We start from the raw sequence: 51,747 nt of genomic DNA, 5'->3' as shown, positions 1-51,747 counted from the left end.
GATTTCACTAGATATTTTCGAAGGAGAATTTATCCATGAAAACATGAAATATTATTTTAGTCGAATATGATTTAAATACTAACATGTGAAGATGAATCTCCATATATTGATGCCTAGAGTATAGCAGCTGAAATTATTAATTCTGTGTAATACAGTAACTAGACTGTGGATGTTAACACAAATTCATATTTTCGTAAACAGAATTAAAGGAACAAAATCTAATTAAAAATTTGTTTCACCTTTTAAATACTATAAAGTGTATTTAATCTTTAACAGTTCGTACGTTTTTGCATATTACATAAATTCTGTACTCTTTTGCGTATTAATATTTCCCATGTATGTATAAATATCTGCAGAATAATAATTATAAAACGAAATGAAATTTTAAGACCAGAAAGCACTGTCTGCATACTATTGAGAAAAGGACAAGGAAAATTTTCGCGAACGGAGTAGAGCCAATTACAACGAAATATGTATGTAGTCGAATAGTCGCCGACGCGTCTTGGAAAGTACAATTCGAAACACAAAAAAGTATAAAAAGTACGTATTGTTATAGAACCGACGTGCGTATATGTCGCGTCGAATAAACAAGTGATATTATTCCTAATGAAGACACTCAGTGCACTGTAAAAAGTGAAAACCTAGGAAAAGAGAGAGAAGAATATGTGTGTGTATGTGTGTGTGTGACAAAAATAAAAGTGAAAACATCGATATATTTAATACTAGAACATTCGTACTTCTGTACACTAGTCCCTCTCTGTGATTTAATATTCGTGGAGAATCATTCCATGAAGATTTATTCACTATTTTACATATCATAAAAATTGATGGAATCCAGAGTTCAACTCTGTTAAAACTTAAAACGCTAACTGAAAAATCTTTATTTCATAGATACAATTATTTGCAAAACGATTACATATTTAATAATATACGTATAATTTGAAAGGCAATTAATAATTTCAAAACGAATCTGAAAGTACTTCTCCTTAACAATTTCACTGTCAAGAACGATAGGTTCCAGTAAAATGTATCGATGAATAAGAGTTGCGGTGTGAGAATGGAGAAAGGGAAACGGAAAAGGGCAAGAAGCCACGACGGAAGAAACAAAGAAATAAAGAGAACGTGTTATGTAGTGATATTGGACAATCACTGAAAAGACTGTATCATATCATATTGAAGCAATACTGTAGCATTAGTCGACAAATTGATGAACTTTATTTATATTCTTTGTGATCAACCGCGCACTCCCTGTTCACGCGAACGTTGCTCCTATGTTAAAGAAAACAAAGAAGATAGGAGACACAGGGATGAAAAATGTACCAAAAAAAAAAAAAGAAACGACCAAGTCTTTCAATCGACTTCTACGAAACCACCCATACTGCAGTTCACGAGTTTTGGTCACCCAGGGCCACTGAGGGGAAATCCCAACTGTTCCACTTGATCGCCTCTCCATACCCCTCGGAAGTCACCTAACTCACGCGGCTAGCGTTAGAGCATGCGCAAGTGAAAAGGTAGGAGTTGATTTCCCCTCGATCGTTGCTCGCGAAACGACCCTGACCTGCCAGAACTCCTGAACTCGAAATCTCAAACGCAATACATATTTTCGACGCTGGAACACTGTGGCGTGTCGCATCGCGAGACGGAGCAACGGTTCCGCGACACGTGAAAGACTGGGAGCGCGGTCGATCGCTGAACGAGCAATCGAGAAAATTGACCGTTCGATTGTTTGGAGGAGCCCGCTCGCCATATCGCGAACGGACATTTATTTTTGTTTCCTCGGAGCGATTTCGGTGTCCTACTCTGACAACGAAACTCAATCTCGACGCGAGATATGAAATCCTCGTACAACCGCGCATACGTCTGAGCTGATCACGGGCTAACCGCGGGAACCAATTTCGATGCCGAACAATCAAAGGGAGGAGAACTCGACGGCGCTAGGAGTGTGATCACGCTCGAATATTCGTGTGCATCGAGCAATACCACGGGGATGTTCGGCGATGGGGACTCTACGTCATTATAATAGTTAAAACTAAGCGAAGGGATAGTAGTAATTTTTAAATTGTACATACGTAAGGGGATAGGTATTTTCTAGAAGAATAATAGTCTATTGTCATTCTGCTAGGTAATGGGAAGAAAATTCTAGTGCAATATAGAGTCTAACTATATTTATGATTATTATTATTATTATGACTAATATATTCGTTACTATTTGTTACTTTACACGTCCTTGTTTGGCTACGTTGGACCCGCCATCGTTGCGCTTACCGACCCAGGGTTCATCCTTCGAACCTGATCAACTCGAAACTCACCTGCGTTCTTTTTTTTTTTTTTCGATTTTTCAAAATTATTTTCGTACGTATCTACAATCTACATATATGACAGTCTAGTAGATTGCGTGCCGCTAGTAACCTTGTCTCGGGCATGTTTTCGCATAATACTGAGGCAACTGAAAAGAGGGACCGGTTCACCGCGACGCTCGAAAGCATTCTAGTGCATAAATAGTTTCACGAATATCGTTTCGACCTGACACGGGAAGCGACAGAGTCTTCAGTTGTAGCTACTTTCATTCGCTTATCGATCTGTCTCTTTCCTTCAGAAATTACAGTGTTTCCCGTGCACGATTCGCAGTGCGCAATTACTGTGATGCTTTGAAGTATATCGATGCCATTTCTTTGTTTCGAGAATGGACGAAACAGGCGAATGTGCAATTGGTTCAAGACTATTGTGATGCACTGTCACGAATAGGTGGAGAAGCTTCCTCTTTCGATTTCATTTCTATCTTCAGTACTGTATTATGTACTTAATCATCAGTCTGCAATCTGAGTTATTTACGACCCGAACTATTTTTCTTTTAAGTTTCTTCTGTTGTTTAAACACGTTAAACTAACATATGGCAACAAAAGCTATTGGATGGTATTCTAGAAACTTGAATGCGTATTGAAAAATTTTGTTGCGTTTTTTAAAATACAAAAACGTACACAAAACTATGTGAATCCAGTTTGCAGACGACGTCAGTAAAAATGGGATTGTTGAAGGTTAATGGTCTCAAGAATAATACAGAAAGAATTTGTTGTATAATTGACAAATGATTCCTTTTCTATTTCAATAAATATATTCCTAAAAAGTTTCTTAAAGTATTCCTAAAAAGTGAATGTAGACCAATCTATTTACAAAGTCGATTAATAAAATTAAAGTGAATAAAATTATACACCAATATACAGTTAGAATGCATTTAGGAAGAGCAACTTCTGCTTTTACATGTTTCTGACAATGCAGTACGATATTTTTGAGTCTTAGTCTGAACTTGTTTGACTCTAGTCGCACGACTGCAACATGCAGCCATAGCAAAAGAAATCTAACATTGATATGTGTGTCAGTAATTATGAAATTGGTCTAAATTAAAAATCTAAAAAAGGTTGAATCTTACATATTTGGTATTGCATCAATCTCACATTACAAAATAAGTGTTAGGTCTAACTTTCTTAAGCTTTTTACTTAGACAACATTCATAATTACCAGCACATACGTAAAATAACTGATAGTAAATATTGCTGTCATCTAATTTCCACATTTTTTAAATATTGGCATCGTATTTTTGATCTGATTAATCACATATCATTAAAAACATGCACGATTTGTTGTACATACCTGCGTTTGCAGTTATACGATTAGAATCGAATAAACGGAGGGCACATGCCATACGAGAACTGTACGTATGTACATGGGAGTAATTGAGATGAAAGCCTGCGATAACATTTCGTTGGTTCTCCAGAAACCTAAACAGCAAAATGTTCCATAGACACCAAAGACAGGGTAACAAGTCATATCGCAGTATCCTTTAAACTTATTGTTATCATCGTATACACGTAAGTGTCTTGCTTGTATCAGAAATGAAGCAACATGGAAAGGAACCAGAAGAATACTAATCCACTATTTTACATACACTTGTACATAAGATCATCAAGAGCAGAGAATGAAAATAATGTCTGACGAGCGAATAAAAGATTAAGTAGCTTTGAATACCTGCTGTTTTCCAGCGATTTGTGAACAAGGAACGTGACACTTGACGCAATATATCAAACGTATCGAATAGAGGACAAAATTGTTTGCTGCGTTGTGTAACGTTACGACTTACCACAGCCGCAAAATTTAAAGAAATTGAAACCTCTCTTTCATGTGTTCTGCGTGCCAAGTAAGTACATACATACTTCGAAACAACCTTTGCAAACTCGTAATAAAATTTCTATCGTATTTGATATGCATGTACAATCCGATACGCCCTTCAACTTGTTAGCAATAAGACGACATTCTCGAACATCTTATTCGTGGCTAAATCAGTTGTCAACCTTCTGTACATACATTTTGCACTTACAGTAATTGCAAACATAATCGTACTGTGTAGATAGGGCGGTCCATGAAAGTCAGGCATTCGTCTTCGACGTTACTTCATTTATTTTCCGAATTCCAGAAAGGGATTTTCTATATTTCAAATACAATTAACCAAAACCATCTATTTGAGTAGCTACCGAAATTGCTAGTTTATCGATACTCGTAGAACGTCAAAAATCACACACTGCGATCGCACTGGAACCACAGTGAAACATTCAAACAAAAACCTATAAATAAAAGTTACTGTTCCTTTAGCTAACAAATTTCTATGGATCGTTCTATACTAACGCTGCATATACTCGATTCGAATTTCCCAAAAACTCAATGCAGCAAAAAAAGAAATAAGAGAAAGATAGGAACTATTTGAAGAGAGTCGCGTACTCCTACATACTTAAAGACCAGCGATTCTTGTGTATATACATATACATATGAATTATTTGTTTATTCGTAACATCTACTCGTAACGACTAACGATATTAACCGAAAAAGTATTACGTTGACACGTACGGCTATGAAAAGGTTTGTATAAAAGATTTCGAGGACTACTAATTAGTATAAATATAATAGTACCTATCAGCAATTAGATTGAATGTTCATAATAAATCTAAAGGAGCCAAATTGAATTGTTAAACTTAGAATCTTACTCATAGGTATACGTGATGATCATTTTTCGATGGTCGGCCACATTCCATGGCGAACCACCATTTTTGCGATACGTCAATCAACGCGATTGTTTAGCGGCTTGATACATATTTATAACAATCGCATGTCACTGAGTGTATTGCTCTTGTTTCGCGTTAGTTTAATCGCAAGGATTGTTACAGCGGCAATAAATACGGGAAACACGAAGGCACAACATCCTGTAGTAAATTTCAAGTGTCATTATTTCAATGAGTTAAATTAATAGGCGAACTGAACAAGAGACGCATTAAAGATACAGCTATTATTTAACATTATGCGCACTGTTTTGTAATGTGTAAGTATATAGTATGGAGCACATCAAAAGTAACTCGTTGAAAGCGTCAGTTACAATTATAACGTATAATTTATGATCGTCCAAACAGTTAAGAAAATATTTAATTTGATTTGCTCAGTTATTAAAGTTATACAAAAAGCAAGCTTAAAATAATTTTAATACATGTGAACGTTTACAGGTTTCTACAAATAACAGCCATGTTTATATGCTTCATGCTATATAGGTACATATATATATATATTATATTATAATTCGTCGAAGACCAACTCTTTGTTATCGTTAAATAATTTCTTGAGAGAAGAAATTCGGGTCTAGTCGTAAGCATTCGAGGCTAAATATTGATGAAACTTTCACAAAGGTTCATTGTATAGAAGGGAAAGGCGGTTTGGTAAAACGATTCTGTAAAATATACCAAGGTTTAAACAGGATATACTCCGTAAAAGTATCCGAACACCATTTATGAGTAAGACCATAATTGACGAACAATATAATAATACGATAAAAACATATCATAAAGTATTAGTTTGAATTGCCAGACAATGTAGAATTTCTATGTAAATATGTTGCGTGCAACTTGAAACTACGTTTCGAAGCGATACGTAAAGTTAATGAATTATTTGAGACACGTAGCAACAGCTGCGTCACACCGTTATCGTATCCTCGTTTAACGCAGATAAATGACTTTCATTGATTCTATTCGTCGTAGACACACTCACGGATTTGTATATAATCAACAACGTAAATGTCTCTTTGTAAATTGTTATGTAATAATTGATGCACTAGTTAAATTCTATTCGCTTTTAATCTACGATGTATGTCAACGTGAACGATGGTCGCGGATCCTCGTGACGAACGATTTTTCATGACATTTCATAACGCGATGAACTTTTGTAAACTCGTCATGTTTCTAGAGTTACGATCACTACCGCCGATTTTCGTTTCAGATGACAATTTTTCGAGCGGGACGACCGAGACGATTCTTTACCTCTAAAACTAAGCGAACTGTCTGTGAATTACGCATAGTGGTAGATTACGTGTAAAGCAAAGTTTTCTTATAAACGAGACGACCATGGAAAACGATGTCCTAAAATATACCAAATTGCGCGCAATGTAAGACGTAAGGAAAAGAGATACGATTTTCCTCCATACTGTACATATCATGTGCCATAACTCATTTACCACACTTTGTGTCCAACTTTGTTCCAAGTACCTACTCAACTATAAATATTATAGTATAATAAAGTAAACTTTGATGTTATTGATAAATTCGTTTTCTTCTCATTGTTCCTCCACTCCTTTGTAATATAATAATTAAACTGCATCTTTCAATGAGAAACTCTACATTTTTTCTTCCCTTTTTCCCTAATTAATTTCCCTAATTTTCTTTCCTTTGTTTCTCTACTCATCTGTAATATCATAATAATTAAACTGAATCTTTCAATGAAAAACAATGTTTTCTGTTTTTCCTTTATTCCCTGATGTATCACACTTTCCACATTATGAATTTTCTAGCTCACAATTTACGTTTCCTGCTCTCATAATTACTTTAGAGCAGCGATGCGTCACATAGTACACTGTTCTTTATTGAACCGAATCTAGGCACAGCAGACACATCGCGTGTCGCGACACTATCAAATGTTGTGTTAGGCGATAAATTTATAACACGTACACGAATAGACGGTTAAAAGAATTATTTATCCAAATCAGAAAATCGTACTTCAACATACGCTTCCCACAAAATGGATAATGATATCGTCGTGATATGAGATAAGTAGCGAGAATTTTCGTGACTCCTACTCTTGCAAGGATACTCGTTTAATTAGGTTAATACTCCTCTAGTTTAGCTGGGGTATATGACTAATTCCCACCTAACAGCCACTTGCACCCTTCAAACACTGATTTCCGCCTGTCACATTTGCACCAGAGAATGGAATCCCTCAAGAAGATTTTTGTTAAGCAAATCGTTGGTCCGTCTGTCAAACAGGTCACGAAGATTGCCGTTAATAGCACAGTGTGTCTGAGGATAAAGCCGAAAGATCAAAGTTCAACTAGCAGCGAGCGCGGCAGACAGGCACTCAGCAGCTGCTGTCGCGCAAACCGACCTGCTGCAGTGTCAAAAGAGAACTTGAGAAGGAAAAAGCCGCGAGGGAAACAAGGTTATAGTATCTGCTGATTAATTGGTACGGCATGTAAACATCGTTCATTACCTAAGGCCTGTTTGCTTGTGTACACACTGCTCAGAAGGATGGAGGAGTACATGGGGTCGTTCAATACGCGAGCGAACGAGCCCACGCTGACACGCCGTGCCTGTGCACTCAAGCTCGAACATGTGGCAAGCGTGTCTAACCCAATGTAGCCTTTGTGTTACAAATCATGTTTACATTATCGCTACACTTGTGCGGCTCCAGTCGGTGCACTACATCGAGCACTCGTTCTCGATGGCCCAATAGCCTGGGGAAAACGCGCAGCCAATTTGCCTTCAGGCCTGGCTTGATTAGTTTAATTTTTGGATCTGTTTGGGTCAACAATAGTTCACTGCCACCAGGAGCATGCGATTTTGGATGAAATTTTACAAGGGTTTTAAGCACTTCGCATTAGGCGCTGAATATTGTGTTAAATCTGTGGCTGCAAGGCAAAACGATCTATATCGGGCTGTGAAGAAATTCGAGTTAAGGTCTTAATTGGGATCTAGAGTATAGAATTTGTATTTGCAGGAAGAAACGGCCTTAAAAGAACTTTGCACTTAGAAATAAGGATTCAAGAAGGCACTAGGCCATCAGACGTAACACTGTTATTACACTTTGCCTTGCAATCACAAATATAAAGGTAATAATAATGAGACTTAGTTAAGATTGCCTTCTTCGGGATCATCAGTGAATTCATGATTAAGAGTCGTGTGGATTAGCTATCAATTAAATGTATATACTTGTATAAGATTATACATGATCTATTATAATATATCACTTCTTAAAGAGAATACATATAGGGTGTTCGACCACAGGTGCCAGAAATTTTAAGGGATGATTGAAATAAAATTATTAATTGTTGCGAAAACGTCCAATATCACAGTGTGTTTAGACTAACCAAACGAATGCTCAGTCTTTCTCCACTTTATCAAACTCCAAGTGATACGAGCATGTCTTCATTCATTCAAAATAATTTTCTCTCGAAGTAGGAGAAGAACAAGTATTCGCTCGCTTGGTTTAAATGCAGCATATGATACGCGTGAAATGTGTCTGGCTTGGGTCTTATTCTACTGGCTCTACTATACTCGACCAGCCTAATGCACGTCAGCAGTAGAATAAGTCCCGAGTCAGACATATTTCACGCGAAATTTAGACGTTTCTGTAACACATAATATGTAACTCGTGGGGCCTAGGGAAATGTTGCAATCGATGTTCACTTCTGCGATATTTCCAGCGCGTATTCTATAATTACGAGACCACATCGCCTGTAACTTCAATTAAATTTAGAAAATAATTATTTTTGGTGTCCTCATATGAAGTACCATCCATAGTAGACTGTTTTGTTCTTCCTTCTTTCTCATATGTTATTTAATTTATAAAGCACGAAAATATACTGAGTCAGTGCACTGACTATCAACACTCACTTGACAAGTCAAAATGCTATGTCATAATTAACCATCACATAATTAAATCGTCAACGAACAATACACCAAAAAATACTGCTCTCTCGCGTAGATTCCACACCACACGTTGCTACGTCTACAGAAGACTGCATAAAATGAGAGATCAGGTCAGACCAGAATGCTCAGGAACAGCAGAAAACTTCGCCTTTCGAAATTCCCCGTTTCTCAAAGCGTCCTGTCCATTCCCGAGAACCGTAAACCAACGTCGCGACGTCGCGAGAGCCGCATGAAAAGAAAGAATACGATCTGTGACACGATAAGTTACCGAGAATACCCCAGGACATTACGGCTCGATCTCATCACAGGAGTTATTGCGATACAATGACTAACTCATAAATGATGCACCGACCGTGGAATTATCTAAGTTATGTGACATTGTTCGGCGGTGGTATACGTGGCCCTGTGCATAAAGGGCTCCGTGACACGCGAAATTGACCAACGGGAGTGGCTGAAGGAGCGATGGTGGCCGAGAGAACAAACGAACGTCGGAAATGGGAAGAAGAAAGGAGAACGAGGGGAGAAAAGGCGAATGGAAATACACAAAATGGTGGCGAGGGAGAAGGGAGAACGGCAGAAGGAAGACGAGGAAGAAGAGGGGAAATATCCAAGATGTCGTGACAGTGAGAGGTCGAATATAGTGTAGTATGAGGCTGGTACAGCAGATATAACGGGGACGACGCAATAGTTGCCGACGCGAGACCCGAGCTATACTAGTGAATTATACATGATACAGAACACAATCACCCCTCTCGACCTTCCTAACCCGCTCGAAAACCGCCCCTCAGTTTCCACCTGTCCACATAGATGCCGATCCTCTAGTATCCTCGAGCCTCCGACAGTTTGATCTGTCGACCTACCGTCCTTTTTTCTGAATCCCCGATCACTAGATTGCCTAAAGAATTTCGAAAGCTTCTCTTGAGCCAAAGCAAAATTTCTAAGTTATGATATAACACATAGATTCTAAATCTTAGACTCTTAACTGGTATGTGTCAGTAGTATAACATAATAAGATAGAGTCAAAGGCAGCTTTAAGTACAAGCTGAATAGGTCATAACCTAGAGCGGCAGATTTTAGAAGACGGAGGTCTTTGAGGAAAATTTCGAATGGTCATTTTCAAGTTTAAAGCACATCAAAACTTATTTAGGGTAGAAGTACAAGTCAAAATTATAAAATGCATTAGCATTACTAAATATAGAGTAAGTTTTAGATTCTTTTCTCTTTAATTTTATTTAATGAATACATTTGCAGAACTTAAAGGTCTAAAAAGATTTAAAATAAGAAATTTTCACAAAAAACACTTTCCCTTACACTGTGAAACAGCAAAAATATAATAGCTTAAGGTGGTGAAAATATTAATTAGCTACTGGATAGAATCACTGTCATTCCATCGTCAAAAATAATTAATAATAGGTAGTAAAGAGAGAATTTATAGCTTCTTAGTTTATTAGTATCTATAAGTAATTCAAGGATATTTTCCATAACCACTTAAGGGTTAAAGAAATTGTAAAAAGAATTTTTGTTGCTCTGTCTAATAGTTTCAGAAAAAACACATAGTAATTGTGTAGGTGCATAAAAAATTGTTGGAATTTCCTCTTCTTTTTAAAGGAAGATAAAAAAGGGGTTCGTTATTGGCTCACAATCAGTGAGACATGGCATACACTTTTCAAGTCATTATTTACTCAATGCAGAGAGCTAGGAAATTTTTTAGTGGTTTCGAATTATTAATTTTCGTTTGATTTGCGTTTGCACTTACTAAATCTTTCAAATCACTATTGAATCATTGCTAATTGGAAAGTAAATAGTGGAAAACAAATCGTTTAAAATTTTTATTAGTAAAAGAATGCACTGGTCGAACAGGGAGAAGAGAAACGTTACAGAGCTAATCGAAGATGGCAAAATACTATTTTCTTATTGGGTTATATTACTGTACCTATTTATTTATTTTTTAAATCAAAACTGATCACACTTTAGAAGCCTCTCACACTTAGATTTTATAAATTTGCTTCTGTTATCGACTGTCATCGTTACATCTATTTTTAATTTACATTTATTTTCTTTCTCATCTTGCATAGATTATTTTCCAATATTTGTATTTATGATAAGTTAGGAGCTGTCAGACGATAATTTGCAAAAGTGAAAAGTGTTTCAATTACACATGTATTATACAGAATATCCCTGGAAGTGGTGCCAAACTTTGATGGCATGTAGCCCTCACAAATCAAATAAAATCTTAATAAATATGGGTCCAAATATCATTAATTTCGGAGTTATGAAACAAACCATTACCATTCATTAACGCTGTAATACTAAAATGACAATATTCTTCTGTTACTGTTGCTGACTAAGAACTACCTATGCATATTGTGTTTACTTTGTTTAATTTAACAACTTATTCGATAAGTTGCAGATAGAGACACAGTAGCTTCGTATATTGCTAAAATCTCGTCGTACAAAACATCTAATAACTCTGAAACAAATGATGTTCAGACCCATGTTTATTAAAACCATTTTACTCGTTCTGATGAGTATTACATGACTCCAAAGTTTGCCACTAACCTTCAGAGATACTTTGTATGAGCAATTTTAACCGAAACGTGAAAATATTTCATATTCGTTTGCCCAACGAAGAATTTTATTCCCAAAAATTAAAATAATTACCAGGGGAAGCAGTTTTTAAATTACCAACAAAGTGACTGCCACTCAGGCCTGAGAAATTAATAAAGCGACCGTACGATAAAATAGGAAACGCGAGTTACGAATAATTAATACTTTCGGTTTTTTTTGCCGAATAAACAGTTAGATGTGCACTTGCTAAAATTAAGCCGAATTTACGTCGCATTTATTTTATTCTTTGGAAGGAAAGAGGAGAATGAAAAAATTGAAAGCAAATTTACTGGAAACATAGGTACCTATTTAAATTGCAGAACTGTTCCCAGTGGAAACTGTTAATCCTTGATCTCATTTATTGTAAATGGGAAAGAGTTGGCGGGACGTGGACAACGCTCCTTCGTATTTTTTTACGAGAGCACTAATGGTGTCGAAAGACCCTCTCTCGTTTTGACGAGAATCTACCCTCGCTTCTTTACCCGTCTTAATTGAAAAAATATGAACTTTTTCTGTCGTCGCCGGAGAGCACTTTGTCCCCCCTTAATATCACCGCTGTCTTACTTGCCGCGTTATTATAAAACATTGTAGTTTTCCTCGCGAAAGATTAAGCCCGCTCCTTTTGCGGCGGAAGAGAAAATTGATTTACGTTATCTCGGAAAGAAACAATTTTATTAATACATCCTACTTCTAATTTATACTTTATGTATAAAAAAAAAAAATGCAGAAGAACAGGAAGAAGACATTTTTTAAAGTATTCACTTAAACATTTTATGTGCGCCAATTTCATTAATAATTTCTAATCAAATTAAACGCTTCAGGTAAATTCAAGATATGATCAAAAAATCAAGATAGAAATTTTCAAAGAAATATGAACAGCGTGTTAAACTACAGGTGTCAGAAATTTTAAGAGGTGATTCTACGTATCAAACAAAAAATGACAAAACTGCGTTTGAGGATTTGTTTCAGAGCTATTAAATTGTTGAGAAAGCAAATAAAATACGCGTGAAATGTGTCTGACTTGGGACTTATTCTACTGCCGATGTGCACTAGCAGGCTAGACTTTGAAATCAGTAGAATAAGGCTCGGGTCAGACATATCAAAATCAGTAAAATAAACCCCAAATCAGGTATAGCAAAACTAGTAGAATAAGTTCGAAGCCAGACATAACAAAGCCAGTACGAAAAATCTCAAATCATACATATTAAAATCAGTAGAATACGTCTCAGGTCAGATGTAACACAGTCAGTAGAATAATTCCCAAGTTAACCATAGCAAAATCAGTAGTATAAGTCTCAAATCAGTCATAGTCCAGCCGATAAAATAAGTCCCAAATTCACTTTGCACGTGAATTTTTAGCATTTTCTCAACAATTAATAGCTCTGAAATGAGTCCTTAAAAACATTTTTATTACTCCACATTTTCGTCATATTTTGTCCTGTAGAATGATTATTTAAAATTTCTGACGTCTGTTATCGAACATCCTGTACACGTAAGACATAAATTCTATCATTTACCCACTGTCCCGAAAGCTTCTCAAGATTTATCCTAAATCCCAATCGCCGCGGTAGCAAAAACGAGACTTAGTCTCCACTAATCAAAGTGTTTGTGTTTTCGTTTAATCCTAGCTTAGCAGAGACTTAAATATTCCTTGTAAACTTCCATCCAACGTCGGCGATTACTAAATGGGAGCAACGGAGGGTCTTGTCTTCGACTTAGCTGGAAAGTGGCAAGCTTGACTATAATAGGATAAGACCGAGGAAGAGTATTTACTGCTGGTGTACGCGAGTATTTTTAAGTCTTTTCAACATGAGTACACTTTTACGTGTATGATTACGTATACTACTATATTAATTCTTTGAAAACTCTTGAAATTAGAATTCTGAGTAAGACCACCAAGCACTCCTATTTTTCTACAAATATATTTACACGTATCACAAGTTTGCTATTGGTGTATCAATATTAAGTATCAATATTTGTTAATAAAATAATTAAAAAGAATTAATAAACATACGTCTTATTAGAACGACTTTTTGTTGAATTTCTTCCCTTTCCTACTCCAATTCTTAAGAATACGATATTTTAAAACTATTTTTACAAGTAGTACGTATTTGGCCCAGTGACCTAGCCTGTTAATTTAACCGTGCAAAAATTAGAGTTATGATTAACTGTGACGCGAGTAACAATTACAAAGTATTATAGAAAAGACAGGAAGATTAATATGAAGACCATAAACGGGTGACAATTTGCAGTGACACACATTTCATCTCATAATTAGTCGTGGTACAGCACAATGACATGCACGAAAATAGTTACAGCTGACAATGAGTACCACTAAACTACCAAAAAAGAGAGACACTACGCGAGAATCGAAAGAAAAAGGAATCCTACGAAGTGGTTTTCTAGGAAGAGGTAGCTGGTTTTACCAGCGAAGAACCAAGGCAATGCATACGTAGAGAAAAGAAAAAAAAAATGGAATGGTATATCGCGTGCACCAACTCATGGGGTGTCTATCCACCCTCGGATAGCGATACATATGGAGTCGTTTGAAAATCGACTCGGTTCGTGGAATCGAAGTTCTTCTGAGAAACCGATCGCGATTCGCAAATCAATTACAGGCTCTACGTCGTCTTTGCTGAAGATTACGGTCGTCTGTGTAGACTGGCGTCGCGGTCACATAGGAAGCGTATTGTTGTGCCATAGAGAGACGATATAACTCGAGGTACCCCAGCTACCCTGGTTCGGCTCACTCCCCCGGCGTGTGCCTGGCTACACACGTTAAGAGAACAGGAGAAGTGTGTATGTTTTGAGAGCGTTATTATATCGAGCATAAAGAGCGGCCTCGTCCCAAGGGAATGCAACGTGTGCGTGCTTGCATGCTCTATTCGCGACCCCCAACTTGGGACAAACCCCCTTCTCGACGACCCTCGCCCGTTCCACCTCCTCCTCGATCCCTTCCAACTTTCCTTGCTCTGGTACAAGCGTCCCTCTTTCACTTCATGTGCCATCACACCGACTCTCTTATCCCCCTCCGCCCCTGCCTTTCGCCCTCTGCACCCTCGAAATGGAACCGAACAGGTTGATAATCTCCGTATAATACAAAAACTCGTACGGCCACCCCATGTTGATGCAGTCTCGCCCCTTGTATTCTTCTTCTAACCACTTCAAATCGTCGGACTATAGCTCCATCCCTGTCATCTTATTAACACGTCCCTCCTTTCTCTCTGTATCCTATCTCTCTCTTTAAACAACGCGAAAGTTGCATGCTTTAATGACAGTTTTGTTTTATGTACACTTTTTAATATTGCGTATGTATTTTTCGCCTTTCACACGAACAGGGTGTTCGACGACAGGTGTTAGAGATTTTAAACTTTTGCAGGAGACTAGCACATAGGGAACTTGTTCATATTTCTGTGCCAGTATCTAATTTTGTACCTTCGGATTAAAATTATTTATGAAAAAAGGATTTGTATAAGAAGTTATTCTTTTTTATTTAAGTGTACTTATTAATGTGTAAGATTATAAAAAATATCAGACTTTTAATACAAATTTTTTTTTAAAATAATGCTAATCTGAAAGCTGAAAACTAAACACTATGTGTGTTTAGTTCTTCTTTTTAAATTCATGTATAATTACAAAAGATATATACAATGGAAACTTTTAGAGATAAATATTCGTTGAGAAATTCCCTATTGTTTGTCGTTTTTGGCTTGTGAAAGGAATACATTTACAAAATAAAATACAACTATTCCATTTGGCCTTAAAAAAGTTTGCTACCTCAAAAGGTTAAAGGGCGTTTCGAAACGCAAGAGTAGAGCAAAAAGGAAAAATAATGAAATTGTGTTTGAAACCTGGTTTTCGAGATATTGATTACACGAGCACGTGAAAATCGTGTTGAAGTGTGTCTGACTTAGGACCTATTCTACTGTCAATAGAATAAACCAGGTCAGCGATGCCAGTAGAATAACTCGTCGTTGTTACAAATACGTCTAAAAGTCGTGCCGAAATGTGTCTGACTTGGAATTTATTTTACTCTCAGTAGAAGTCTACAGATCAGCGATTTCAGTAGAATAAGTCGAGTCAGACACATGCCACTCGAATCTTAGGTACATTTTTAACAATTAATAACTTGGACATCAAGCTTCAAATACAATTTCGCCACTCTTCGTTTTCGTTTTATTCTACCATTTAGTATCACCCCTTAACATTTCCTGCATCTGTTGTCGAATACCCTGTACGTTTACACCTACGTGCAAGATACTTCGAAATGCATCGTAGCCCAAGTCTTGCTGTCTTAGTGTCTTTCCCCAGTCTACATTTTTAGTGCACCACCGACCTACTCTATCTTCACCGCTGGCTTTTTGTTCCCTTTTCCTAAAAGATAAACCTCGGACATCTTTTCAGCTGTTCTTTTAATCTTCCTACTTGTCTGTTGTGCTTTCTCCCTTTTCTTCCTTTTCCTGTTCTCCGCTTTCTTTATAATCGTTCTGGTGTTTCCGCCGTTCCTGAACTCTTCCTGCAATTCTTTCCCTACATTCCTCCCACCCCTTTATCCTCGCAGCCTCCTTTCTGACTCTTTTCTTTCGTCCCTTCTATTGCCTCTCCTGCGGCAGTCAGGCTACTTCTCTCCGTCGCCTGTCGTCTGTCTACACAGTTAAGTGCCCGGCTTTGATTTCCGTCGGCAAACACTGTAAATTCCTATTGACCCGTCTGCCGTCACGTTATCACGTTAAATTAGTCGAAAGTAACGAGTATCGACTCGCTGTTGCTCTAACTATATTCTTTCTCGTCGTCTGATGTGGGTCTCGCCAGAATTACGGTCTGCATTTTTCGCGATACAATTTCGAACCACGTATTTCATTTCTCCCACGAAATTCCCCACGAAGATAGTTCTCGATTTAATTTTCTCTTTTTCTTAGAACACTCCTTGAAAACCCTACATGAATAATTTGGAATATTCCCTATTTTCTTCTTTTTACCATTAAACCCTTGAACTTTGATTCAAGAAGGTCTATTCCCTTAATTATTTACTTATTTATGAGGTCTGTCAAACGCCTGTATTGCCAATGAAATTTCAACAGAACGTGTAATTGTGGGAGAAACTAATTTACGAGACGTGAAATGGGCGTTGGATACTGGTATTGACGAAGACTATAGTTTTCTATGAATCTCGAAAAGTTAAGGAGAAGACGGAGCATAACGGTACTGCGTGACAGTGTCTCCTAAATATTCAAGCGGAGCAGGTACCTAAAACTTGGCAGCTTTATCTCGGCATTACTCGAAAATTTATTCATATATAATGAACGGATGAATAATGGAGGAGGTTAACCCCTTGTTCTGCCTCCACAAAGCCTACACGAGGAAGCTGGGAGCTTGAATACTACGAGGAGGAGATGGAAGAGTAAGAAGTAACAAACGCGGTACCAGATTATATTTAACAGCTTGGGTGGGGCCCTCAGATTGGGGGAGAAATATATTTTCCATGGAATTATATCGGGATGCAAGGGAATTAACTCTACCATATTTGATTATTATCCTTTTAATCTAACGACGGAACCAGCATTTTCCAACGCGCATAGCAGTCGACCAATTCTGTATCTTGCATCTTCAACCGATCCATTCTCATCATTTAACCACCACCACGCAAACTTGTGAATGAAAATTCCCCTTTTACATATGAATAAAAACACTGCAAGTACAACATTCTCAGAAAAATTTGTATGAGCAGCTCACATGTTAAAGTGATTAACACTAGACCTAGCAAAACTGTCAATTAACTAGTATGATTATTCTTTATACACATTTCATCCTTTACAAACTTTATTTCTTTCTCAGTTAATGCTGAGTTAATACAAAAGAAACATACGAAGAAACGTTATTTTTATAAATTACATATCTTTTTAGATATTTGTAATAGTTACTCATAGCAGTTCTAGTGTTGACTCCACATTTTGAATTCTTTAAAATTTTAGTGCCAAACTGCTTGATTAATGCTTAATTTCCTATATTTAAAATAAATATTAATATTTTCCTTTTATGGAGTTAACTGACTTGGCAAACGAGAGACTCATGTAGATATACCCTCTTTATTTTTTAGTATTACAATCCACACTAGTCCACGATATTAAAATTACCAAAACTGAATGGTTACGAATCTAAAATTGGTCATTAAGCATTCCCTCAAATTCCATGGAATCAGATCAGCTTGGAGAGAAGAGATCCATTCGAAGCTTATACACAGCTATTATAAGCGTATAATAGAGTGGAAGAGGGCGGCGAAATAAATCCGTTTCCGATACCCTTTGTAATTTGAGATGATCGGCTTGGTTCGGCCGTACTGGGACTGAAACTGGTCTCTTCTATGTGTCACCAGGAAGCAATCGTAATTTGCGACGTGATCCGCTGGGTGAAGAAAAGTTTCGAAAGGACCTGTTCAAATGGATTGTGAAGGAAGAGAGACGAGAGACGATGCTCGTAGGAGAAAAAAATACTGTCCCATCGACGTAAAACTTGCGTGAATAATATTTGAAAGATGAAGCAAAGTTTTGTTCAGATTCCATTTATTTAACTGTGTTTATGAAAATATGAAATTGCATAAAAATCCTGTCTATTAATTACTTAAAATCAGTCTTTAATAAAACCTATGATTTACAATTCTTGCCCTTCGTGATTTATTTATTCATACATTCTACCCGTACTTTGAGTTGTATATAACTTTTCAGTCAAGTAATATGACGTTGTTGATTGCTAATAAACGAGTCCGTGTACGCGTAAAAAGGTCATGATACAAATAAATGGATGTAGCACGATATTTTGAACAACAAAACGTTACTCGCAAATATTAAATATACAAAACGGGTTACAAGCTCGTTACCGCATTGTATGAACGAAGTCGTTACTATTAAAATACCTTGCATTAAAAATTCCGTTCTGTGGGGAACGTCACAAATGAAGATGTATATTTTACTTTATACGTGAAAAATAACTTTGTAAATACTATTTTCCACGAGTACTGTCAAAACTTTTTGGAGAATGTTCTCTCCACTTAAAATATGCTGAATATAAATAAGACGAAAAGCAGGAAAAACAATATTTTGCAAGGTTCATAAAATGCTTCCATACTCGAAAGAAGAGACTTCACTGGCAAGTAGAAATAACTCCCAGCACATATTCTAGCGATAAATAGAAACGACTCGTTACCACTTGGGCATCAGTGCAAAATCCTAAGTAGAAGTGCCTTACGACTAATCAGACTCAACTGAAGGACCATCTCAGAAACTTCAATTTGTTAATTAATCTTCTAATTATTACACTACGCACAAACTAATGTACACTTTCCTTTTTCGTTTAACTGAATTAATTGTAACAACTGCGTGCCCAATACTTCGAACAGAGATATGCCTTTATCCTAATCTCTGATCTCCGTCACAAATATTGACCGCGCATTTAACGTGACAGTGCAATAAAATTTCGTTCAGCGATACTTAAATGGATCGTCCACACGCATCAGCTCGTAGGGACAATTTATTCGTCGCGATGCGCACGCAAACACTGAACGATCTAGCAGATCAAGATCCATCGGAAAATAGGTATATTTCAAAGACGGAGAAGGAACGAATAATGGCGCTCATGGGAAGAAGAACAGTACGTGGCTAGCCGCGTACGATATAGTCGGGACATAATGGTCGGGGTAGCGAAGTTGATGGGGTTGGTGAGGAGGGAACTACAGAGATCGGTACAAAGCTTGCTAATGGACGTTCATTGCTCTCGTCAAAGATACGTCTACTTATCAGCTTAATGGATACGTATGTAAAACAGCAAAAATAGGATCCACAAAAAAAATGTATCAAGATTTGCCTTCAAACTGCACCAAACGTAATCACATTAAGGGTGCAATACCAGCAGAAAATGATAAATACTTCAACATTTTTCAACCTAGAATTTACTCACAATGTCTACAAACATAATACTTTTAAAATCTAATACTTTACCAGATTCAAAATAATTTAATGACAGAAAACGTGTCTACTTGTCTGTAGACTGAAATTATAGTGGAACTTATTGGGTTAGGAGCAATGGATAAAACTCTGTCACGATATCTGCTTATTTTAAACATACTTAAAACTATTATCGAGTAAACAAACATATTCTTCACTAAAATACAGGATCAGAAAAGAGAAAAACACTTGCAGTTATAAAAAATACGGCAACGTCACTTTTCTCGAATTGATGGTAGTAAATACAAAGAAACTAAAAGAATCTTCAAGCAATAGAGTAGCTCTCCCTATTTAAATTTCAAAAACTACTCTAGCTCCCCAAATTCCCAGAGTAGAGTACTCCCTGAAGCACAATGAAAATTAAATTCTTCAGATTACTTCCAACCACAGATTAAGACAACTGCGCCGCCACGTCGGTAGCTTTAACAAACTGATCGGGAACATTATCAGTCCAGATAAGTGTCATCTCTCCGGGATTCAAAGTCAATCAGGAGGCATGGCCCTCGGAACTTCGTTGGCAACCGAAGCAAAGCGTTTTGTAAAGAGAAGAAAAAGCACGCTGAGGTAGAGCAAAGAAGGGAGGATAAGTGAGGGGAGTGTGGGGGGGAGGGATTGAAGAGAGAAGAGTCTCGCTTGAAGTCCCCGAGACGATGGCAAACGACAGAAGAGAAAAGAGACGCGGAAAGGGAGAACGTGGCGAAGGCCGCGCACGGATGCTGCGTGCTTCTCCATTTTGTCTTAACGTGGTGTATGCGGTTGCTAGGCAACAGCCCTTACGCTCCATTCATTTATAATTCAACAGCCAATGCGGGCCACGCGAGTCCGCACCCTCGCTCAGTCATTCGGCTCCGCTCAGCTCTCTCTGTGAAACACTGAAACAGTGCCTCCGCGGTTATACAGCGCACGCACCTTCGCGTGCACGCATATTCCTCCTTCTTCTTCTCCGTCGCCGCTTTTCCTACTCCCTTTCCATCCAACCCTCTCCCCGCCAACCGTTCTCCCGCTTATTTTACCCTTAACCTGCCCTCGTGTGCCTCGAACCCCCCTGACTACATTGCCAACACCGTTCACGATCTTGCTTTATGCACTTTCCCCGGTTTAGAGTCTTGGACAATGACTCGCGCTATCTTTACCCGTCCAGACAGACGTTTCTAGTCGATCTATTTCGAAGGAAGCGTTCTGGGACATTTAGGAATAAGCTAAGTGTCTGAAAATTCGTGGTACCTTTCGTTGAGGTGAACAGAGAAACATTGAGAGTATTATGTTATTTTATACAGGATGACCCATTTGAAGTTTCGCATGTAATTATCTCCTAAGCTATAGCTCGCTTCAAAAAACGTTTTAAATAATATGTCCATCTATAGAAAATTTGTGACATCATCTCTGTGATGATCTTGTCTCACTCAAAAGGGGGTAAGTTTCATTTAAAACATTTTCTGAAACGAGTTGTAGTGTAAGAGATAATTACGTATGGAGATTCAAATGAGTCACTCTGTATGTAAGGAATATAGTTTTCCATTTTAAATTTCAGAAAAGGATTGAGAAATTATTTGGAAGACTGGTGTATAATATTAATATTAGAATTGTAGTAGAGTATACATGAATCGGTGAATTGAAGAACAGTAGAAGTCCAAAAACGAGAGGTTGAGATATTTAAACCCAATGTGTGGTTCTGTGTATGTATTTTATATATCTAGACCTCAGAGCCAAACGTATTAAGTCCACTTGTTTTCTGCATAGCTTAATACACACTGTTTTTGAGGTCCAGACATAGTTTCGAGATGATTCTAAAATAGTTATTTTTGGGACTTGTACCGTTCTTCAACTAACTAATTATACATGTAATGAGATCACTTCTAGATTAATACTCTGCTAGTATCCATACAGAAAATCGCCAACTTCCCAATCCCAAGTAACAGTTACATAGCGATGTAGGTAAGTATTATAGATATAAGTGTAAGTATGATGTCATCATGTCACTTTAGATAGTACACCAGCTTATAGTCTTCGAATACTTAACATATCTACACGGACAGAACAAAGCAATACCATTAAGGTGGGTCTACACTACATATTGTACAACTTTTTAGAAAACAGAAAAGAGAGATCTTATACATATGTCTCCTTTCTGTTTTCTAAACAATTATATAACTCCCAGAGTTACGCGTTCAGAATTGATATAAGAATACAAAACACGAGACGCAAAACGACGTGCAACAACTGCGCACAGCTTACAGCAACCAATGCGCGAGAGGGCGCAATAACGTTAAAGTAAAATAATGAAGTACAAGCAAGGGCGCCAACTACAACACGAAAGATTGTCTAATGCTAACGATAACTTTGTCATGTAACATGTAGCGTAGACCCACCTTTACTATCCCACCATACGATACACCTTGCACCCACGAATCAAACCTGGCATTAACTAAACCACGTCGACGCGTCATCTGCTTTCATCGGTGAATGGAGGATTGCATTCGGGATCTAAGGGATAAATACTGACTGGACGGGCGACTTGTGATGGAAAGGCAGGAGTGTCTCGATACCGAGGAAGCCTGTTCAATGTACGCGTCGAAAAAGACTTTAATCCGAGCGTCAACAGAGGTATTACCGCGCATCGGTGGCCCGACTCTTCTCATCCCTTCATATTCCCACCTCAGCTCCCTTTAACCCCGACCATTGGCTACGGTATGGAAGGCTAGCGAGCAAAGCGAGGAGTTGCCATCCCCAACTCACTCGCCTCATGCCGTATTCATGGTTCATTATCATAGCGAATCATGGCCCATCAGCTTTTGATTGTCCGCCAGCGTTGTTAGTCCTAACTAATGCGACTGCAGTGACCACGATGCCCGAGGACATCCGGAATGTTGTATTAGAGAATAAGCATCATCCTTTCCCTCGCGATTATTACGTCTTCCTCGCCGACACTGCTACTCTTTTTTAATTGCCTATTCTTTTTTTCGCGAAACGTTACCTCGGGTTAATTGTTTCCGCGGTAAAATATACGTTTTAAGGAATGATAAGTTTCTGTTAAGGTATAAGGACCGTATTACATCGGATATTCTTGCGACTTTTCCTGTACTCGAATCAGAAGGTTTTTAAATCAGGATCGTTTGTAATATGCAACGTATTCCTTTAGTATCGTATTCAATAAGGAGATATCTTCGTAATATGAAAGAGAAAAGTTTCTTCAGTCTCATATATTATGCTAATGCATATATATTATTCTGCTTAATTCCTATTTACTTTATTCTCTTTAGATGTAGACATGTAGATCGATAGTTTTGCACAATGGAAGAATGACATATTTTTCGTTCATCTTAAAGGTAATTGTATCTACTTATATTCTTTAAATTATGAATTTGGCAAGACTATTTTAATCTTATACATCACTTCTCACAATTTTTCTTGTCAAGGAGTTTCAGAATTATCGTAAGTTTGAAAAATAGTTTTAACTTTGATTAATAACGTAATTTTAATTAATTAAAATCCATAGAGTACACGTAGACATTCAAGTAGCTATAGATAATATCATTGTTTATCGTGCACATTAAGATCTAGCATTCGTTGATTCGTAGCGCATCGAAATATTTCTGTTTGTTTTAAACAAAGCAATTTTAGAAGACCTTTAAGAGCCGTAAGCAGGAGAAAATGTCGATGATACATCGCACGTGATGTAGCGTGTGAAGCTGCCTGGTTAGACGGTCTAACTAAGTTGGCACCTCGAACGGACGCCAAACGACCTTTTCCTCTCTGTCTCCCATCACTGCACCTTGACTCCTGCTCGACCACGGTCCCGCATTAAGTATTCACGTTGAACCCAATTTGCGTGCAAGGAGTGTTCTAGGAAACTGAGACCACGGTACCATTTCAAATTCGGCGAATTTCAAAGAAGAAAACTTTCTGGAAGCTTTTTTGGAAACCCTTCGCCGTTTGTCGCTGAGAAACTGAACTATGAAAAATACATCAAATTCTTAAACTGCTTCTATCGATACCAAATGTTTTATATTCCTCAGTTTCAGTATTACCATTATTTTAAAATGTCATTTAATCAGCGAACAAAATTCCATCGAACTTTCCTATTAATTAACGTAAGTCAAAATTAATTTATGGGATGCATTTTGACATGACGAAGAATCCTTTCAAAACTACAAATAATTTGTTGTGTTCTGTTCTTATATAAATGTGTCCAATTTTGAGATTTGTTAAGTATTTCTCTCACCAATACAGAGGATTATATGTAACGAGTATGTATAGGTTGACAGAGGTAACACTTTCTGTCATTTGAAATGATATTCAGCTGCAATTTTAGTCTAATTTCTGATGCGAGAGGGTTCGAGAGCTAGGATTTTCCTCGCTCATCCCACTCGAGTCTGCACTCGAAGAACACCCCTAATGGGAACAGGCAATGGGTTGGGATGGGTTGACAATCCTCTAATTACTTTAAAGTAGTTTTCAATCCTCCAAGCACCGCTACGATTATCAGGGGTTGCAAGTCAGGAATTTTGACATCTTTCAAGCATTAGTGCAATCTTAGAGGCAGAGAATTCCTGATCATGAATTACACTCTTCGTGTTCATTAAAAAATTTCATTATGAAGTCTGAGAAACGTATTCGTGTAAATCAATTTCCGAAAATGAGTCATCCTTTTCCAAGTTTTCGGCATAGGAAACGCCTTGTATTTATCTCGGGAAGTATGATTATCGCATAAATTTGTACTTAACAGGAGCATAAAGGTGTGACAAGGAATGAGTTCCGAGACCTTGACTTAAATGGAGGCGAGCATACGGGTAGTTGCTGCTACTCGTTGATTATTTATTCAAAGGGTATTACGGGCTCCACTAATTATAATTTATATCGTGGCAGTAACAACATCACATCGACCATACAGCTTCCTAGGTGGCACCATACACGTGAAAGTGCCAGGAAAACTTTAGGAACACTGCTCCGTATGCACTGGCTATATCTTTGTTTATAAATATCATCCTGCACGTTGTAAATTCTATTTAACAGGTACTGAAATTCGTTCCATCATGGCTTCACATTCTTAACCCTTACTTCGTCCCAATAACCACCAAGTATAAATCAATTCATTTCTATTTCATAAAATCTGTAGTAACTTAAAATACATTTTCAGGCGAAGATACAAATAAATTAAATTTCGGGTAAAATTGATTCGATCAGGGTACAAGAACTAAATATCCATTCCGATGAATGTCAAAAATGTTTCGACTGAATAAATAATCACGAATTAAAAAAGAGAAACGACAATAATGAATTCTCGACTAACGTACTGCCAGACGATAAGCTTCTACGTTACTCTACTGTTCTATTGTGAGTTGTGTATAGCAATAGGGTGATCCATTTTCCTCTGCGATATCCTTGCGAACGACTTGGATGAATTCGGTCTTTCAGAGAGCAAAAACTCCACGGGTTCTTAACCGACTTTCAAAGCTTTCGCAATAAAACATTTACTACGCGGTGATAGGGAATATTTGAAAAGAAATTGAGAATTCACCGAATTCGCTTTTACTCGAAAACACGAAAATCAGCCGGGGCGTGCAGCTTGATTTCGATCGAGCCCCACATAGGTAGACACAGAGAATGTGACAGGCACGAGAGCCAGAAGCATGTACAGCCAATCAGCGGTTTTTCCTAGACTGGCTGTCATTCAGTCAGCCAAGTGGAAGGACAGGAACGGCTTGTGGTTCGGCTTTGGCATTATTCATTATGCAGCTCACAACACGCCGTCACCTGCCACCGCAGTCCTGCAGTACACAGTCAGCCTGCCATTGACCACACACGTCTACCCACGTCTGTGCATGCGACTGCCAGCTATAGCGACTACGTCTAATAAGAATTTTTTTAGCTAACACTCCCATCTCTACGCCCCATCATCCACGTCAACTGGCGTCGTTGCTTCGACAAAACTTATTAACCACGATTTTCGGTCAAAATTGACTAAATAGTTTACTGGGTTCTCCCATCGAGCAGCTCCCCTCGACCAGAAGCAGTCTTGTTCACCGCGATTCACTGTTTTAAAAATAACTGGTTAAACATCACGCGATTATCAAAGAACAATCATCTGACTGGTGACGTGAAATATCGACCCTCTGGAGGGATCCTCGGTTATTTTTAGTTCAATCTTTTCCCAGCAGGCTGGCCTTACAAATATTGTTTCCGATCAACTTGTTAAAAACCTGCTTCCTCGTGCATTTAAACGGGATTTTCTTTTAGTATCCCCATTGAGACATGTACCGAGACATTTTGCATGACAATTTGACTAGAAATATAACATGATAAATCGAGACATCAAATGAAAGCGTTGTCTAATATAAGATAATAGCAATAAATTGAGGTCCTGCAAAAAGCTAAAGCCCTCATCCTCCAATATTTTTGTCACTTCACTTGTCTAGTACCACAAACATATTCATGTTATATTTCTAGTCCAGCTATAACAAGAGAAGTAATAAAAAAGGGACAGTCAAACTCGAATGATCTTGAAGAAAACGAAATCTCTATGATATTGATACTAGGGCAACACGGAGGACCTCTCACCTTTCGAGTTGACTAAATCACAATATTCCATGAGCTGATTGACGTATGAAAGAACCGTGTGCCACGAAATAGATAGCAAGGGTCCGACACGGTGGGGGGGATAATATGTAGGAACACGACTCGGATTGGTAAGCCGCCTCTCTGGTCCCGATTATAGTGGCAATATGTTTATACTAGACTGATAATGAATTCATGCTGTGCATAGGGCTAGCTAGTCGTGAACAGGTTGCAGCAGCATTAGAGAGATCGGATCGCGCAGATGCTCTTTTGTCGGCAGATGAGTGAGAGCCCTGGGGATGGCGGTGGATGATATCAGATCTGTCGGGGTCGAAGTAAGAATCAAGGGAATCGAAGGATTTCTACGTGTGTGTCGTCCGTGTGACTAGGCTCGGTCGAAGCTAGATGTACAGTAGACGCAACCGGAGGATCCCACGGGTCCCAATGGGGAACCATCCGCGGGGCTTAATGACAATTCCGACTATTCTATACCGCTCAAACGCTCGTTTGCGCTTGTCCTGTGTATTATGATCATTTGTATTTAAGCGGCTCGACCCGCGGGCTGCCCTAATTGCAGGAACGTTTCCTTCCACAGTGACAATGGACAAAACAAAACAGCGCAATAAGCGTATTATTTTGAAGAAAATATTTCGTATGAAAACGAATGGAAATTCTGTTGCTCGAGAAGGGTTTAATTGACCAAGACTTGTGAGGGTATGTATATCTATATGGAACTCTAAAAACATCTGCTTCTCAGTTTTTATATCTTTTTATGTCTTAAAAGAATACGTCAAATTTCGTGAGAATAACGAAATAGTAGCTATATATAGTTGCAACAGCTGTATATAAAAATAACGAAAATATGACAGTACTACTTGAGCCTATGCTCATCTCGCAATTCCAAATTTTAAACGTGACTTTTTTTTAGAATTACACGCTTGTATATATGGTGCATCACTGTAATTATTGATCATTAATTTTTTTAGAGTTGAATTATGAGCTCTTGGATGGCTCGTAAGCCCCCTCACTCTACCAATTCAAAGGTAAACATGACTATTTTGTTACTGGTGGTAAGAATTAGAAGCCCGATTACTAGATCGGTAACAGTATATTTCTGAACCACTAAAATTCATATGATGGTAAGTCGTTTGCAGATCGTCTGTAGTTAAGTATGTATTCTACTGTTGGTAAAGAAGAAATTACCTTACCGATTAAACTACCTTACCGATCTAGGAATTTCAAACTAATATCAGCGACATCTGTTCATCAATGATTATGAAAAAACTGGTCACTTTTATGAACAAAATTCTCTTTCGTGTACATTCCTTTAAAACACATTTGCAAAACGATTAGCTTTTAATCGCTATGCAGATATGTAGCAAAAGGAGGTTTTTAAGAGAATACTTACGCGGGAAAAGCTAAATTTTAACTTAAATATACATGTATATATATTTAATAATATACAGTAATTTTCTTAAAATCGAGTGATAAAAGTTTGAAATTATTATTTGTATATATAAAAGTTATATGTGAAAACTAATACTAATAATTAAACTTCAATTGATTTAAAAGATATGCAATAATTTTGTGTATAATTGTTAAAACATTCTGTGTATCTTATATATTTCCTAAATGTATAAACATCCATCATATTCTACAACAATAATAAATAGTAAAAGACTTACTCTTATGATGAATTCTGCGTTCCAGCATCCAAGGAAGAAAACCAAAAGTAAGAGATCCTCAGAACAAGATTATAAGCATCCAATTGATCACCAACCATTTGCATGAAAAAACTAATAGAACATATTAAATTATTAACTATGTTTTGATTTAAAAACTATAAAAATATGAAAGTTATGAAATGTGATATTCCACAAGTTAAACATTTTTTTTCTAAAGTATCAAATGCGTATTTGAATTTTGTACATTTAAGTGGACATTTTTTCGAGCAAGTATTAATAGTTAAAATTATAAAATCTGAAGTAAAGTTTCTATTAAATGCGTGATATTATGTTCAAATTAAGGACACGTACCTTTGTGAATTGTTAGAAATTGGCGGGAACAGAATTAGACACATTTAATAAGGAAGATGTACGAAAATGATCGCTTCTCAGTGAATCCATCCACAAAGATGCGCAATCGCGTCATGCGCAGCTTCTAAAATCCGTAGCAACCAGTAACAATGAAAAGTCCTTAGAGCAAAACTACGGTGTCTTCATTCGATCACCCACCAATTTTCTGCAACACAAAAATACAATAGAAAATGTTAGACATTTCATAAGTGTAATTAGAAACTATGAAATGCGCCATAAGTTAGCTACTTCGCTTAATTTTCACTAAAATATCACATATATCACTAAATACTCGGGTGATTGAAGGACAAGATGTATGAATTTTTCTAGCAAATATTAATCATTAAAATGATCGAAATTGAAGTAAACTTTGTATTAAATGAGTGATATTACATTTAAATTAAAGACACATACCTCTGTGAATAGTTAAGAACAGGTAAAGACAGAATTAGACAAGTTTAACAGATAGCCACGTTGCGCACAATTCAAATAGTCATACACCGACAAGGTACAATGTAGAAATGACAGCTTATGGACTTTCGCGTTTCATAGCCACCTGTAGTCACTTCTTGGAAAACCATTGACTTTCGAGCGCCCTCTGCGTTTTTCCAAGAATGGATGTAGAAAACACCCTGTTTCCATTACCGACGCTGGTAAAGTAGTAAACCACAAACTATTTCTACCTTTTCAGCGAATATACACGGTGTCCCTCTAACAATATCCTCCTTTAAAGTAATAAAAGAACATGTTACGTACAAAATATGTATTGCTACAAAAAATTTATAACAGAATTGTAATAGTTTCTTTATAAACCAGAGCGTCGAAGAGATTTGGGCTTAATTTCTTTCTGAATTGTATAAAATTGAAATCGAAATCAATAATAAAATATATTTCAATTAAAACCATATAAATCATTTGTTTTAATAACTCCCACTCTGAAATAGTTAAACATTATAATTATCATTTTTCTATAAGTGGCAACATAAATATTTCACGAGCAACTAAATATTAACAACGAAAGAAAATGCACAAATAAGAAATTATTCCGAAATCAATATTGAAATAATTTTTTAAATATGTACGGCAACTTGGAGTTTTTCTTGTTATCTTAATATTAAAATATAACGTATATAACGTGTAACGAATTATTTATAATTTGTAAAAATATACGTACCGTCATCGTGTACCTATAGACAGCAGATGGCAATTTTTTAGATGTTAGAAAGTATCGAAGTAATCAGAGCGTCGAAGATTCGATCAGTTGGAATTCAAGCTCCGTCGATGTGCTTCGTTATTTCGATTCTTTCCCTTGTTACCTTTTCAGTAATATTTAAAATTATTTTATTGGTGTTTTTACACAAACTCAAAATTAAAATATGATCAAATTATTTCATTTATTATTGCTCATACTAATTTTCATTGTCACAATGAATCATGGCAAAAAGGATCACAAAGTATCTACGGGTAATATGTTAATGCAAATTTTATCTGAGGAACACGTTTATAAATGATATATTATTAGACTATAAATTGTAGTCTTAATTGATAGAAATGATACAAATAGTTTTAATATTAAATTAGTCAAAGTAATGCAATTGTTACAGGTATGATTCGAAAATTGCAAGGAATGTTCCCTGCCGCTAAGAAAAAAGAATCAATAGAAAAACTTTTCCAGTAAGTATAAAATAAATAATTTATCAAATTTTAACCACATGTGTACTAAAGAAGATGTAGAGATATTTTTTTAGAGCGTCAAACTAATGATAAATTGCAATTTGGCTATGTTTGCGAAAATCCAAGTGGATGGGAGCAAAGATTTGAAGAAAAAGATTTGTTAGAAAATCGACATCGAGGAAAGGTAATTGTATAAAAGTTAATATTACACGATACCTTGTCGTTTAATCGTATTAGTTATTGCATGCAATCAATTTATTACTGCTGAACTTTACAAAAAAGTTTGTTTATGTAGGTAAAGTGGGCAAACATAGACGGCGGCTATGGTGAACACTATTGGGACATAAATCATTGATAAATTATAGTATGTATCGTCATTTCGAAATTGTAATAAATGGTTAAAAAATAATATATATGTATAGGATGCACGAAGATTATACTTTTTATTATACTTGCCATGTTTTTATTAAGTACATAGTAGCACAAAAGCATGTAACCATGTGGAACAATTCAGACTTATATTTTAAAATGCATTTAATTATCGAAAGACATGCTATAACTATTTTTCAAGCATTTTCCTACTGATTCGATTAATTTCACGAAACCAGTATCTTTTGGCTTCTCTAAACCTCGAAGAACTCTATTTTTCATTACCGCGACGAATTCTTTGTTACTTAATTGGCCGTCCACTAGAAAATTATAAAATGTAAAATAAATTAATTAAAAAAGTTCATATTAAAGAAAAAACGATTATTCGTTTTGTTTTAAATAGTAAACTTACTGTTCTCGTCAAAAATTGTATAAACCACTTGTATAACGTGGTCACTTAAATCGACATGCGCTACAGTTTTCGCGACATGTTTTAAAGTAGCTATAAAAAATAATATAATTTACATTTTCAAGCAATACATTTTACTCCATCAATTACCCGAATTAAACAGTTTTGAAGTTTCATAATTATATGAAAACAATTACCTTGATCAATCGATGCTCCAGCAATGTGGTAAAATGTCAATGCAGTATCAACATCATTGATATTGTTTAAAAAGTGAAAAAATTTCAAGTATTCGTCCTTATTTATTCCTTTCGGATTATCTTTGAAGCTAAGGTAACAAATTTTGTGTTATATATATTTATTTTGTATTACAATTATTTAAAAATTATTAAATACGTTAATGATTCGCACCCTTGCACTCACCGTTTCTTTACAGTTTTTATTATCCTTGCTTTTTTCTTGTCAGGGTAGCCAGCATAAGCCAACAGCAACTCTGTGAAATCTATTTCCGTTATTCGACCGTTTTCATCTGGATTTCTTCTTTCGAACTACAATAGTTTTCTTTATTGTACTTAACCTTTTCTTGTGCAAAGTACTTTATGATTAGATTTACCTCCAAACTGAGTATTTCCTTCTGTAGTTGCTGTTGAAATTCCAGAAATTTCTCAATCGTCAATTTTCCTTTCATGTTTGATCCAAAGAAATACGTAGTTAACGCTGAATTAACGCCCTAAAACAAATTAAATATAATTATAGTTTTCCTTAAATTAGTGAAAAATTCTTATCACACATTAGTAATTTAGAATTATCTCACAGTATACCTACTTTGCATATTCAACTAATAACTAGTCCTTGACATACACGCATTCAACACTCGTAAGCAGTAATATCAGTATGTACTATTTCATTTGACCTATTTCTAATTACATATAATAATTTTCGCTACCTTAAACATGTTACCAGTGGTAACATGATCACGATGTCGGTTTCCGATGCTAGTTTGCTGTCTAATTAAAGTAGCAACTTTTCCAAATTCTTCAGAATCCACATCTCCATCTCCATTAAAATCGAACATTCTAAAAGCAATTTCGAAGTGTCTTCTAGAAGCTAAAACAGAAAATTCGTTTTTTAAAATACGAGTAATAGAAGGTTTTTTGAAAATATAAATAACTTTTACCGACTATGATACTTCTAGAAATGTTATTACAATTACACTATACTAATTATAAATATATTATTGAGATATAACTTACTGGACAATACAGTCAGTAGAAATATGTAATCAGAGAAAGTAATCAAGCCAGCACTTCCAAGTTTGTAAAAAATACTATCTTCGTCTAAAGCCAATTCTAATTTTGTATGAATATTCTATAAAACAAAATCATATTAATAGTACAATGAATGTTTTAATAATTTTGTTAAAATTGTGTAGAAAATACTTTGCCATAAAATAAATATGTTACTCATATATATTTTAATTAATCATTTACTCAATATAAAAAAGAATTAACTAAAGGTATTATATTTTCCTAATGACAAATATAAAGAACAAGTTTCTAACTTACCTTTGGATCATAGCGTTTGTATTTATCCAAGCCGAGTCCTAAAAAAACCATAATATGTATGATACAGAACTTTGTAATAATTTGCTGTTGTAATTATTCAACAAATTAATACAACTACATATGTGTAACATCAGTGCATGTAAATAATGTGTATAAATAAGTAAACACATGCAATAAGTACTACACATATCCACTACCTGCTTAAACACATATATAATAATAAAAATAATATTAAAATGCATTTTCTTATTGTATTCAATGATCATAAATAATTTATACAAATAAACATATAAAAAAATTGCTAAAGTTTGCAATAAAAAATGTCTTAAACTCTACTTCTAGATATTGTACATTGCAGGTGTTTGGAATTACCATCTGGCTGCTTAACACCAGGTGTAATTGATCTCAGAAAATCATCGGGTGTCATGAAGATTTCATGGATATCGTTGTTAATCACTTGTAGAGTAGCAAAATATCGAAATACTTTATCAGGGGTAGAATAATGCCTCATACGATTTTCATATTCTATTATCTGCATTGCAAATATTTTGTTATGTATTTAACTATGCCTTATGATGTTAATATTATGAAATTTACTTAAATTTTTATACTGATTCACTATTGTAAATATATATGTACATACACATTATAATATAACTTATACTATAGTTTATTAGTATACATATACATATAAAACAAATACCATCAGTAAAAGGTACTTGAACATAAATTTTTCTTATATTTTACAGTTACTCAAATACCATATATGACTATTATAATTCGGATATATATTAATAAATATACAATTATGTTTTGGATATTACAAAACAAAAAATTAAGTTTATATTAAAGTTGGGTTTAACTTAAATAGAATAAACAGGTGTTAATCACATAATAGAAAGAACAGAAAGATATGTTATGAAAAGGAATGAAATTATACCATCTGGTTGTCTCATGCCAGGAGTAATTGCTCTCAAAAAGTCATCAGGGGTCATGTAAATTTCGGTATCTTGTAAACTTGACACTTTTACCGTTGCAAAATAACGAAAAATTTTATCAGGAGTTGAATATGCTCTCAAACGATTTTCATATTCTATAATCTGTAAACATTTGTTATTTCTCCATGAATGTAAATAATAATAACAACTAAATAAACATATTCTTCCATCTTTAAATAAAAGATACTCTTCACCGAGTTTCAAATAGTTAGGTATTCATTATAACAACAGTTATTCTTTTTTAAGAAAAGAAAACAAATAACAAGACATAATTTTATATATTGGAAAATTAGATATTTATAATGGAAAAAATATTTAAATGTAAAAGCAATAGTGAAAATCTTGAGAATTTGAAAATTGCCATTTTTGTGATATAGAATATTGTATCAAAATTAAATGTGGATGTGTCAAAGAAATATCAAATACATTTGCATAAACTTATCAGAAACTTTTTAACTTAATATTAAATTTTCTATCAAACTCTGGAATATTACTCTTTTGATTAAATTATAAATATTTCGACTTCTTTTAGTGATATTTAATTTTAAACATAGAATCATTGTAAACAATTGTTGGTAAACAATTAAAAAAAGAGAATGTAATAAGTAGATAAATACCCTTCGATCTCGAAATCCAATCTTTTCTTTTGGCTTCTTTTTCTTGTGATCTTGCATATCTGAATTCTCACTTTTGCTATCATCACTGCTTTCTTCTTCTTTAACCATTTCTGCTGCATTTACAATAGGAAAATACTTTTTTTTTGCACTAAAACAGAATTTATAAAATCAAAATTTATTATAAATATGAAATGATGAAAGACAAACACTATATTTTCAATTGTATTTAAACGTAATATATTTCATAAATAATACTCAAATATTGCAGACAAAAAATAAATGAATGCATAAACTATCTATAAACGCATACTTATTTTATTTTATTTCATTTATAAATAAACTAAATTTAAAGTTAAACATTTTTGCCACACTTTAAAAAGAAGTTTTTCAATTTAATTTAAATAACTTAGAACTCAGTAACTAGTACGTATAACAATTCGTTTAAATAAAATTGAAAAATTATTTTATATTCTAGCAGAAAACTTACCCTCTCCAGTCAAGAATACCCATAACAAAACAGAATGGTAGGAAGAACGATAATAATAAATAAGTTCTTTGATACTTTTCTTGACGCGAAAAATTTGTAAAATCTCTTCGAAGTGAATACTGGGTATTGTTAACATTGCAAATTCTTAAAATTGATTTTGATTCCCTAATGTTTTTATTCAAGACATTCTGTCTTAAGGAGCAGATAACCTTTCTCATAAACATTTTTCAAATCACGTAAAACCAGTTAGGACAATAGGTATTTTAATTACTTTGTTTTATGATTAAATTTTGGAATTTTTAACAAGCCCATTCCGTTTTATATTAATAAGCTATCACTACTTTTTTCCACTGATATCAGTAAAAGAGATTTTTCGCAAACTGTGGCACATTCATTACGAAGAAATCAACTTGGATATAAATAATATGGTCATACAGAACTACAAATAAAACGATTTAGTTCAAGTATCGTTACAGTTTACAGTATTTCTGACGAAACGTAAGAAACCAATGACGAATTCACATATCCGTTTTGTGGTTTGTGACGGTTCAATGTCGTTAGTGTCAATGAGAAAAAAGTAGTTTACATGTTATTCGTATCAGTGGCGAGTGTGTTTTGCTTTCGATATCGGATACGTATCCGTATTCTATAGGCAAAATTTGTGAACCACTATTTATTAGATAGAAATCAGTCGCACGGATCTTTTTTTCATAACTCTAAAGCATTCTTGTCGTTAAATCGAGCCTCCATAGTCCGAAAATATTAAATATAATTATAAAATTAAATCAGAATGGAATATATCATACTAAGATTCTGGGAAAGTAAAAATACAATTGTAAAAATTATTTTTAACGATATTTTATACGATGCATATCTAACCAGATTTTATTCTTATAAATTAGTTCGTTTAGCATGCAGTATCATGTACATAATTTATAAGTATAGGAAAATGAAAGAAATAAAGGGAATAAACAGAATAGTAAAAAAACAGTTCAATTGCTTTTAATTAGTTTTGTAATGACATTCTGGTAACACATTTCTAATATAAGAAGTATAGGGAATTCGCAGGTACAATAAGATCAAAGTTTAATATAAAAGTTTATTCTGCAATGTATATGTAAATGAAATTATACTATTATTCAAAATGGACCCTGTACCTGCTGCGTGATCACCTACCAAGCAATCCACACATCTGAGGATGCTTTTTTTTTTTCAAGTTCTTATCCTACGTGAATTAAGAACCGATCATTTTAATGTATAAATAAATAATGCGTGTTTTAATATCTAAAAGAATAAAGACAAGAGCTTTTAAAAATACTATAAATAAAATTTGTATACCTGATGCTAAACATAAAAATCAGTAATCACACATAACAATTTGCTAATAGTGTATGTATTATGCTCAACATAAGAGACAATATTTTGTAAATGTTCCAATAAATAAAGCTTAATATGTTTTATTCAATAACTTTTTAATTCTTTAAAAACGATCATATTTGATCTCCAACATCAGCTTGATATCTCATTGTTAAATATTCAGCAGCTAGAGTCATTCTTTGAATACTACGATGAAGTCCCCTCAAATGCCTTTCAAAAGACTTAGCAGTAGCATTAGCATTATCTTCAGTTTCCACTCCAGAATCCTTTTCAATTCCAGCATCAGATTCTGAATCTGAAGATGTAGAAACACTTTGCACACTTTGTATAGATGTTGTACTTGGACATCTAGCATGTTTGAATTTCTGTGCAGGTACCAAATCTTCTTCTGGTTCTTGAATATCATTTGAGCGATCCTGTGACCACAGTAATTCAGTTCTCATTTGGATGATAATATTATAAAGGCGGTAGAGGTCTGTATTAACTAAAGTCTCTTTAACAATGGAACCACGTTTGCCTTCGAGCTTGACCACATCGTTAGAATCTCCAGCAGTTAAATCCAAAAGCCGACTTGGAATTAATATTGTTTGTTCCATTTCGCTTACTTTCCGAATGAACTGTTCCATACTGTTAAAGATAGAGGCATTGCTAAATTCTTGCTCACTGTGTCGCATCAAGCTTCGAAAATTCGACCTGAAACAATAGTTTTACTAATAAGACACTCTCCTTAATAATCTCTATTACATAGATATACATAAAATATTCCAGTAATATAATTGACATTGTATACAGAATATATATTTAACCCTGATTAATAACTTACTACTTAACTATTTTTGATATAAATTATTCTAACACCTGTTCCTTAAATGTTGGTCAAAATTCACATTGAATTTATCTTTAAAAGCATGTTATCTTATGTATACTATATTATGTAATGATGTTGACATAATTATTACTACATACCTTCTATATGGCATTTTTGTTTCAATAGAGCAAAAATAAAAAACAGACAGATAACAAATATTAGAGCACAGAGAGGACCAATATACTCGATAAGAAATCAGAGACTGGTAAGATTCTTACTTTAGTAACGCGACAAACTAAGTTTCAATGAATTCATTGAGATTGATTTAATGAAGTAAAGGCTACCAGGGCATAATGAATATGGAAACTTCATTTCCGATTGAAATTATTCTGCATCCATACTCTTGTGCTTCAAAGTCAATTTTCAATAACAAAGATTTATATATAAAATATATACATGTTCAATGTATATTAATATATTAATACAGTAATATATGTTCGTATGTGTATATTGAATAAGTGGTAATAGATGTGATAAATGTTATTCATAGATTTTTGTATAAATATAACATGGTTTGAAATTATACATATGTACATATGTCATAATTCAGCATTTTTCTTTTTATACCTTTAATGAGAATCTCTTGTGTCACTTTCAACAAAACAAAACTAACTCATAATACTACTTGACGTCAAACATTATTCCTAATCATATAAGTATTCAATGGTAATTAAGTGAAAACTGTTATTTTCCATTGTTCTGAATGTCATAACTATTACATTTCTTAGTGCAAAATGCACTGTATGTACTTAGTGCTTCGTCAAACGTTTTTAGTCAATTTGCGTATTATTTCACACGTATGTTCACGTAAAATTTCTTATAGGTAATTCTCAGGCATTATAACAATAAAAATCTACATTTTTAACATTTTTCAATTATTCTCAACATTTCTCAATTATTACGTTACGAATCGTTTGATATTACTACAATCGACTGTGATATTTACCTAATTTTTATCAACATTTGTATACTCGTTGGAAGCCCGCGAATATTAGAATACACAATTTAACCTAATTAATGTGTTTTAAACGGGTACAACAATTAAATAACGATGAATAAGAAGACGTGTATTCGAGAGACGCTCTGAGCACAAAATATAAAATCATGTGCTCTGTACTTAGATTTTTCCAGGTATATACGCTTGGTTTTTGATGGAGATGAGGACCTCAGCCCTTAGCTTACGATTAGTCGCTAATAGAAACTACGATTTTAGACTTTGATTTAGAAAGTTTTACACAAACAGTGACCTAGGAAACTTCTCTTGAACGGACATCACTTATTTCAACATACTTCTACGTTAAACGAAACCCAAACTAACCTGCTGGCATCGCCATTCGTTCCGATTTCTTTGTAATTCATGTTTTCTCTTTCACTGTACTACGTGGAAAAATATATCAAGTCGAAGTATATGTATTTCCCATAATATACAAAATATACCAATCAAGCTTAAGTTTTCATGATCAATTGATTCTAACCGAACTAATTACACGAATATACGTTAGAGAAGGTGTCCCCTCCTAACCACTCCTAACCGTGTTCCGAGTTCAGACGATTGGATTTGCCCACCGTCACCCGACCATTTACCAATACAATAGTAATCTTATGCGCGTCACTACGCGAGTTCTTACGCACCATCATTCCTGGAATTTCAACCAATTAACAACACGAATTTGCTTTTTCATGTCATTAAGAACAGCGATTTACGTTTTATATTATTATACTGGTTTAATTTTTATGCGCATCTAATCAATTTTTATAATACTAGATATACTAGTACTCTACTGATAAAATGAGTCCTCGTAACAATACAGATCTATTGTTTTCGGGGCTCATTTTGTCAGGAGAGCACAGTATTTTTATCACATACCAATTTTTGTCCAAACACATATACAATGATTCTTTCGACTAATAAACGTAACTATAAAACAAAATATATATATTTATTCTAACAACCAGTACAAATATAGTTAATTTTATTTCTTTGTTTTAATTACACGTAAGATTTTTTATTATTGAAGTCTTAAGTTTCAAATATAGACGATGATAATGCGATGCTCAATTTTTGGTGTGCATCTTTCGACATAAGCTCCTGGTGACGACTCTGCCACAATCCTCGTGACATATTGGTACTGCGCCAGTTGTACGTAGAGAATCGATAACGGTTTCAATAAATTCAACAGACGGGATATTTCGTTTCGGAAATCTTTCTGCGTATAAATGTCGCGCAGTATTAGAATCTCCATTGCCTTGAGCATACATTACAAACATATCTACCATTTCTGCGATTGTGTGGCAACCTGACACTGCTCCATTCATGTTTCACTGTACAAAGTACATAATAAGATTAATTAATTACAATAGAAATCATAGTATAATAAATATTTTCGTACTGAAACCAATTGAGGACACAAACCTTTGTTTCACTCCACTTATGGACTACTGTGTTCGAATGCAAGCATGGGAATCACGTGTGCACCGTACCAAAATATTTTTAAGGGGTGATCCAGATATGTCAGGACGGCGACATTACCGACAAAAGTAGGCAAAAAGGGAGGTTTATGGGAATACAGTTTTCGTCCTTACATTAGAAGATTTTGAGCTGGAAAAGGGCTCATTTGACAGAAGAAGGTTCAATCGAGAAGTGTTCCAAGTAAAGCAACAATCGACAATTCACAGTCATGAAATCAAAGTATTTTTAGGTAATTTAAAGATTGTTCAGAGTGAAATCATGACCACAGTGACCTCGATTAAACATTCCTCTATTGAATGAATCCTTTCCCAGCTCAACATTTTCTAATATAAGGACGAAAAATGTAATCCCGTAAAACTTCTCTTTTTGCCTAATTTTGTCGGTAATGTCGCCGTCCTGACATATCTGATCTTAGGCTCGTAAATGAATCTTCAAAGTCGATGAATTTTTTGACGATTTCTTTATGTTGTTTTTACTTACTTCTAGCTCGTCTGTGCTTCTAATGACTTAGAAATTTTAAAAAATATCAAAGTTTAGAAGAAATTAGATACGGAAAGATTCCGACGAAAGTTTCACCTCTAGACTGGCATTGTGATCAACTGTGTCTGTGATCCACCATGGGAGCGCCACCCACAGATGTTCCTTCTTTTAACACAGGAATAAAATATCATCGACTCAATGTTATTCGCATGTATTTTGAATTCTTCTTTGGCCATTGCGAAAAATACCAATCAGTTTTGATTGTATTGTAGAGATAATTATGACTGTATAGAAAGAAACTAGAAGAATCGATTTAATTTCGACAACCCAATGTTTTGACGTGTATTACAATGGCGGATTCTATGTTTATCACATATTTTATATTATCATTAATGTTTAGATCGTGTCCAGGTGGGTAAAAAATTTTTGAATTCAAATATATTGTACGCAGGTCACTTTGAAATTACTTGAACATAATTATTGCATTCACTTTTGATGTGGAATATCATATTAACATGTACATAAAACAGTAAACAACTTTATAAAAATCTTGTATAAAACAGTGTTTATTTTAATATAGTTTAATTCCACTTTGATTCAGTATTTGTATATGTAGATGACTGCATACACGCATGTGTATGTTTTACACAATAAATAATAGTTTATAATGTTTTCAAATACATTTCAATGGTTAACAGGACTCATTTTTAGGAGAAAAGGAGAAGTCTACTTTGATAAAACATGAGTTTTCCCTGAAAGAATCATTGAATCAAAGCGAAGAATCTCAGAAACCTGTAGATATTATGGATCTTAACGATAATTCTGTTGGACATCAACGTTTCAAATGTCATGTTTGTGAGGGACCAGATTGTGTATATCCTGAAATCTGCTATAATGCGGTTACTGTAATGTGTCTTACAATATGTGTATAACATAATTAAGATAAAATATGAGAAAACCTAATATTTTATATTTGTTAGTGTTGGAAATCTAGAGTAAGACAAGCAGATGGTACAGAAAGTATAAGCAGAGGATGTACTTCGTATATAGATCAAATGTTACTGATATGTAACAAACATCAGCTACCACATACCACCCCAAGTGGTAATAACAAGAAGAGACATGTTAGTAGATCCTTAGGCAGTGTTCAATATTATGTTGAATGTTGTCAAACAGATTTTTGTAACGGTGGACCATTTCCTATATTACAAGATTTCAGTGGAGGTATGTATATTTCAAATTACTATAATTTTTTATTTTTATGCTAACAGTTGATTTAGTATACTCACGACAAATTTGTATGTTATTATTAGATGGTGTTGAAGAGAATTATGCAGTCAAATTAACATTGTCAATTTTGGGCCCACTGCTTGGATTTTGTATTATTTTTGGAGGACTATTACTTTATTTATTGGCATACAGAACACGTAGAAAGCAGCCTTTAGCTGTGAGACGTAATAAACTTGTTATAGATTCAGAAATAGAACCATCCATCTTACACTTCTCATTTTCTTCTCCAACGTCTACTAGTATTTATCCTAATGAGCTCAGAGCAACTGCAGCTGGTGATAGTACGTTAAAGGTGCGAATTGACAGTGACAGTGTAATCAAATTTTTGTATTTATAAATTTCTATTATATAACATATAATTTTGCACTAAAACAGGAATACTTGGATGGAAGAAGTTTAACCAGTGGTTCAGGCTCTGGTTTACCACTATTAGTACAAAGAACGCTGGCTAAGCAAGTAGCATTAGTAGAGTGTCTTGGTAGTGGAGGTAACGGTGGATTTGGTGGAGAAGTTTGGAGAGGAATATGGCATGGAGAAAATGTTGCTGTAAAAATATATTTTTCACGAGATGAAGCGGCTTGGGCACGTGAGACGGAAGTTTATTCTCAGTTATTACCATCAAGACATGACAATATTCTTGGATATGTTGGAAGTGATATGACAAGTAGAGCGAGTTGTACTCAACTTTGGCTGGTGACGCATTATCATCCAATGGGTTCACTTTATGATTATTTAAATCGGTCCCCACATTCTTTGATGCATCATCAAACACTCAGTATCTGTTTAAGTATTGTTAATGGCTTACTTTATCTACATACCGAAATCCATGGAACTAGGGGGAAACCAGCTATGGCACATCGTAATCTGAAATCTAAAAATATTCTTGTTAAAACTAACGGTAGTTGCGTGATTGCTGATTTTGCATTAGCAGTAACACAAGATCGTTTATCTACAGACAGAATTGATTTGAAGCAAGGAACAAAACGATACATGAGTCCAGAAATTCTTGATCAATCGTACGTACTAGTTTCTATTCTCTTTATTTTATATTTAATTATTATAACTGTAAGTTTTAGTTACGTTAGTAATTACAGAACTGAAATAATTTTTATTTGCATTTAAAATTTTCAGGATAAATGTGGAATGTTTAGAAAACTTTAGACGAGCAGATATTTATAGTCTAGGGTTAATATTATGGGAAGTTTGTAGAAGATGTATAAGTAATGGTGTTGCGCTTGAATACATAGCACCATATTCTGAATGGCTCTCTAGTAATCAAGAGCCTTCCATTGAAGAAATGCGTAAATTAGTATGTTTGGATCATCATAGACCACCGCTTCCTAATAGGTGGCATTCTGACCCTGTAACTATCATTCATTTCTTAAGACTTATTCATTTCATCAGTACATTGTTTGTATACGTGACGATGCAAATTGCAATCAAACAATTTAATAAAAATTCTGTCTATATTCTACATATATTTATTATATTATAAAAATGTGATAAAAGTAATAGTTTTAAACGATAAACTGTGATAATTTTAAACATTTTTACTTCAGAGCATTACTCACTATTAATTTCACTTTATCTGATCTTCTATTATTATAGACGATCATTTTAAACGTTAAATTTACTATATTTCATGTAATGTATCTATTTATACTGTTAAAAATATACATAGGAGAACTTTTAATTATGTTATCGTATTATTTAAATTTCACCATTTTTATTTTACAGACATTGGCTGGTTTGGGAAAATTAATGAAAGAATGTTGGCATGAAAAGTCTGCAGCACGTCTACCTATTCTTCGAGTAAAGAAAACACTCGTTAAATTAGCATCTAATGATGCACGCGTTCATTTATCCCTTGACTAAGCAGCATGTATAGTACTATACATTATTTTACGCACGTATTTATTAGTATCAAGTATATAAGCTTTTTGAAGTGTTCCAAATTTACTTATATTTTTGCAACAATATGTGGGGAAGTATACAGAGTGTATGCTAATCTGTTTTTTTTTGTTTTTAGATTATGTGTTTTAGACTGTTAGTTATTCTTAGATTATTTTAAATGTACATATTTCTGATTATTGTAAGATGTAAAATGCTGCTTGAGAAATAATTTACCTAAACATTTGTTCAAACAGTCAATTTGGAATATAAGAAGAACTAATTCTAATAATTTGACATATTGTAAACGCTGCATATTAGCGTCTACGAAATAATACTCGTACAATGTAATTTGTGTTCCTCTGTAATGTATACAGTAAAAATTGATTTATTTAAATGTTTAGATAATAGATAATTTGAAAATTATTACGAATCCTATAACTTTAATACGTTTTTGGCATATAGTGTGTATTTAAACTTATTTCTTTCATTGATGTCAAATGTAACATTTATTTTTAATGTCATAAACTGTTTTGCTACAACTTTTTTTTACAAATATCTACCAATACTGATTGTGAGAACTAACTTTCATACCCTGCCTGGGTGTCCATGATTTTTTTCCACCCTGTTCCTATATGTGCACATTATACGAAGCCAAATTTTTATTTTAATACAAAATTTTAATTTCATTAGCTAAAGACAATGATCATTTTGGTTAATAGAAATAAGATAAGCATTATTTAGGAGTTTAAGTATATTGTGAAATATTTTCCCTGTAAATAATATTTGAAACTAATAACAATTAAAGTACTATTGATATCTTATTTATATGTATATGCATACAGTTTTTAATGTGCTTGATTATCACTCACACATTGTTCATTCAAATTTATGTAGTCACCTGTCAACCTATGAGGTTGTCAACCCTACACATTACAGTTCCAAAGCTTGTTAGTGTATTTGTGTGTATGTGTGTGTACATACATAGGCGGGTAAAGTTACAGAGCCATACTTTTGCAAACAGTAGTACATATTGTGATTGTAATTTTTAAATATAGTATTTTCCTGAAATTGTTTCAATTAATTGTTGCGGATTTCAGCAATTTTAATGGATTTATTTAAATGTATTCAAATAAAAATATTGTAGGGCACAATGTTATCTTCTAATGTTCGTTTTGGTTAATAGAAGCATTTCTTAGAGGATTTCGTGTAATTGTATAATCAAGTGACTGCATGTTTCTTGATTACTAAACTTGGGGATCTGAACAAAAGATAAATCAATTATAAGGATCTAATGGTAATGTAATTTGGTAATAACTCAAAATGAGTAAAAAACGTACTAGACAACCAGACCCAACTGGAGATATAATTGAAGATTCTACTGATTCTTGTGATGAATCGAATTCTACAGGTTAGAATGTGTTTCTTTTTAAAGGCGTTTTAAAATCGAGATTACATGTCTTTTCTTTGTTAAGAAAAATACACTTTTAAGTAAACTCTATGTTAAACAAATTTTCTACAATATATTCAATAATGTATCGTATTACAATCTAATTATGTTCAAACTTTATTACAATGATGACTAATATTTAATATAGCATTCCGTTTTGCTTATAATTATTTAAGGAAACATCATTTAAAACCATAAAAAGGTTTACTTTTCTTTCATTTTTTCTTAAGAATAGTTCACAATATTTATTAAGTAAATATCTTACTATTATTAATTTCCAAGATTAAGAGCATTAGTACATACATAAAATAAAATCTAAACATGAATTTTAATATCTACTTCTATCATGGTTGTTTTAAAGCTGTAATCCTATTCAGTGAATTATACAATAATTTTAGTTCATAAAACACTGAGTAAATAACTTTGCTTAAAACAAATTCTAAATTGAAGACTGTAAATTGATCAAAGTTTTTATAAAATAATTTTTAAAAGAATATATAATTTATAAGATTTTTCAATTCTATTTACATATCTCTATATAAATTATAAAAATATCAACAATTGCTAATTTCTATTTTCCAGGTAGAACATGTTCACATATTACAAAAGCAGTAAATTTTAATAAACTTAGGAAGTATGTTAATAAACCAGAGTTTATAACAGAATGTATAGTTTGTAAAAAAAATGAAACTAATGCTCCAAGAATCAATGAACAGGTATCAATGTCAAATACTAAAGAAATTTTTATTTTGTGTTCGTAAGACCTACATTTTGTAATCTAAGGAAATATTTGTAAATGTCATTTCAGGAAAGTGCAATAAATTCTACAACATTGATTTGTTTACAATGTGGACATCAAGGTTGCGGAAAAAAGGAACAAGGGCATGCTTTAGAACATTATAAAAAACCACATAGTGACTGTCATTTCATCATTTTAGACACTCATAATTGGAGTGTTTGGTGTTACCAATGTGAATTATACATTAATAGTGGATGCAGGTATAGAACACGTAAATGCACGTATTATAAACAGTATATGATATAAGATGTAACAAATACTTAATCAAGATGTTATGAATATAAATACTTTGCAGATTTAAACAATTGAAGAATTAAACAATTGTAGAACAAGCTTGTTAAATTATTATTCTGTGTTAAATAATTTCTTCTGATCTTCAGGAAAATGCTTCAAGACACAGTTGAGTTTGTAAAAAAGACTGTTACTCTAAAACATAATTCTCCACCAACTAGTATGATATTAACCCAGGGTCAGGAAGAGGCTGTAAATATAAATATACAGAAAGAAAAAGTTTTACATAAACTTCCTAAAGTAGGGGTATGTATAGATTGTAACATTTGATATTATTTTTGTAAGATTTATAACTGAACGAACTTTATCTTGTATAGAATATTTATATTTAAAAAAAAAGCAATTAAAATGTACAAATTTATATTATTCCAGGGTTTAATGAATTTGGGAAACACTTGTTTTTTCAATGCTGTTTTACAATGCTTGGCACAAACTCCTTTCTTAGTGGATATTCTTGATAAGTTACGTCTTCCTGGACAGAAGTTTATTTTACCAGGAGGCAATCATAAACTTCCAAATAGCACAGAAGAAGTTGAATTGGTAAGTTAGATATAAATTATTACATATTGTAAAATTTTTAATTCTTAATACCGTGTATGTTAACGTTATGTATGTCTTTATGTAAAAAAGTAAAAGAATCTAACATGAGCATTTTGTATGTTTGTGGCTATAAATATCAACTAATTTTTTCTTTTTGTTTTGCGTTTTCGTCTCTTATTGTAATATCCAGCATAAAATTATATTATAAATTACAATTGTAATTTATAAAATATTTAATAGATAAATATCATTTTAGCCACCTATAGAGGGTACGCTAGAAGGTTGGGGCAATTTTACTTCAATTTTACATAAAACCCTTGTAGAAATGCAAAATTCAGATGGACATCAATGTTACCGTCCCTCAGAGTTATTAAACTCGTTTAAAAAGAAAACGATGCAATGTATGGATGGGGGGCAACACGATTCACATGAACTTCTTAGACATCTTTTGGAGATAGTTCGAAATGAGGATCTCAGAGTAAGATTACAGCTACAACATTTATTGTTTATATTCCTCTTAATATGTAAAAGTGAAACTAACAGTGAAAATATGATTTGTATTTATTTAGAGATATCAAAGCATAATTCTGAAAAAAGTAGGTTTGAATGAAAAAACAAATCCAGATGGAGTAGAAAACAGCCTTAAGTCTCGAGTGAAATTCTATGGAAATCAAGCTGCTGCCAGATTACTTGGCGCAGAACTTGTTTTTTGTGGTGTTTTAGTTTCCACATTAGAATGTCTTGAATGTCATCATTCTTCCCAAACCATGGAGCCTTTTTTAGATCTCAGTCTACCAGTAGTAACTGACAAACCACAGCCACCATTTTTAAAGTAAGGATGTTTCTCTAAAATGATTAAATAGAAAAAAAGACTAATTGAATAACAATCAGTATATTGAGGAACACAAAATATTTTATTTTCACAGTTTTATTATCATACGTGAAAGTAGATAATTGTTGTAACAATTTAGTTAAACTTTAAAAATAGATTAAATTTGATATTTTGCATAATAGATGTACTATAGTAAACGTGCTATTAATAAATATTTAATAGTGAAACAATGACCATAGTAAAATGATGTTATTGTGCTTATGTTTATTTAAGAAGAAAGCAACAAAACGCTGGTTCAGTATATTTCTTCAAGTTTGTGCCTGATGATTTACATACACCTTCGAAACATCAATTGAGAACAGAGAAGAAAGTTGCTCAGAAAAACCGAAATGGGCCGCAAGAAATCTCTGACAATGATGACAGTGTAATACCTAATAAGAGTAATGTCCCTATATGGGAGTTTTACAATACACTTAAATCAGGTAAAGTATTTTATTGTTTTAACTAATTGAAAAAAGAATAATCTACTAAACTAAATTAGGAAGTATCTGCAACAGAAAAATTAGGATCATTCTATGAACTCATTATTTATGGTATCATAGTTCTTAACTAAACAAACGTGATGTAAATGTACATTGAAACAAGAAACGAAAATTTATTCTTTTTATAGAGGAGAGTGATGCAGATGTAGAAGACAATATAGAAATAGAACCTCTTCTTCCAGAAATTGGCGAATCTGGTTATAGTTCAAAAAGACAATCTGCTGCACTAAGTCCTGCTTCTCCGTCGACTTATCCAGTAGCACCAGACGAACTTAAATTCAAAATTACATACATGGATTTACTAAATTCTTTTCATTTAAATTCATTAGCCAGGTATATTAGCTATGATAGAAAGAAAATGATCATTTCTTATTAAAGAAATTTGAATTCAGGTATTAATTCGCGTTTTCACTTTAAGTCCAACAGGCCCATCTAAGAAAAATATATCAGATACGAAAGTCATAGATAGACTAGATAATTCTGAAAGTCCAGAAAATGAACATGGAATACAAACTAGATCTTCGTTGTCTACATCTTTAGCAATGAATTCGGATTTAACTAGCCCAGAAGGACCTACGGTTAGTTTGACTTCGGTTGCGTTTAAAGAGAGTCCCATTAAGTCTGCCCCTTCTCTTACAAATGGAAAAAGTCTGGATAAAGTTAAGAAATCAATGGCAAGGGTTAATTCAATTGAATCTATTTCACATAACGATCAAGAAAACACTTTGGATCATAGGTAATACTTTAGCTTAATACATTCCGTGTTTTGTTTAAACACAACTCAAATATTGGAATTCGTTATGGATTCAGTGTAGTTCACTCGAAACATGAAAGAAGAAAAACGATAATCAATTGTTCAAATGATGAATGGAATCAATGTAATGGAATCAATGGTACCACTTCTGGCATTTCAAAAATGGGCAATCATGGCCAGCCATCACCTACTAGATACGTAACTAAAGAAGGAGAATGTTCAATACAATCTTGTTTGAATCAGTTCACAGCTTTAGAATTGATGAGTGCTAGTAATGAAGTTACTTGTGAATCTTGTGTTGCCAGAGCGAACAAGGTACGTCGAATTCTGATATTATAAGGATAATAGAATTGATTTCTAAAAATTACGTAAATATTTAATACTTTTTCATATTATGATGTTAACAAAAATTTTCTATTATGCATATGTTCAAACACGTATAATGTTCAATTGTGTAGTGAATAATATAAATTATTTTTCTTTATTTTAGATGGGGAATCCCATAAAGGTGATACGCACCCCCAGTACGAAACAGTATTTGATTTCGCGAGTGCCTCCAGTTCTGATTCTTCACTTAAAACGATTTCAAGCACAACAAGTTGATTTTCGAAAAGTTACAAAGCATATTTCATTTTCAATGTTACTTGATTTGACACCCATTTGTAAAAATCATAAAAAATCTAAAATGTACGCACTTTACGGTATTGTTGAACATAGTGGAACAATTTATGGCGGACATTATGTTGCTTATGTCAAGGTAATTAATGAACAATTCTTTAATTTTACAAAATAACTTTTTTGTTTCAAATAAAAATTTGACGTATTAAAAAAGTTGGAATATTTAGAAGATTCTAAATTGATTTTTAGTCTCGAGTGCCGTTAGCATCAAATGATCCTCGGTGGTCCTTTTTACCATCGAAGGGTGACAAACACAAGGATGATGATTCATCTTCTTCGTGTTCTGAATCCGATACAGAAGAAGCAGCTGCCAATTCTTCGTCCACAGTTGAACCTCCACCAGGAAAGTGGTATTACGTTTCAGATTCAAGGTATGTGAACAAATACATATATTAATTATATGCGAATAGAAAACTTTGTTTAGAGATATTAATAATTTTGTTTTACTTTCTAGGGTTTCAGAAGTGGATGAAACAACTGTACTACAAAGCCAAGCTTATTTACTCTTCTATGAAAGAATTCGTTAAATGGTATCAACCGTGAATTCTGGATTAAAGCGTGAAAATTTGAATTAACGCAATTAAAAGGGAGAGATCTCAAGATACAAAATGACAACGGATTATTCAGATAAATTAAAAGTAATATGATGATTTATTTCTAAAGAAATTGTTTTTAACACGAAATATTGTAATGTGAAATGTATATTTATTAGCTCATCTACTGAAAACTTGCAGAAATTATTTTTTATTATATTTAATTGGAACATTAAACTATCTATAAAACATCGTTATTTGAGATTTCTTCTTCCTTTAGTGTGATGCTTTTTACGAGCGAGTTTTGTGGGGTGATTTAGAACTATATAAAATTGTAATTGACCTTAGCAATTAAGAGGATTATGATGAATTAAATTCCAGAATTTAATTAATTTTGTATCATTTAAAAAAATTAATACACGTAATTTATCCACCTATGTAATATGAATATGTTGAACTCAATCTCGAGTTTATAGATCATGTATACAACTCGTAAACGCGAAGGGCAGAGAAAACTAACTGTAACTGCAGTATCAACAGCCTTTTTAGTGACCTCTGCTCATAAATTACGGTAGTTGAATTAATCATTGGAGCATGGACATGGGATGGATACGCTGTACTATATACAACCTTGTCGATGGTCGTATGTATCACTATGAAGCTCACAAGGTAATATGATTTCTCTTTCGTTTCTAAAGCATAAAAGTAGTTCTCAAGATGTATCACTAGATAGCTGCATTACTTTTTGTGATATTGCGGTTTAAGGCATTACCAATAAAAAAAAAACTGATTAAATAAACTTTTGTAATTTATAATAAAAAATGGTCTAATTTTTCAATATAAAAAAAAGTAAATAAATTTTTGTATTTTTGCATAAAATAAGGGGATATTTTCATATACGCTTCAAAACTAAATTTTATTTAAAATATAATACTGAAAAGAGGAGAGAATTTTGGGGAAGAAAGTACATTTAGATTCAAAGAAACTTCTTAAATTCAAATTTTTTTATGTTCTTTAATTTGTGGATCATAGAACAAAACCTTCCACGTATCATTATTATCATCATCAAAATCAGAGTTATGTTGCTTGTACCCAGTTTTCGTCACATCTAACGTAAACACTTGTTTATCTTTAGTTTTGAATCTGGTCCTCATTTTTTAGAGCAACTTTAATTAACATGATTTCTCTTTTGTTACATCCTTTCCCAAATAAGGAAGACTAGTAAAGGTCAAGTGAATTTAACTAACAGAAAACCACCCGATTTCAATTAAAAGTTACTTAACACGAAACACGTGAAACGGGAAAGTTGCGATACCACTAGGCTGTTTACAGTTCAAAACTGATATATTTCAAAATCTTGTAACCAGAACGTAATGTTTCAGCTGAAGAATCTCAATGCCTTTACGTAAGTTTTGTGATTTATAATTGAGAATTGCGTTTCAAAATTTTAATGAAACCAGCTCAAAAACTGTAGTATATCCTGAAATAGGGTGACTCTTTAATGTATCGATATACATATTGTAATAAATGAAATAGAATACATCAAAATGATGGGTTTAAAAGAAGTAGGTATTATACAATCAGTTCCGTGAAGAATCTTGCATGGAATTTATTATGAAATTTGTAAATGTCATTTTCAAGTTAAATTTCAAGTATATGGCTGTTTTATAAATAGTTTTAAAGATATACATGTTTTGTCTTAAAATTTTCGAATTTTTTCAGGAATGAATATTACAGAGAATTTGCCAAAAATATTTAACATTTGCGTCTAGTCTAATTTTAAATATTAGACTTCCAGAGAGTATAAAATACGTTAAAACCACTTTAAAAGGGGGCTTTAAAGTTATATGTGTTTGTCTTAAAGATTTTATGGTTCTTCCAGGAAACACATTTCGGGGATCTTTGGGACAAAATTTAAATGTTGAGGAAATAGTTGTTTGAAGCAAATCATTGTGAATACATATTTTTAATTTTGGCTTTATCATTTTTATTTTTTAATTTGTTCAGGCCTGAATTATATATGACATTTGCAAAAGTGTATGCAACAATATAGATATTTTGTTCCAAACTTCGTACATTTTCTTCAGAGATAGCATACAAATTGTGTAAAAAGTTCCTGATGTTTCTTCCTATTATTTCTTACGTATTTATTCTTTCTATAAATAAAGGTAAAATTTATAGTAGCGAATTAAATCGAAAACTAGAAATTCTACAAATTTCTTTCGTAAGGACATGGTTTTATTCATTATGTAAATATACGTTAATTTAAATCTCATTGACTTTTTCTGGCATTTAAATATCGAAGTTTTAAATACATATTAATTTCACAATCTCTTTAATGCCTTTTTATCAGCAAAAACATAATTATAGGTATTACATTCCATACGTATTTGTGATAAAAAAGACCCATTTTGCCTTTCTTGTTACAAACTTTATTATTCAAAAGAGTAAATATGTGGAAACTGTCCTCGACATTGGACTTTACATATTTGTAGATTTTACGTAGAATGAGTCGTTCAAATTCATTTTCTTAGACGTATTTGAGGATAACACCTTCGCTTTCGAAGAAATTCTTTTTGTTTGGTCTTACTG

At 33.8% G+C, this 51,747-nt stretch overlaps 5 protein-coding genes and 1 long non-coding RNA gene across 12 annotated transcripts; 3 read left to right on the top strand and 3 right to left on the bottom strand.

Annotated features, from left to right (window-relative positions):
* The first annotated feature begins 29,603 nt into the window (after nucleotides 1–29,603).
* On the top strand, nucleotides 29,604–30,274 carry LOC143185205 (uncharacterized). The gene is made up of 4 exons (XM_076387999.1): nucleotides 29,604–29,709; nucleotides 29,850–29,919; nucleotides 29,980–30,103; nucleotides 30,215–30,274. The coding sequence occupies exons 1-4, from the start codon at nucleotides 29,622–29,624 to the stop codon at nucleotides 30,272–30,274; spliced, it is 342 nt and encodes a 113-aa protein (XP_076244114.1). The 5' UTR covers nucleotides 29,604–29,621.
* Nucleotides 30,275–30,338: 64 nt separating this feature from the next.
* Nucleotides 30,339–35,215, bottom strand: Micu1 (Mitochondrial calcium uptake 1). 2 transcript variants are annotated; one of them, XM_076387997.1, is made up of 11 exons: nucleotides 34,362–35,215; nucleotides 33,875–34,022; nucleotides 33,200–33,359; nucleotides 32,260–32,297; nucleotides 31,948–32,062; nucleotides 31,641–31,801; nucleotides 31,308–31,424; nucleotides 31,118–31,242; nucleotides 30,895–31,022; nucleotides 30,701–30,790; nucleotides 30,339–30,608 (listed from the first exon to the last, which is right to left on the bottom strand). In XM_076387997.1, the coding sequence occupies exons 1-11, from the start codon at nucleotides 34,583–34,585 to the stop codon at nucleotides 30,454–30,456; spliced, it is 1,461 nt and encodes a 486-aa protein (XP_076244112.1). In that variant the 5' UTR covers nucleotides 34,586–35,215; the 3' UTR covers nucleotides 30,339–30,453. The 2 variants fall into 2 exon arrangements, with proteins under 2 accessions (XP_076244112.1, XP_076244111.1); XM_076387996.1 differs by lacking the exon at nucleotides 33,200–33,359 and adding an exon at nucleotides 32,632–32,791.
* A 132-nt stretch (nucleotides 35,216–35,347) lies between these two features.
* LOC143185204 (mid1-interacting protein 1A) lies at nucleotides 35,348–38,157 on the bottom strand. Its single transcript, XM_076387998.1, has 2 exons — nucleotides 37,925–38,157; nucleotides 35,348–36,431 (listed from the first exon to the last, which is right to left on the bottom strand). Exons 1-2 carry the CDS (start codon nucleotides 37,963–37,965, stop codon nucleotides 35,852–35,854), a joined length of 621 nt encoding a protein of 206 aa, XP_076244113.1. The 5' UTR covers nucleotides 37,966–38,157; the 3' UTR covers nucleotides 35,348–35,851.
* Nucleotides 38,158–38,286: 129 nt separating this feature from the next.
* Nucleotides 38,287–39,532, bottom strand: LOC143185207 (uncharacterized). Of its 2 annotated transcripts, XR_013002876.1 has the most exons (3): nucleotides 39,020–39,492; nucleotides 38,601–38,928; nucleotides 38,287–38,524 (listed from the first exon to the last, which is right to left on the bottom strand). It is a non-coding gene; the product is annotated as an uncharacterized LOC143185207 (long non-coding RNA). The 2 variants fall into 2 exon arrangements; XR_013002875.1 differs by lacking the exon at nucleotides 38,287–38,524 and having other exon boundaries at nucleotides 38,526–38,928; nucleotides 39,020–39,532.
* Nucleotides 39,533–39,560: 28 nt separating this feature from the next.
* On the top strand, nucleotides 39,561–43,106 carry Sax (type I BMP receptor saxophone). Of its 2 annotated transcripts, none has more exons than XM_076387994.1 (7): nucleotides 39,561–39,967; nucleotides 40,268–40,461; nucleotides 40,537–40,780; nucleotides 40,870–41,138; nucleotides 41,222–41,862; nucleotides 41,978–42,209; nucleotides 42,584–43,106. In XM_076387994.1, exons 1-7 carry the CDS (start codon nucleotides 39,907–39,909, stop codon nucleotides 42,719–42,721), a joined length of 1,779 nt encoding a protein of 592 aa, XP_076244109.1. In that variant the 5' UTR covers nucleotides 39,561–39,906; the 3' UTR covers nucleotides 42,722–43,106. The 2 variants fall into 2 exon arrangements, with proteins under 2 accessions (XP_076244109.1, XP_076244110.1); XM_076387995.1 differs by having other exon boundaries at nucleotides 40,255–40,461; nucleotides 42,584–43,102.
* An 823-nt stretch (nucleotides 43,107–43,929) lies between these two features.
* On the top strand, nucleotides 43,930–49,412 carry Usp16-45 (ubiquitin specific protease 16/45). Of its 4 annotated transcripts, none has more exons than XM_076387990.1 (14): nucleotides 43,930–44,147; nucleotides 44,769–44,902; nucleotides 44,995–45,185; nucleotides 45,366–45,522; nucleotides 45,649–45,816; nucleotides 46,073–46,294; nucleotides 46,386–46,648; nucleotides 46,925–47,130; nucleotides 47,319–47,523; nucleotides 47,609–47,926; nucleotides 48,001–48,259; nucleotides 48,435–48,701; nucleotides 48,812–48,993; nucleotides 49,077–49,412. In XM_076387990.1, exons 1-14 carry the CDS (start codon nucleotides 44,060–44,062, stop codon nucleotides 49,147–49,149), a joined length of 2,733 nt encoding a protein of 910 aa, XP_076244105.1. In that variant the 5' UTR covers nucleotides 43,930–44,059; the 3' UTR covers nucleotides 49,150–49,412. The 4 variants fall into 4 exon arrangements, with proteins under 4 accessions (XP_076244105.1, XP_076244107.1, XP_076244104.1 ...); XM_076387992.1 differs by having other exon boundaries at nucleotides 46,922–47,130; nucleotides 47,373–47,523; XM_076387989.1 differs by having other exon boundaries at nucleotides 46,922–47,130.
* Nucleotides 49,413–51,747: the final 2,335 nt, after the last annotated feature.

Source organism: Calliopsis andreniformis, chromosome 10, assembly GCF_051401765.1.
Source record: "Calliopsis andreniformis isolate RMS-2024a chromosome 10, iyCalAndr_principal, whole genome shotgun sequence".
NCBI lineage: Eukaryota > Metazoa > Arthropoda > Insecta > Hymenoptera > Andrenidae > Calliopsis > Calliopsis andreniformis.
Note: the sequence above shows the minus strand (reverse complement) of the source record. Positions and strands in the feature narration are given on the sequence as shown.

Excerpts from the sequence above, each read along its gene's own strand:
- LOC143185205 (XM_076387999.1), top strand. The coding sequence starts at position 29,622 with ATGATCAAATTATTTCATTTATTATTGCTCATACTAATTTTCATTGTC. Across the intron at positions 29,920-29,979 it reads TCAATAGAAAAACTTTTCCA|AGATATTTTTTTAGAGCGTC; the intron begins GTAAGTATAAAA and ends AAGAAGATGTAG. Across the intron at positions 30,104-30,214 it reads AAAATCGACATCGAGGAAAG|GTAAAGTGGGCAAACATAGA; the intron begins GTAATTGTATAA and ends TTGTTTATGTAG.
- Micu1 (XM_076387997.1), bottom strand. The coding sequence starts at position 34,585 with ATGTTTATGAGAAAGGTTATCTGCTCCTTAAGACAGAATGTCTTGAAT. Across the intron at positions 31,425-31,640 it reads CCACTGGTAACATGTTTAAG|GGCGTTAATTCAGCGTTAAC; the intron begins GTAGCGAAAATT and ends AATTTGTTTTAG. Across the intron at positions 30,791-30,894 it reads TGGAGCATCGATTGATCAAG|CTACTTTAAAACATGTCGCG; the intron begins GTAATTGTTTTC and ends TATTTTTTATAG.
- LOC143185204 (XM_076387998.1), bottom strand. The coding sequence starts at position 37,965 with ATGAATTACAAAGAAATCGGAACGAATGGCGATGCCAGCAG. Across the intron at positions 36,432-37,924 it reads ACGAATGGCGATGCCAGCAG|GTCGAATTTTCGAAGCTTGA; the intron begins GTTAGTTTGGGT and ends CTATTGTTTCAG.
- Sax (XM_076387994.1), top strand. The coding sequence starts at position 39,907 with ATGGCGGATTCTATGTTTATCACATATTTTATATTATCATTAATGTTT. Across the intron at positions 40,781-40,869 it reads ATTACAAGATTTCAGTGGAG|ATGGTGTTGAAGAGAATTAT; the intron begins GTATGTATATTT and ends TGTTATTATTAG. Across the intron at positions 41,863-41,977 it reads CCAGAAATTCTTGATCAATC|GATAAATGTGGAATGTTTAG; the intron begins GTACGTACTAGT and ends TAAAATTTTCAG.
- Usp16-45 (XM_076387989.1), top strand. The coding sequence starts at position 44,060 with ATGAGTAAAAAACGTACTAGACAACCAGACCCAACTGGAGATATAATT. Across the intron at positions 45,186-45,365 it reads TACATTAATAGTGGATGCAG|GAAAATGCTTCAAGACACAG; the intron begins GTATAGAACACG and ends TCTGATCTTCAG. Across the intron at positions 45,817-46,072 it reads GCACAGAAGAAGTTGAATTG|CCACCTATAGAGGGTACGCT; the intron begins GTAAGTTAGATA and ends ATATCATTTTAG.